Below are 72,089 nucleotides of genomic sequence, written 5' to 3'. Positions count from 1 at the left end.
TCCTATTTTATGCATTGACTATATTGGGTATAAATTGCACTTATATTGTTTATATGATGCACGAATGTGTATAATTGTATTGATTAAGTGAATGCAAGATAGAATATCTGTTTACGTGAAGTTAACTAAGATCTGTTAAGAAGATAAGTAAGATACATGGTGTAGTTTGGGGAAATAGTGTAGTTCTCTACCCTAGCAGCGCAAAATCATCTCAGCCCATAGTTAGGGTTGTGCGAAAGACGATTATGACAGATTGCAAAGGTATTGAAGGTTGGAACAAGTGTGCGACGTAACTTGTGTGAATGTAGGAACAGTTGGACTAAATCAACACCACAAACATCTCGACGGTGCAGAAACTTAGTTCCAGCATCCCCCCATACTGCTTTGGGTGAGACTTCAGTCCGCGCTCTACGGGCTGATGCCGAAAAGGCTAGTACTGTAGGGAGTTTTTTGGCTAAATAACTCTGAACCTGGGTCAGGCCCCCTCAAGACAACACCAAGGGTCGAGAGTGCTAATCAGAAAAAGAGTCTCATCCAGAAGCTACTCATCAACACCAACAGGAAGAGAAGCAGAGGGAAGAGAGCAAATCAACTCACCAAAGACGAGTGATTTTTTAGACTTGGTAGTAGTGAACACCAAATCAAATTCTTGGAGGATGAAAATCCACTTAGAATACTTGCCCCCCATCAACTAATGAATCAAGATGTAAGTCATGGGGTTTCACTCGAATATCACAGTTGTAGTGTGGAGGAGAATGTAATTCCAAAACCGTTGAACAGCCTGAACAGCAGCCAAAGCCAACTTCTTGACGTGAGTGTAACATGTCTTGGTATCGAGGAGATTCTGAATAAGGTTGTAAATAATGTGTTCATTACCTTCGTCATCATCCTATACTAGCATGATAGAGATGGTACTAGAGGCTACAACTAGATAAAGGAAGTAATCGCGATGATAGTTCGGAGGGTGCAGGAAAGGAGCATTAATGAGGACACCTTTTAAGTCATCGAATGAATTTTTGGCATCCTCATCGCAAATGAATGGCATTCCTTGTTTAAGAAACCAGGTGAACCTTGAAGCTAGCTCAGTATAGTTTGGTACAAAACGATGGAGGAAATTTTTTTTCCTTGCAGACTTTGCAGTTGATGCAACAAAGATGGAGGGGGTAAATTAACAATAACCTCGAATTTAAGAGGATCAAGCTGAACGCCTTCCTTTGAAACATTAAATTCAAGGAATTGTCTCGATTCGACGTAGAATACACACTTATGTAGATTCAACCGAATTTTGTAGTGTCTACAACAAAGGAAAATTTGCCGAAGATGATCAGGATGATCATGGTGCTTACGTGAATGAGCAGGAAGATCATCCAAATAAGGCTGAACAATGTTCGAAATATCATAAAAATGCATAAGATATTGCTCTTTGAAATGTAGCCCCAGCATTATTAAGGCAAAAATGGATTGTTTTATACATGAAGGTCCCCCATGGACAGATAAAGGATGTCATATATTGATCAGTTGGTGCAATGTTTATCTGGTTGTAACTAGAAAAATCGTCCATAAAGGAAAATATTTCATTCCTAGCACATTCATCAATGATATAGTTTATGAAAGGAGTGGGGTAATTATCTTTAGGACATGCACAATCGAGATCATGATAATCAATGCAAACGTGAATAGTTACTTGTTTCTTTGTCACCAGTACAATACTAGACACCCAATTTGTAAGAGGGATTGGATAAATAAATCTAGCTTTTAGAAGTTTTTCAACTTCACCCTTGATGGTGGCCTCTTTTCTAGGGTGCATTGGACGAAGCCATTGGCGAATGGGTTTCGCATGAGGGTAATTAAAAATTTCGTGCACAACTATACTTGGGTCAATGTTGGGCATTTCTGCATCTGACCACACAAAACCATCTAGGAATTCTTGAAACAGATGAGTATAAAGCTTGGTCTCATCAGGAGAACAAGTTACCATGATATGGACATTTTCAATGACACCAGGCTTGACAGAATTATCAATCAACATCATTTGGGTAATGTTACCAATGTTCCCTTCCGACCAAACTTCATGAGTCATGATCGATGTTTGAAGTGGTAGGGTCAAGAACTGAGAAGATAACTTCTCAAGACAAGTAGACATGACCACCAGGCTAGCAAAGAACGAGGAACGATGATGAGTGTCGTTCCAAGGTACTTCCTTGAGAGACATAACTTCCATGATACTCTCGTCAGAAAGAAAAGTCCCAGCTAAGGGATCAGGAGATTCTGAAGAACCAAGCCACGAGGATTGAGAATACGTATCGAGAGAGAACCTCGAAATAGAATGATCAGAGGATATCGAAGGCGAAGACAAAACAATCTCCACATAATTAATTTCAGTAGGGCTTGGCGGCATAACCTCACCCCATGTATCAACAAGATACGGTGAGGGAATGACCCAAGGATTAGACTTGACCGAGATCATGTTAACAGAGGCAACATGGGAAGGCAGGAGCAGAAAAATACCCATCAAGGTGGGATCTTTAAAACGTCTTGCCCCCACACTCTCATAAGGAGCACCAGTGTACTTGACATAAGGAACATTGCCATCTGAGGATGAAGAGACAAAGAAGAACAGTTGGTCGATTGTGACAATCTTCCCTTGATGGGGAAAATGAATCACATGAAAAAGGGACGACTTTATAGCATGCATGGCATGGGTCCAACTCCATCCGAGTAGAAGATTATAGTTTAGATTAGAGTCAAAAATCTCTACTTTGACATGAACAATCTTGCCCTCCAAAGTAATGGCAAGGTTAGGGAGAACACTGAATAGTCATGAATCGCGTTCGTCAAAAGCTTCCAAAGTATTAGGGGATTGGTTCAGAGTAGGAGAACCAATTGCCTTCCAACAAGCGACAGACATGATGCAGGTAGAGGCACCTTCATCAATGATGGTCCTATGAATGGTTTTCTCATTTATGATCACCTGAATGAGAAAGGAAATTTGATGAGGTAAACATGGAATGTGGTTTTCTAGATCAAAACAAATGAGATTAGAGTTATTTGGATCAATACATCCAATAGCCGACAATAATGCTTTCTGCTCAGACGAACAACTTTGAAGGACCTCAAGAGCAAACATAGCTGAAGGTGCATGGGCCAAATCCTCAACAATATTATAATGTTGGGCGGCACGGGTGTTCAAATTGTACGAGGACTTTCGCAACACACCTTGAGAAGGTAGTTGAATGGCAGAATCAGGATTAGGTCGCTCTATATGGAGAGGACCAAAACTCGACGGGATAGAAGAGGAAGGGGTACCTTCTTTCTCTTTCCCTACTATCAGGGTAGGTGTTTGATTATCTTTTGACTTGGTAGCCACATTGATAGGCGTATTCATCATGAACACTTGCGAACCTGACAAAGTGGATGACTGAGGCTGGTCTACCCTTTGGGTCTACTGGGATATAAAGGGATATTTCAAGACATCAGGGGTCCCTTTGAATAAACAACTAACTTCAAATCATCGAGGACAATCTTTAGTATAGTGATCCTCCTCACAGATGAGGCATGGATATGAAAGCTTCCATTGAGAAGCATCACCAGCAAACGACTTAGGAGGGCCCTGTTTCGGGGCATTGACTTTACCCTTGCCTTTTCCTTTCTTCTTACCTTTAGAGGATTTGTCCACTACGGTAGACTAGACAACGTGAACCTTTGATGTTTTAGTAGGACTAGGTGAAATACGAGAGGAATCACTAGAAGCAGTGTTTGAGATAGACTTTGTTGGCTTGTTGGGGCCTAACCCAGGTTCGGAGCTAATTAGCTAAACAAATCCCGGTACTACTGGCCCTTTTGGAAATACTCTGCAGAGCGCGGACTAAGGTCTCACCCAAAGTAGTATTGGAGGGTGCTAGAACCAGGTTTCTGCACCCTTGATATGTCTGAGAGGTTTGCCTGGTCCACTGTTTGTTCCTATGCGTAGGTGGCTTTGTGCATCTTTTGTTCCTTGCGGACCAATTCCCTGCCTTCCCATAGCCCTAACCAGGGGTTGTACTGTGCTCTGCGCTATTATCCGAGATCTTATTTATCTTCCAGTATTACTTAATCACATTCACCTACTTAAATGTCTTAAGTTATACTTAACAAGATACACATAGTTATAGAAAAATTTCTCTTTATTGATTCTTCCAACGGTTACAGACTCGACCCTCCCTACGCACTCAACTAAAGGGGTCCGCGCACACAGTTGTAGACTACTAGGCCTCTGTACACTCAGCTGGAGAGCCTTCTCCTACTCTATGACCCATAGACACCCTTTACACTTTGACTCAATCACTTAGACTTCTCATCCTTCTATTTCAATTGCAGAGCCTTCTCCTACTCTACGACCCACAGACACTCTTTACACTTCGAATCAATCACTTAGACTTCTCATCCTTATATTCTCTTCGTTCTTCATTTATAGTTATCTTTTACACTTAGAGCCTCGCTTTATTTATAAAATCCAACTGACATTACATTACAAAACTAGGGTGGACAACCCTATGAATCTATCATACTTTTGCGCCCCACGCCCACAATTCATGGAGCTTTTACGACAAGATTTGGTCAACACTTGGGCTTTAAGCCCAAAAACATGCATTGGGGGGATTCCATGCCCAATAGGCCCCCAAAAAAAACATCATGACTTGCCCTCAAGTCACTCTGGTGACGGGGAGATCTTTGCCCGGAGTCCCTCCAACTCTTCTTGGATTGCGGCAAGGTTAGTAGCACACTGAGCTGCTACATGCTGGATCTGCTACACATGTTGTTGTGAGAACTCTGTGTTAGGAGTGCTTCTCTGCATCAGTATGTGCATCCCCTCGTGTGATGGTGAAGACCTCATCGATCCAAGGCTAAACGAACACCTTTAGGACTGCTTCCTTGTGTCATGCCACATCCACTTGTTCTTTCAGTACTTTAGCCTGTTGCATCTGTGCGAGCCTCTAAGTGAGGACCACCATTTGTGCAGTTCCTCAGATGATTTCATACTACTGTTGGAGTTCTCATGCCTCTGTCTCTAAGCGCTAGATGTTGGGGTCCTTCTGCAGATTTGTGAGGACCTTAAGTGATTCTTCCAACATGCCGGTGCAGTCTTGCACTGCACTGCCAATTTCATCCAGTCTCGCTATGATAGTGCTAGCACACTATTCTCTAACTTCCAAAGGGGTGGATGACTATGCCTTTAACTGCATCTCAGCGATATAAAGGTTCAGCTCCAGCTGAACCTTTGTCATTACCTCCCACACCTAACACACCTTTGCTGCTAACCTATGGATGTGCACCTCTGCTGGTATGTCTACTGGGATGACTAGCTTCGGGACGCTTTGGCAAGCGTCATCTATTACCTATACCAGCTTTTGATTCTGCAACACCACTTCGTTGTGCTGCAATCTCAATTGTTCCATATTTATTTTCTGCTCACTGAGGACTTGTAGTGCGCTGCTCTCCCTAGCTCGCAGCTCTGCATTTATCCCATCCTGCAACACATATAAGGTCTCTCACGGGAGTGGAGCCATATTGATACCAAGACCCTTCAGCACGCTAACCCTAGGCTTATCGGCCTCATTTGTTGTCAATAGTGCCCCTTCCAGCAGCACTATGGTATTCGTCATATGCACGCGCAACATCTGGTCTGTCGTTGTTGTTCCAACTGTGAGGCTGGTCAAGAGGGTACCGGCCTGAGGAGGGCACACCTATAATTCTTGCAACTGCACTCTGAGTGCCCCCAACAAAATTTGGTTCTCCTGCATGAAATCTTGGAGAGCCTCAAAGGTCACATTGCTCACTGTCTTGCTGATGTCGTGCAGATCACCCTCGGTTAGGGTGATTAGGTCAATAGACAACTTCGATGCCTTGACCTTCTTACGTGACCCTTCCCACTCTGTTGGGTGCTGGCGCTTCAACTGCATTGATGCAGTTTGTGGGTCCATGCCTCCCTCTTCCATCTGTGCTTCCTCTGCTTCCTACCCCTGCGAAGGCATCGTTTGGCCCTTGCCTACCTTCACTGCTGCCTCCTGTGCTGCTGCTACTGTTGCGGCCTTTTCTTGCTTAGTTGGTTTCTATACAGCGTCCCGCACCACCCGTACTTCTATTGCCGCTATTGCCTCCCTTCTCTTTTCTGCCAACTATGCGATGCGCAGCTTAGCCTCTTCTTTCTTCCTATGTGCCACTGACTTCTCTATCTCCGCAATGTTTGGGGCATGCCACTCTGATAGCCATGTCTCTAGGACATTAAAGATGACATCATCTATGGCTACAAAGGGTAGCTTCCTCCATTTTTTTAGTCAGGTCCTTGCGCACTCTCATATAAATGTTATGCATGTCCGATTTGAATTCCGCAAAACTCTACAGACTGTCATAGGCAGTGGGTGACAGCCATGGCTTACGGTTGATCCCCATTCTAAGGTTCATCTCCATGAACACCCAAAATATTTTATTGTCGCAGACTCTGGTGGCATCCTTTGTGGCCCAGAGCGAAGAATACTTTGCGGCCTCCAATAAACCCTATTAATTATGGGGAATTGACTATCCTCCAGCAATTCCCTAGCCACAAGCACTATGGACAGCAGAAGCCATGCATAGTGGAACGTTTTGCCTTGCTCCTATGCTTCACGGAAATTCTCCAAGAATTCCCTACAGAGGAACATGGACCAGTTAAACTGTACCCCCTCCATGCACTGCTCAGCCAGTGCTACCATCGACACGGGTACTTCATCCGCGCGGCACTTGTGCATAACCTTTCCTGCCAGGATTTTGGTTGCATAAGTAATGATCTGTGCTTGATGCTAGAGATGGAATAGCCCCTCTTCTTCTTTTCTAGATTGTACTTTTTCTTCATGGCCTTTACAATGGCCAATTCATTGCTCTTCCCTCCCGATATGACTGCGGGGTCTTCCCCTCTGCATGGAAGTTGGGAAAAAAAGTGAATCAAGTTTGTCGTGATGGGGATGGGCTCCTCCAACCACAAACACCAATCATGCATCAGGAATAGCAGCTGCATGATGACACAAATGGTTATTGGTGCACGGTGGAAGTGCGACACCCAGAGCAGATTCAGTAGCCCAACCTTTTCAACTCCGTGTAACCACTTTCGTGCCGTGGTGTTCTGCTTGTGCTTCATGAGGTGCCTGATCTCAATGTGAGGGAACTTCTCATGGTCAGTGAGGTCCCAATCTTCGAATTTTAGGCTCAGCACCCATCCCAAGTGCGTGCCCTCAAACATAATGTTGTCTGGGAAGAGCGGGGTCTAGAGTGAGCTCTTGGTCTCGTCTAGGTCCTTGGGCACTTTAGCCTTTCCTTTTCATGAGGGAACATAGGCAGGAAACTTTGTCAGGGGGTGCGCAGGCTAAGTTTCCTCCTCCATGCCTTCATCCTCATCTTCGGCAATGATTAGGTCCTCCAGGTCTTCTTCTTCTTCATTGGTCTCTATGGTGATGGCTTTCCCTTGCTCCTCCATTGACATCTTGGTGTGCAGTGGGTTCCGTAGGGACACACATATGGGGATCATTTCTTGTTTGTCCTTCTTGGGTCTTGGCATGCACAGTGATTTTGGGATTTTTTCCATAATCTCAACACCTTCCAGAGAATCCCCCACAGTTAGGGCCTACGTGGCCTCTTCGGCGGTCATTTCGGTTATGTCCATAACGTCTGCAGTTGTTGCCATCATGTTTGTCTAGGAATCTAGCACTTTCGAACTCAGGGGCTCAATCGACGCTTGGTTCACAAAAATCAAGGCTCTACTCAATGGCTCAATTTGCAAATGACCAAGTGTTTTTTGTTGCTCAGCCCTTTGTGTTTTATAGCACTTTTTGAATTTGAATTCAACCATTCCCCCAAAATCTGGTTCATTAATGCTCCCTTGGCGGCAGATTTTTCCAAATATTGCCCATAAATCGTGTCTTAAATTCCTGCCGTGCGCTACATTTGGTCTCAAGTCAAGCATATCATCATGAAGAGTGGCTTCAAAGCTCACTTTCTAGTCAACCCACGTGGTAGCACTACCCCCCGTGCATGGTTGCAGACCTTGTGACTTTTTGTTTCTACGCGCAATTCTTGTAGAAATTTTGAATAATATGACACTTATTCAACAGAGATTATCCCGATTATACACTATTGCGGAAAACATGCATAATACATAACCTCCTCTACATTGATCATCAATTACAGAAGCAGAAAAAATAACATGCGCACATAGAAGCATCAATCACACATATCAACACAGTATTTTCCCGGGGAAAGCATCTCGCTAAAAACCCCAACTATCTGTATACTATATTGATTGAGAACATGTAACAAACATAGTACAATACTCCTCACAAGTACACAGTACTATCTCCACCTGTTACACACAATACAGCTTAGATCTGATCTCCAAATCTCCTCTGCTTCTTGCCTGCCTCCACTGCACAATACCTGCTGAGAATGAATGAGAATGGCTGATCCAAACTCCTATTTACCTTGTGAAAATCACCCACACTATAAATCACATGAGCAAAAGCTATATTTCACTTGGTATTGGCCCACACTACGCAGATATCATTGGCATAACTCAATCCCATGCATGTGCACAATCTCATGCACAACTGATAGCAATCTCAACCTCTAACACCTGTCTCCACTGAACTGTACATGCACTGAGTTAACTGATGTATTCTTCAGTTGCATTATGAGTTAATAATTAGTGAATTAATTAATAACTAATTCACACAACTCATCACTTAGTCTATTGGCCAGTTAGACTAAATACAACTAGTTCAACTAAGTCAAACTGAACACAACTCCATTAACTGCTCATCCAACTGCAAAGAACTCAACCACATGAGTTCTAACTGATGTCCTGCATGCAATAGCTCAACTGACTCATAAATTTTTTTTCTTTCCTGCTGACAGCTACATGTTCCACATCTGTAGCTCAAACTGAAGTGCTCCAAGAGGATAAGATAAAGTTTATAGTCTAAATATTATTATGAGACAATAATATTTGACTTTTCTATTTTTGACTAGCAGTCTAAAAATAGACTCTGATCACTCCTGCTGTGATCACTCCTGCTGTGATCACTCCTGCTGTAATCACTCCTGCTATGATCACTCCTGCTGTGATCAATCCTGCTGTGATCCAAAAATAAACTTTGTGCCATAATTTGCCTGCGGGCCCACTTAGTGAAGGCGAATCCTTTCCACTAAGCTCCATCATCTTGTTGCAATCTCAACAAGCATTTCTTGTTGCACACTTTTCAACACTCCCTCTCAACAAGAAAGGCGTCCTCTCAAACCCCATCCTATAACTCTGGAATGTTCTGCATGCAACACATCTGCCCGGTCCACTTTGCTCCAACAACACTTGGAACAAAAACACTCCCAACTGACCACTCTGTTGGGCTAGGAACATACTCTGATGCTAAAGATCTACCTGCTGCTGACAATTGCTCCCTCTCTGACATCTGCGCTATTGCAACATCTCCATGCATCTCGCACCATTGCACACCTCTCTGTGCCACCTAGCACTGTGAAAAACACTTGTGCCTCTGGCATTGCTGCAGCCTGCATGCTATGCATTGTCCTAGGATTCCTTGCACTGGCGCTCTCTCTTCTGCTCCATCCTCATCTGTCTCTACCCAATCAGTCAGTTCCTGCTACTCCACATCGGGGCTCCCATAGCAAGGTCTCATCCAAGAGGTTGGGTACCTCAAGGATCTTGCCCCTCCTCCTTGGGACGATCAATCCACATCACCCCACCTCCTACCTAGAGGTATGGCTACATGCGATCCCTCAGCCCACCTGGCTCAAAGTTTCCCCCTACTGGAGGTCTCTGCATGAGTAGATGTCTCTACTCGATCTCCTCTCAGCTTCTCTTGTTGTGGCTGCTCCACAACCACCTGAAGCTGCTGCACTAATCGTGGCTCCTCCACAATCGTTTGAGACTTCTTCTGGCTCTGCATGTTGAGAGGTAATATACACTCCCTCTCAAAAACCGAGTCTCCATCAGTTGCCTCACTGCTCAAGGCTTTGCATGCATGTACTTGCAACTGATAAAGGTTCCTGACTTGAACCCCTATCTTTTGGGTTTCTCTAGTTGTCTTGCTGCGCAGGAAAGCCTTTCCCTCACTGAAGACAACATCATATCCCTTGTCTTCTAACATCGCCACAGAGATAAGATTCTTCTTCAATCCTGGAACATGCATCACTTCCCTCAACCTGAAGTGTTTACTAGACTCCCTCTCAAAGGAAATGGTAACAATACCAATCGCACTGTATCTACCATCATCGCTCATCTCGATGTGCACTCCAAGATCTTTCTCATCCAGATCAAAAAAAAATCTCGATCTCCTGTCATGTGAGAAGATGCACCACTGTCCAAGAACCATACTGATCCCATCACACTTGATACTAAGCATGCGATCAGTGAAAAATCCAGCTCAAACAGCGAGGCTAAGGCCTCTCCCGCTGTAGATCCAACAGCTTTCTTATTTTTCTTCTTTTGCAGACAATCTATGGCATCTCCATTCTCAGCTTTGATGTTTCAGAGTTTATCCTTGAGTGCCATTCCACCAGCTCAAAACTCAACCGTTTCTGATCTAAAATTCGTGAGAACAAAGTATTTCTTGTAGAGAGATCGACTGTATGGGCATTCATCGGATATCTCACCTTCCAAAAGAAGGATAAATCCAGAGGCTACCTGGCCTGATTACAGACTCTGCCTAAAGAAATAAAATGTAAACACTTCCTGAATAATAGATCTGATGATCAATCCTCGCTTTGATATCATGTAGAACTTTTCCTACAAATCAACCAGCTCTGATACCATGTAGAAATTTTGAATAATTTGACACTTATTCAACAGAGATTATCCTGATTATACACTATTGCGGAAAAAATGCATAATACATAATCTCCTCTACGTTGATCATCAATTTACAGAAGCAGAAATAATAACATGCACACATAGAAGCACCAATCACACATATCAACACAGTATTTTCCCGGGGAAAGCATCTCGCTAAAAACCCCAACTATCTGTATATTATATTGATTAAGAACATGTAAAAAACATAGTACAATACTCCTCACAAGTACTCAGTACTATCTCCACCTGTTACACACAATACAGCTCAGATCTGATCTCCAAATCTCCTCCGCTGCTTGCCTGCCTCCACTGCACAATACCCGTTGAGAATGAATGAGAATGGCTGATCCAAACTCCTATTTACCTTGTGAAAATCACGCACACTATAAATCACATGAGCACAAGCTATATTTCACTTGGTATTGGCCCACACTACGCAGAGATCATTGGCATAACTCAATCCCATGCATGTGCACAATCTCATGCACAACTGATAGCAATCTAAACCTCTAACACCTGTCTCCACTGAACTGTACATGCACTGAGTTAACTGATGTATTCTTTAGTTGCATTATGAGTTAATAATTAGTGAATTAATTAATAACTAATTCGCACAACTCATCACGTAGTCTATTGGCCAGTTAGACTAAATACAACTAGTTCAACTAAGTCAAACTGAACACAACTCCATTAACTGCTCATCCAACTGCAAAGAACTCAACCACATGAGTTCTAACTAATGTCCTGCATGCAATAGCTCAACTGACTCATAAAAAAATGTATTTCCTTCTGACAGTTGCATGTGCCACATCTGTAGCTCAAATTGAAGTGCTCCAAGAGGATACGATAAAGTTTATAGTCTAAATATTATTACGAGACAATAATATTTGACTTTTCTATTTTTGACTAGCAGTCTAAAAATAGACTCTGATCACTCCTGCTATGATCACTCCTGCTGTGATCACTCCTGTTGTGATCACTCCTGCTGTGATCCAAAAATAAACTTTGTGCCATAATTTTCCTACGGGCCCACTTAGTGAAGGCGAATCCTTTCCACTAAGCTCCATCATCTTGTTGCACACTTTTCAACAGTTCCCGGGTAGAGTAGTTTATAGTCCCACGCTTCCTTTCAACTGCTTGGAGCACTAAGATTGTACTTCTCTCAGCTAGTCAGGTGACCGTGCCACCCGGGTATGGTTTCCTCTGGTCATCCATCATTGTCCCTAGGAAATACCCAACTTTTCCCGTTACTAGCGGCATCATGTACCTTATCATCTGCAATGCACCACCCTGGTTACTTTGCTTAGTAATTTGCAGTCCAAGCCATGGCATCAAACTGATCAATCTGTAGCAATAGTCCTCAAAGTTGTCAGTGTGATTATCCACACCCTGTCTTATCATACTGGTCTTTTTATCGAGGAAATTTTCCCTTATTTTGTCCCCCAGCTTCTTGACTTCCATGTCCACCAGAGCACTTTTCTTTCTTAATCGTACCCTTCCTTTTTTAAGTTCCTGGAGCCTATAGTTTCCCAGTTGGATTTCTTCTTCCAGGGTTCTGCAAACCTCCGTATCTGTCGATGCTAGTATGCACGGTCCAAAATTTCCCTGTATTATAGGATTTACAGTGGTTCCTTGATACTCAAGCCTTGGGGGTGCTTGCGGGGTCAGGTGCTTGCATGCGGTCTTATACACCCATAGAACTGCTGGTACGCACAAGTCCAAATCATTCTACTTCGTATTGTGGACCTTGTTCATCACTTCGCATACTTGGTTAAAGGCTTCCATGTGGATATCCTTTTGTGCACCTGGTCTTTCCATACTTCGTGGTCCCAACCGGAGTAGTCATTCACGCCATTGTCTTGCCCACACCTGCTTATCAATTGTGTCTCCTACCACGAGTACTGTGTGCATTCCGGCAAGTTTTGTACCATATGCTTGTATCCACCTGGAAAGGTGGGCGCGCGGGCCGTTTCGTCCGTCATAAATTTGAGGTTTCCCGAATCATTGGCGCATCATCCTTAGGCAGTCGCACCAGTATTCAAAACTCTTCTGGTGCATACCCCACCAACTTGCGGGCATAGTACGTAGTACCCATTTTAGAGCATCAAAACACTACTATTCCATTACTTCTCTTTCAAATTTGTTCAGGAATTCATCCACCTCGCTCAACCCGTCATATGTAGGCAGATCTCTTACCTTTGTTGCTATGTAGCACAGAAACCTTGTCATCATGTTACAGTTGAGTGTGGTTACCTCGTTTAATCGGTTCTGCCATCGCTCTATCTCCTTATCAAAATCTGATGTGCAGGAGCTTTCGTGCTCCAATGACATTCGACCATCCGCGGTTCGATTTACCCAATCTTGCTCCCACGCAGTTATCTTGTAGATGCAGTCTAAATCATCATCGTTGTCACAGTCACGCACGAGCTCTGTGTAGCGCAATCCTTCTATAGGGTCTAAAGGTACCACTACGCACAGAGACCTTTTCTCAAAAATCATCTTGCACTTCTTTAGATTTATCACTCCATTCATGTAAGTGGCCCAATCTATTCCCAATAGTGCGGGGTAGGGATTACTATCATCAACAATCTCTATCACTTCGAAATCCACTAGTGCACTTGCTCCTTTGATGTCTACTATGATTCCTTGCAATCTCCCCATAGGTAGGATCTTTTGGTGGTTCACCATTCGCAGTTGGATAGGAGACCATTGTAGCGCAGGCCTGCCCATGCACTCCCATGTCTCCTTTGGCAAGACTTTCACGTCTGATCCTAGATCTAGAATCACTTGGTCCATCTCATATTCCGTGATCTGCGCAGTCAATCTCATCTCCCTTCTTGTTCACGTCGTGTGCTTCCCGAGCTTCCTAGCTACGCGCGGTTCTCCTGGCGCGATCCCAATGCATCTATTTATGAGTTCTTGCAGCCCCTTTATAGCCTTGCTGTCATGCAGCAACTTCATGCATGTCCCCAAGAACGTAGTGAGCATCGATGGGTCTATTTCTAGCTCCAGCTTGTCCTTACTTCCTGAAGTGGAGGCATCAATGAAGCTCCTCTTAGCTTCAATGAAGGTCTCCTGAGCACGCTCCAAATCAAATTTTGGTTCCTTCGTTGGAGCCTTACGAACCCATGTACTTTCTTCAAGATGCTTGCCTTTGTCATCCCCTATCGTAATACCACTTCGAAGCACAATATTTACATTAGGGTCTTCCTCGCGGGACTCAGACCTCATCACGTGTATGTTCTGAGTTGGGGGAGGCTGGAGTACTCCTTTATCGTGCAACCTCGCTATCATTGTGGGATAGTCCTCGATCTCATGATCAAACTGTGTATAATATAAGCATGATGGTTGCGTTGGATTTGTACAATCGTGGGCATAATGTCCTGGCCCTTTGCAATTGTAACATATCAGCTGTTCGCGACCTCTTCCTAGTCCCATTCCACCTCAGCGTCATCCATGCCCCTGAAATCCAGTGCGCGCCATTCTTGCGTTTTGATCGAGGGGTCATGTTTAAGCCTAAACTCTATAGGTAGGAGTCTGATCCATCATCATCTCATAACTTCTACAAGTGTGCTCATCATGGCCTACTGATCTATAGAAATTACATAACAACTGTTGTGGATTCTGCATATACTTTTGTAATAGATAGTAGTTATCTGTAGCATCCTTTCCTCCTTTCTGACAAATCACACACCATAATGCAGGTGCCACGCTTGGTTCTACTTGTGCCTCTGGTCTCAATGGCATTGGTCCTCCCCTCACGAGTTAATTCGCAAACACTGGGCAATGGTCCTTGTCATGCCCCTGGCCCTTGCACTTTATGCACCATACCTCGTCGTGCACTTCTGGACGAGCCATCCTGTCTTGTTTCAAACTCTGCATCTCAAGGCACATGTTTTTCAACTGGGTGTGAATCTACTGGACTCCCAGGTTAGGATCTTGTATCGGAGTCTCTTGTAATCTCATTGTGACCTCCAAAGCATCAACCTGAGTGGTTATCCTTTGTTGCGATAGCGCGTTTTGTAGATGCGGTGTTAATGAGGCTATAAACCATTCGTGGTGTTTGTTAGAGAATTATATATTACAGAGCAATGGAACACATAAAATATTGCAAAAATATAAACACAGAAAATGCATAAACAAGAGAGACACAGATATATGTGGTTCACCCAGTTTGGGCTACGTCCACAGAGAAACAGCCAGTCTTTCTCTTTACATTATCCAACAAACTGAAGAGATACAACCTACAGTAGATCCACTGTAATTCCCTCTTCGCTCTCAATCTCCTCTCTCTTCCTCACTCAGAATACGATGTACATAGACACAATACAATTCCCTCATATATAGCGAGGGGTTGCCTTCTAGAGCAAAAAACCCTAAATTAAACATAACATCTACCGTCAGATCTCTGCCTAATGAACGGCCTAGATTGACTATGAAATTAAAACATTTTATAAGGTAATTTTACATCTATTCTTAGCTTCAGGGGTGCTGCCCCCGATCCCCCCACCAGGAGGGGCTCCCAAAGGTCACAGCCGCCCCCCCTGGACCCCCCATGCAGTGAATATTTTACGGGGCAGCAATGACGAACTGGGGTCCAATGCGGCGATACCTTTGAATAGAGAAGATAATCAAGCTCCACACCCAACAGTGTTGCCCATTTGTTAAGGTCATGTTCGCTTCGCGAATTGTGCACTTCAGTCTTTAATCCAAATCCCATGGGGTTTCGTCTGGTAGCATTGTGATTTCCTTGAATCCAATGATTGACTGTGCCTCCGATTTTGGCCTACTAAATTCCTTGTTTAGCGCAGCTTGGATATCTATTATCCCCACATTTGGATTGTCATTGGAATGCTTAATGTGCCAGGTCAGCGCGTGATCCTGCAGAATGTTGACCAACGTTGCCTTCTTTATATTGTTGTCTGTGACACCCTATGCTTCCCATACAACTTGTACCACGAACCAAAATTGGTCCAGATCTTCATTCCCTACTCCCTTGAACATTGGTAGCTTTATCGCACTAGCCATACAGCTTCGCGGTGGTGGCAGAGGTGGTATGGGCGAAGTCAGGGGTGAAGATGGTGAAGCTGGTGGTTGTGTGGGTGGGGGTGGTATGTGCAGAATTCTCTGCCTTATTAGATTGATCACACTTCTTGGTGAAACCTTCGTGAGCTCTTATTCACCTCCTCGCGGAGGTGAAATAAAGGGGCTAGTTTCTAGTTTTGTGCTACCTTCGTTTCTATAGATTCTCCCACTCCGCGTAGCCCCAAACATTAATTTATTCGCATAACCCACTTTTCACACATTAGCATTTTAATCGAAGTGCTCAAATATTTAATGTACTTACCTCACGGTCCCTTGAGGAAGCGTCGTTCTACCTCACTATAGCTGACTGAAGTATCTACCACGAATTCAGTGATGAATCCCCCTATGATTCAATCGAGTCAATGATCGACAGCACACGTGATCTTATCATCTGATGCTTCCAGTCTGTGCACCAATTCTGGAGTCCACACAATAGGCTTATCGAGTTTACACCTCCCTTGGATATCTGCTAGCTTCGAAATCCACTCATATAACTCAATAGGGAAGGATGCAAAGAAAATTTCATGGATCTCTGTATACAAGTAGCAATCTAACCACTCTTCCTTTGATAGTCGCGGATTCCTATTTTCATGCGCCGCAAACTTGTGAATATTTATGTCCAACCAATCTTCAATTCCTTTCTTTTTCAGATTCCAATGATATGACGTCATACATCTCTATGCAGATCCTGGTCCTAGCAATGGAACCATTTGTTGGCTTGTTGGGGCCTGACCCAGGTTCAGAGTTAATTAGCCAAACAAATCTTGGTGCTACTAGCCCTTTTGGCAATAGTTCACGAAGCGTGGACTGAGATCTCACCTGAAGTAGTATGGGAGGGTACTAGAACCAGGTTTCCACACCCTTGAGATGTCTGAGAGGTTCGACTAGTCCACTGTTTGTTCCTACATGCAGGTGGCTTCGTGCACCTTCTATTCCTCGCGGCCCGATTCCTTGCCTTCATGCATCCCAAACCAAGGGTTGTGCCATGCTCTACACTATTACCCAAGATCTTATTTACCTTCTAGTATTAACTAAGCACATTTTCCTACTTAAATGTCTTAAGTTATACTTAACAATATAAAACATTCATACAAGTTTGCGTAGTAAATACACAATATACTTGTAAATTATATGCAATCATGCATTAACCTAGAAAAATATACACAGAATTATAGAAAAACTTCTCTTTATTGATTCTTCCAATGGTTATAGACTTGACCCTCCCTGCGCACTCAGCTACAGGGGTCTGTGCACACAGTTCTGCGCACTTAGTGGTAAAGCCTTCTCCTACTCTACGACCCATAGACACCCATTATACTTTGACTCAATCACTTAGACTTCTCATCCTTCTATTCTCTTCATTCTTCGTTTCTAGTTATCTTTTACACTTAGAGCCTCGCTCTATTTATACAATCCCATGGTCCACATGTTGTTGGGAAAAGTATCCATTCAGAATGCCCCTATCCCACTCTAAGGTGTGATAGTGCCTTAGCAACAAACAAGGAAAACTACTTGAGTATTCTTCTTTATGAAATGTAAATGAAGAGGAAGGATGTAACTAACCTGTGTCTTTCGCTAGTTTGTTGATCCAATCGCTCCTCTCTTCAATATCTCCCAACTCCCTGCTCCCTTACCGGCCCAGCTTCATCGAATTCCTGCAAGATCACAGAAGAGAGAAACTACACGAAGATATAGATATACATTCATAAAAAGCTCAGGATCAGATTAAGCTAAACATGCCAATATAACAAAACATCACTGATATACAAGCATGCAGAAGAAACTCAAATAATTTTATTGATATGATAAGAAAGTCCAAGAGGAGATACAACCAAGTGAGTCCCGATCCAGCATCTACCTCCCAGCAAAGGAATCCCTTCCTCTCCTCCAACAAAGCATAAATCACCCAATGTACTAATATCAATCTCAAACCAACAGCAATTCTCTGCAAAGTACAAAATTCCAGCCCCCCTGGATCTCTGGGATGAGGGATCCATATATAGATGTAAGCAGAGAGGATGAGTCAGCTTATGTTTTGACTTGTGGCTTCTCTCTGTCAGTTCTTGCTTCCACTTGGAGACTGAGAGCCTCTTACTCATCACTTGGTCGAATTCAGTGAGGCAAGTGTCATTGGAGAAGATTCTGGAAGCTTCCATGGTCTTTCCACCTCGTCGAATGACTCTGCCACTTGTCATTTCCCACTCAACGCACCTGGGTAGTGCATTCAAGTGCGTTGCAACGCACCTAGCCAGTGTATTTGGGTGCTTTGCAACGTAGGCAGCTAGTGGAGCTTCTGAATTGATCCTGATTTGACTAGTTTTGAGTAGTTTTTGGTGGAGAACTTCTAGGAGAAGCTATCATTGGTTGACCTTGTTCCTTTAGGAGCTGTAACAACATCTTTAGGGACTTTGGATCCCTTAGATTATGGACATTTCATGCTTATAGCTGTAAGGCACAAAAATGTCTATAACAGTTGCCCCCTAAAGTATGAGGACGTTTATCGGGTGAAATGCTTTATTAGGAGGATCCGAAGTTCTTTCAATGCTGGGAGAAGACCTGTAATAAGATACAATACAATACATTATTTTTCATACTGTTTTCATGATCTAGCTGAGGCGGGCATTCCCATGCTCAGCTTTATAAATTCATTTTTATGTACATAGGACAGACAATCGTCTGATGGTAGACTGATGATTCTAATGAAATCATCATCCTTTTAGTAGGATGATTATCTGTTCTGCAGCGCTGTACATGTCAATGTATTTATTTTTCCTGAATATATATCACAGCCCGGATGGATGAAACTAGATCCGGGGTCTTCAATCTCGTCCGATCTCCACTCGAAGTACAAGTCGATCCATGTGAGAAATGTTTTGAAGTCGAACATGGAAAGACATCGCTTGATTACCAGTCAATGATGTGAACTGTTAACAAGCGCGAGAGGAATCACCGATAATGATAATGACCCTCAAGGTACTGCAGTACAATTCACGTGGTGTGAATAAAGGACTTGGCATCGAACACAACACAAAATCTTTCGGTCGAAGGTCATTGATGTATACCTGTCGCCGGAAGTGAGAAACTTTCCATTGAGGCATGCAAGCTTCAAAGTACTGAATGGGGTGTTCCTAGATCAACTTCTTGGATAATAAGATGATGTCGACAAGAAGCGATCCGTCAAAGGAGGGCCTTGATGTATCCCACATCAGTGACACAGAACGGAGCAAATGATTTTGATGGAGGTGAAAACAATCTGATGATATATGGTTCAGGGTGGCGGTCATGAAAGAATGAAGTATAATGTATGGCAGTGGATGGGACACGGTTGACTTCTCTGGATGACTTCTCTTGAACATGTCGGCGACACTTATGTGATGGATTGGTAGCATTTACCCCAAAGGTGGATGGTATGGTGAGACCATGGTGATGTGACCAGTGAATGAAACAACCCAACCCGACTCAGGCACGGAGTGGAAGTGTCATGTTCAAGAGCGACTTGCTACCAATAAAGGTTCTTTGAGTTTCTTCCCAATTTTTCCCCAGTCATTGCTGACCAGTACCTCTTTATTTTTGTCAAGCTTGAGGAGGATAACATATGCTTGTTCTATAATTTTCCCTTCGGGCAAACCCATCGCTATGTTTTAACGAGCCTAGCGATAGTGAAACTCGTCCTCGTCTAAAGACAAGTTTGTCGCTATTAATATTTTTAACGAGTCTAATGACAAAGATAACTCGGTCCTTTTCATTTTTAGAGAGTCTGAAAAGGTACGTAAAGTTAACTCCGGAGTTCCTTTTTCGTCATCTAATCCCTTAAGTCCGAAAAAGTATAAAACAATACAGAAGGGATGAATTTTTGATAGTTTTAACGAGCCGAACAAAACAAGCGCTCGATCTTTTTGTGCAGTAATCCCTCAGGTCCAAAAAGATTAAAATCTAGAGGAGGGATAGCACTTCCTGTCGCTTTAACGAGTTGGAAGGCCAAAACTCAGCAATCTTTTCATATTTTACGAATCAAATGAAAAGAGCTTAAAGAAGACTCGTCTTTTGAGGAACGAGTGATAAAATGGGTAGCAGTTGATTCCAGGTAAGGGTTGGAATTTTCCAAGCACGACAGTGTCACAAGGATGGCTATTGAAATCACTCTTCGCAGCTGTTCCTCAAAATGGGTAAACAATCAAATGGAGGTGAATGATCGGCCAATGGAAAAGTGGAGGTGATGGTGCAAACACGACCAAGGCTTTAATGGCTGATAATGTTACATTCACGGTGGTTATTTACTGGAGGATAGTTCATTTTTTAACGAGCTTAAACGCGGGTTGAAACACTTGCTCGATCTTATGTTTATTTTTTAACGAGCATGAACTATGTGCTAAAACTGCTCGATGCGGGTTTATTTTTTAACGAGCTTGAACCCTGCAGTAACACTGCTCGTGATAAGTTTGCATGCCCCCAGCATAATAACGCAAATCGAGGTGCATGCCCCCCAAGCTTCATTGCATTCAACTCGGTGGTTGGAATGAAGGTTTACCTTTGAGATTTGAAAAGGGGATTTGTTTCATTTTTTAATGAGGTTGACACAGTAAAAGAACTATCCTCATGACTCCTTGTTTCATTTTTTAACGAGGTTGACACGAGATAAGAACCGTCCTCGGAGCCCACTGTATTTACAGTATTTGATAGAAAATCGAAAACTGAAGGATGATAAAGGTCATCTTTAGTATCTTCTCCACAATCCGGGAGAAGGGAACGATGGTGGGAATCATTCCATGGCGCCCCGTCAATTACCATTGATTGAATGATTCCTCCGTTTGTAGAATGTACAAGTGACGAAGGATTTGAAGAGGTGCCATTTTCCTTAGACCTATCTATCCAAACACTCGATGAGTGTTGATTTTGGTTTGCCCCCCAGGCTAAGAAAATTGATTGCTACAATATTTCTATTAGGGCGATGATCCATGCTGACAAAATGTTTAGGAATCTTCTGAATCCATTAGATATAGAAGATTTCATATTGTAGGTTTCCACTGTGGCCACTTTCGCCAGATTACTTGGAGGCAGTAGGGAAAAAGTACCCATTAAGGCAGGGTATTTTAGGAGGCCTATTCCAATATTTTGAAGCGGATGATCGCTTCCATGGATCATTGGAATGCTTCCCGTAACTTGTGAACTGTTGGGGAGAAATGTTTGTTGGTCGATGATTGTAATTCTTCCTTGAAAGGGAAATGCAATCTTCCTGAAGTAGGTCGACACAACTGCGGCCATGGCATATATCCAGGGCCTTCCCAGTAGGATGTTGTAATCGAGGTTTCCGTCGATTACTTCAACATCAACTTCTACTGTTTTGCCCCCTAGTTCAACTTTCAAGTTACTTAAAATCCCGTATGGAGTGTATGATCGTCCATAAAATGCTTTTATCATTGTTGAAGATCGCGACAAGGGTGGTGAGCCTAAATTTTTCTAGCAACTCATCAACATAATACATGTGGATGCCCCCTCATCAATAATTGTTCGATGAACAGTTTTGTTGAGGGCTTTCACTCGAATAAGGAAAGCTAGTTGAGCTGGTAATTGAGGGTCATATCCTTTATGATCAAAGGCCACCAGATTGGAATCCATTGGGCCAATCCCACCTATTGCTGATAATAAAGCTTGCTTTTGGGAGGGGCAATTTTGCGGTACCTCAAGTGTCGACATAGCGGATGGCGATTGGGCCAAGTCCTCTACTATATTATATTCCTGTGCTACTTTTGCACTAGGATTAAATGTCGATTTGTGTACTACTCCCTTTGGCGACTTTATCATTGGTTCAGGAATGATGGGTGGCACAACTTCAGTCAAAGTTGTTGTCGAACTACCAGGTTGTTCATTAGCCTTGTTATTTGACAGCTGTGGATTCCCGTAATCTTTATTCCTTGTCAAAGAATCATTTTGCTGCTCTGAGATAGACAACATAAGAACTTGGGATCGAGAAGCATTTTGATTAGCAACCAGTTTGGTTCCCGGGTTTGGAAACAGATCAGTTAATACTGCTGAGGTTTTCGAACTCTTAAAGAGTTTCTTAACTTCAGCGTTATGTGGACAATCTCTCGTCCGATGATCCTCATCGCATATATGACACCCTGCAGGGGGTTTCCTTTTCCCAGAAGGGTTTGCAGAAGCTTTTTCAGGAGATGGCTCATCCTGCTTCTTTTTTCTCCCTTTCTTTTTCTTCTTGCCCCCTGGTTGCTTCAGTTTTTTGCCCTTGTCGATCGACATGGCATTTACTTCCGAGGCAAGAAGTTCCTCATTTGCATTTTGACTGGAAATCTTACGGGCCTTTTTAGATGTAGCCTTTGTTGATTTCGTGTCTGTTGCGCCAATCATGCCATCGCCAGCATGCGAGTCATTGTTTGATTTAGGAGGAGGAGGAATTGAGAATTCCGGTCTAGGGGCGTCAGGTATTTTGTCGTAGAGCATGCCGGACTGAGTATAGATCAAGTCCAGATATTGCACACGAGCGATGACTTGCTCTTCCGTTACGACTCCCCCCTTTGCCACATCTTCCGTGATGGAAGGTAATAATGACTTGATAAACCATTCAGCTAATAGCTGATTGGGAACGTACGTTTTTACCATCCTGCGACGACGTCGCCACTCATGTATATGATCAGATATGTGAGTGGCCGTTGTCTATTTGAAGTTGGTAAGGAGTTCTGTTCCCGTTTCATACCTTATTGGTAATTGAAAATGGGTTAAAAAGGTTGTGGCTAAGGTACTGAAGTTGTCGAACGAAGCTCTAGGCAATTCAATATACCATTTTTCCGCTGGACCCGTTAACGTCCTCTGGAAGAGGCGAAGCCTTATCGAATCATCATTGAGGGTGTTTGATGAACACCATAGATGAAATGTCATCACATGATTCGATGGATCTTCACCCGGATTTCCATTAAATTTAGGAATATTTAACGGAAGTTTATGCGGAATCGCTGGCCACCAAGGGGCATAAGCAATTGGATCATTCGTCAGCCGGTTTAGATCTGGTAATTCTAGAGTTGCTACAAAGGACAACTTTTGATTCAGGTTAGGCGAAGCATACCTAGGATAAGATGGAATCGCCTGAGCAATGGGTCTTTGCATACCAGCATAATGTATTTGATGTTGGCAACTTTGACAAGGTTGATGGGCATAACCACTATAATATGGTTGTTGATAACCGCTTTGGAAATGCAGTCGCCCATTACTTACAAAGACTTGTTGCTCAGGTCCTTGATATGATTGCTAGAATTGCGATTGTTGAGATTGAACCAGCCCTGGTTGTTGGACCATTTGCTGTTGTCCAATACCGGATGATTGACCAAGATGAGGAGTCATAGTACTTGTTTGAGCCTGAGTTGCTCCAGATAAGGAGTCACTAACCTGAGGTTGTGATTGAGTCGTCGAGACAAGAGGTTGTTGTATTGCAACCTGAGAAACTTGGGGTTGACATACAACAGGTAACGCTTGTACTTGTGATGCAGTCACCATAGCAGGTATAGTGGGAATATTCGACACAGGGTGGACTGGTTGCATTGAATATGCAACCCTTGGTTGCTGAGGCAGTATTGGTACCCAACCGCTGGATGTAATTCCAGTTTGACCTGAACTTTGTTGTAAACTCCCATATGGTTGTTCTCCGGGAGGGAACAATGAAAAGGTATACTGCCCTCCATATGGTGGAAATCCAGTATTTAAAGGGTATATTGGCCTTTGAAGACACATTGGATCGATTTGTTGAGTTTCAACATAAGAAATACCAGATGATAATCCAGATGAAGAAATAGGAACTAACCATGTCGTCGAAGCAGTCCCTGATGGGACTCCGACTTGTTGTTGATAACTTGCCGGGACAGATGGTATACCATTGAACATCATTGGAGTAGCAGTAGGAGGCTTTGCCACTGTTGCGTCAGATGACACATTCCTGGATGTCGACGGTTGTTCAGACATATCTAGTCTATCCAAAAGATTTTCTAGCGATTCTACAAGAACTTGTGAAGAACTTCGAAGTTCAACGAGGGAAAGGTGATGATTATTCCGTTTAAAATAAATTTTTAGATGCTTTGACACAACTTATTTTTTCAATTTTTAAGAGTCGAGAAAAAACAAAAGATGACTCTAGTCTCCTTTGATTTTTAATGAGCCTGAAATGACAAGTGCTCAGATGGACCTTTTCTGTTAAGGAGTCTGAAAAGGAACGAAAGGGACTGCTCTGGAGTTCTAGGTAGAGGGTGTGCCAAACCAATCGCAAAACTGCAGAATACTTTTTAGGGTACGAGCGGTCAATCTTCCCGAATGCTGTGTTTAGTGCATTGCGATCAGTAGGGCAGCCGACACGGCTTCCTATGGATAAAGGGTTTATGCCTATAGGGGTCTCCCAATATATACTCGATGGTACGTGGGAGCACAATCCGTACTGGCACTTATCGTCTCTCAGGAGGAATCACCCAACCATCAGTGAGGCCGACAGTCACCAGGTTTTACGACGCCGGAACACGTCTCTAGCCTAGACCTCTATGTTGTGTGTTAAGTTATAAAGCGTTGTTAAGTTCATTCAATTTATTTTAGGTTGATCTTTCTTAGAAGTTTGCCTTTTTGGATCACCACGAGATGTAGATACAATTCCTAAATGCAGTCTAAAGATGATAAGCAAGCTTTTATCTCTTTTCAACAATGAAAATCCTAGCTACAAGGGGAAAAGAAAGACACAAACTTTTCTCAAAGAGCAAAGAGAACACTGTAAATGCACTTTTCCTAAATCAAACCATACAAACTATCATTATGAAAATGCACACATGCATGTATTTGTTTTCACTTTCTTAATATTGATGCCTAAAAAGAAAGTTGTTGTACAAATTTGAATTCGATTTCAAGTGAAAACACAAACAAGTTTCTTTTTGAAATCAAAAAGACGATTACAACACTTTATGATTTTGAAGTAAACACTTGTTTCGACACTAGAAATTCACAAATTCAAACCAAAAGACAAAAGCAAAAGCGCAATCAACTGTCAACAGCAAACAAACTTACTCCTAAGATCAAAACGACACTTACGACAGGTCTAGATCTAAGGGCGACAGTATGACTAGTTTAATTTTGTAATGGGAAACTGCAAATGATGTAACAAATACACAAAAACAAATACAGTTTCTTTTATACAACTGAGGCGGAATTAAGGCAAAGAAAAGGGGTTTTCAGATAGGTACACACACTGATAACAGGCTGCAAAAAAGCAGAGATAAAACTGAACACAAGGATGCAAAGAACCACAGCTGCACAGGGCAAAGGCTGATCAGCGGACCTGTTGCACAGAGAAACTGAATTGCAGCGTAGGTAGCCCTCTCGGGACCTGAGTTGAAATGCAGAGTCCCTTCACAGAGCCTGCGCTGAAGTAGAAACGAGAATTGTCTCTGGGTTCTGGGTCACGGTTTGCAGTTTGATCTTAAGGTTTTTTGCCGGATAAAAGCTATCAATAAGGTACAATTAGGAGGATGATTTAAAGGAGGACTAAGAGCTATCACAAAGGGCAGTTAGAGCATTTGTGGATCAGCTGTTCAGATCATAAACAGGCCCAGTGAATGGACTAGAGTAGCAGATCTCTACTTTGCATTTGTAAATGGCAAATGTAGTTCGATTCGCCACTCCTAAGTTTATGAGAAGAACAACCATAGAAACACAAATAAACTAACTAGATACGATCCCCAGTGGAGTCACCAATTTGTTGTTGGGAAAAGTATCCATTCAGAATGCCCCTATCCCACTCTAAGGTGTGATAGTGCCTTAGCAACAAACAAGGAAAACTACTTGAGTATTCTTCTTTATGAAATGTAAATGAAGAGGAAGGATGTAACTAACCTGTGTCTTTCGCTAGTTTGTTGATCCAATCGCTCCTCTCTTCAATAGCTCCCAGCTCCCTGCTCCCTTACCGGCCTAGCTTCACCGAATTCCTGCAAGATCACAGAAGAGAGAAACTACACGAAGATATAGATATACATTCATAAAAAGCTCAGGATCAGATTAAGCTAAACATGCAAATATAACAAAACATCACTGATATACAAGCATGTAGAAGAAACTCAAATAATTTTATTGATATGATAAGAAAGTCCAAGAGGAGATACAACCAAGTGAGTCCCAATCCAGCATCTACCTCCCAGCAAAGGAATCCCTTCCTCTCCTCCAACAAAGCATAAATCACCCAATGTACTAATCTCAATCTCAAACCAACACCAATTCTCTACAAAGTACAAAATTCCAGCCCCCTGGATCTTTGGGATGAGGGATCCATATATAGATGTAAGCAAAGAGGATGAGTCAGCTTATGTTTTGACTTGTGGCTTCTCTCTATCAGTTCTTGCTTCCACTTGGAGACTGAGAGCCTCTTACTCATCACTTGGTCGAATTCAGTGAGGCAAGTGTCATTGGAGAAGATTCTGGAAGATTCCATGGTGTTTCCACCTCGTTGAATGACTCTGCCACTTGTCATTTCCTGCTCAACGCACCTGGGTAGTGCATTCAAGTGTGTTGCAACGCACCTATCCAGTGTATTTGGGTGCTTTGCAATGCAGGCAGCTAGTGGAGCTTCTGAATTGATCCTGATTTGACTAGTTTTGAGTAGTTTTTGGTGGAGAACTTCTGGGAGAAGCTGTCATTGGTTGACCTTTTTCCTTTAGGAGCTGTAACAACATCTTTAGGGACTTTGGATCCCTTGTATTATGGACATTTCATGCTTATAGCTATAAGGCACAAAAATGTCTATAACACCACAGACCATGGGTAGGTCTATCCAGCCAACATTACATCACAAAACTAGGGCAGACAACCCTGTGACTCTATCATACTTTCGTGCTCCGCGCCCACAATTCGCAAAGCTTTGAAAACAAGATTTGGTCAAAACTTGGGCTTTAAGCCCCAAAACATGCCCTGGGGGGACTCCATGCCCAACAAACTTTTGTTTGGAAGAATATTTTGCAGGGGTCTCAACATTGAACCAATTAATCCACCAATAGGAGGGGTAGGCAGAGACTTGAATGTCACCAGATTAGATGATGATATGGGTTCATTGGGTAACATATCATATAACATGCATGATTGTGAATAGATGAGGTCTAGATACTGGACACGTGCGATGGATTGTTCCTTAGTGACACATCTACCCATAGCAATGTCCTCAGCAATTTTGTTGACAAATGATTTGGTGAACCTTTTGGTCAACAATTGATCATCAATCTCAAACTTGATCAGGTGACGTCAACATCTCCATTCATGGATGTGATTGGAGATGTGGGTCACAATGTCTTGCTTGAGTGACATTAGCAGATGGGTGACAGTTTCATAGCAAATTTGCAACTAGAAATGTGTGAGAAAAGGCATAGTGAGAGTGTTAAAGTCATGATAGGTACTTCGAGGTAGTTCAATGTACCACTTGGCTGCAGCACCTGTAAGAGTTCGTTGGAACAGTCGGAGATGAATGGAATCATCAATGTAAGAATTCGAGGAGCACCATAGGTGATATGTCATCATGTGGGCTTGTGGATCCTCTTTCACTTTTCCTTCAAACTTTGGAAAATCGCTCGGGATCTTGGACGAAACTGGAGGCCAGTATGACGAATGAAGAATTGGATCATTTGTAAGTCTAGACACATCTAGCAATTCTAATGTGGCCAAGAATGGAAATTGGGTATTGAAAGGAATTTTTGGCCTATATGCATGCCCAGCTTGTTGAACCCATCCCTGCTGGTAAGGATTTTTTCCCCATAGTGGATGGTTTTGTCCATATGACATTTGATTTTTCCCCCACTGTAGGTTACCTTGCCCATAGGGAGGATTCTGACCTTGGTAGCCTTGAAACTATCCAACCATAGTCTGTTGATAAGAAACATACGGGTTAAAAGGATGTTGAGCCTGTTGACCTTGGACATATGGATTTTTCACCTGTTATCCCTGGGCATAAGGGTTTTAAACCTGTTGCGCCTTAAAAGAAGGGTATTGAGCCTGTTGCCCTTGGACATAAGCATTTTTCACTTGCTGCCTTTGGGCATAAGGATTTTGGACCTACTTCCCTTGGACATAAGGATTTTGAACGTGTTTCCCTTGGACATAAGGATTTTGGGCCTGCTAATGTAAGACTTGACCATGGCCTTTCCCTTGTAAAGGTTGACCCTATTGATATGAGTATAAGGGTTGTTGTTGCCCGGGTTGACCATGTTGTTGCAAGGTGTTACACAGTAATTTGTCACTGCCTTCCTGTCAGTCACCCTGCTGTGTCAATCACTAAGCTTCATGCCTTCTGAACTAGCCCTAAAACCCCCTTTTTTCAAGGTTCTATGTATCAGCGCGTCTGTTAGAAAAATACCCGCGATGACTGGCGCTCCATAGTGCATTCCGCGCGCTGCCAGCACGGAAGAACATCCCTTTCCCGCGCTGGCGAACATCGCACCTTTCCCGTGTGCTTCCGCGCTGACACGACTGTCCCAGTTATTGAGATGCGCCGACAGCGCGACAGTTTCCTCATTATCCGCGCTGATCCAGTTTGGGCGAATTCGTTCAAACAACCAGCCTTCCAGATAACTCCAGGCTTGGTTGTTAGCTTTGTGAATGTCGACTCCCTTCTATGGCATGTCTGTTCGACCCTTTGCAACCACTTCCCTTGAAGATAAGCTCATCCTTCCACCTTTTTAGGAGGCTCCTTCTCCTATATATACTTCCACCATTACCATGAGCAGCTAGTTTTTGGATAGTTAGACTTAGCTTGGAATAGCTTGGATTGTGCAGAGCTTGTAGTGCTCAGATTGCTGCTATAGGTGTGGTGTGCTAGGTGTGGAAGTGACTGATTGCTTAGGGAAGGTTGTTTTGTGTTATTTGTGTGAGAGAGAGAGTTGTTTGTCTTGGGAGAATCATCCTCAAAGGTGAATGCTTGAGATACATGCTGACTGGCCCCTCCTGAGAAGGTTACCGACGTCAGAACATTTGGTTGTACTCTTCTCTATTCTGATTAATAATAGATGACTGCTATTATTGTTCCATTCTCATTTGTCTATGCAATGGTTAAATGTGAATTACATCTTTTCTGACTGATGTATAGTTGCTTTTACTAGATTTTACGCTTGTGTTTGTTTCCGCTTCGTGTGTGCAGGTATCTATTCGCGGAGATCGCGGAGGATTGTGACCAGCCAAAGCGGAGGAGCGAAGGCAACATCTCTTCGTCAAACGACAGCGCAGGAATCCAAGTAGGTGCTCTTTACCTCTTGTTCAATTGTAACTAGGAACATGCGTAGCAGCATTGTGTGATTGTTGCTAGACCCTTGCTGGGCTAGTAGGGATCGCCTCTATCCGTAGAGGGGATTTACCTCTCCAACAATTTGGCGACTCCGCTGGGGAGCAGCCTTTTTGTCTCTTGAGTCCATCTTTGTGTTTGAATTTGATTGCTCTCTTTTTGAAATTGGGGATTAATTATCAGTCTTTTGCGTTTCCTGGGTTGATCTGGGAGATGCCCCTGTTTGATTGAAAGATTGGCTGTTTTGATTTGGGAGTTTTGATTTGCCTGTCACTATTTTTGAGCTCCATCGCGGATTTAATTTTTACAGTCGCGCTGACATCGCGCTCACCCTTTTTCAACATCATGTTCATCGCGTAAATACGCCTAACAGTCGCGACGATCCTGGAAAATTGGATCAACGCGGAAAAGACGTGTATAGTCGCGATGTCAGCGCCACTTGCTAGCTTTCTACCCGCGCTGACCTTGGGTTTCTAGCTTAATTCCGCGACGACTGTGTTTTTCTGAGATCAGCTCGGTTTTTTGGGCAAAAGTCGCGCTGACAGCTCGAGTGGTCTGTGTAAAACTTGCGCTGACATGGGTTTTTAGTGTAAAACTTGCGCTGACTCCTGAAAAGTTGTTTTTATAACTTTATCTCCTGAATTCATCAATCTTTCTTATCCCCTGTGGTTTCTTGTCCCTCATTAGCTTGTTTTGATTGCTTTTTGGTTAAGGGATGCTCTCTCTTTGATTTCATTCGAGTGACTCTTGTGTTTTTAGACCATGTGACCTAGCCCTTTAGAAGTTTCATCGAGAAACCGTTTGCTTGGGTTACTTGTCTATTCAACATTCATCCACAACCCTCTTATTGATTTGCTTGAGGCTTTTTCACTGCTTGTTGCTGGTTGATTTTTAGTGTCGATTATTGAACCACCTTTTTTATGTTGATTCGATTTCTTCACTACCAAGCATAGATTACGATTGTTTGGATCGATCAGTTCACATTCGCTTCCTCCTTGCTTGCAATCCTTGCTTGTCTTGCCGAGCTTAGATCACATAGCTCGTGCGGAACTTAGTTTTCCTTTTGATTTGGAAGCCTTCTTTGGATGTTTTGGGAACTTTGTGTGCTTTCATTAAGTGATTTGCTTGGTGTTCCGGTTCCTCCAAATTCATTTAGATGCTTTGTGCCATTGGAAGAAAATCAAACTAGTAGCTTTGCTTTAAAAATTGAAAAGGAAAAGAACATTTCATTGATTTACATCTTCAAAAAGAAAAAGTTTCCTTTCCTCGCTTTAGTTGCATTAAGTTGCTTGTTTGCTTGTACTTGTTTTGTTTGATTAAAAATTCCTTGCCCTCTCGTAGCTAGAATTCATCGAACAAAACGGAATTTTTTGGCATATAGATTGCATCTAGGTAATTGTGAGCGAACATACGATAGAGCTTGAAATCGAAACTTAATCTCAAGATCAACTGTAAAATGAACCAAATGAATCTAAAAACGCATTGGAACTAAACGCAAATATCTAGAGGTCTAGGTTAGAGACGTGTTCCGGCGTCTTTAAACATAGTCACGTTTGTTTCACATTAGGTTGGGTGATTCCTCCTTCTGTGACTCGATAGTGGTCTAACACGGACTGCGCTCCCACGTACCGTCGCGTATATAGGGAGACCCCACTAGGCTTTTATCCTTTATCCATAGGAAGCCGAGTCGGCCGCCCTACGATTCGCAATGCAGTGAACACAGCATTCACGAAGATTGACCACCCGTACCCTAAAAAGTATTCTGTGGTTTTGCGAAAAGTCTGGCACACCTTTTACCTAGATTCTCCAGAGCAGTCACTTTTGATCCTTTTCGGACTCCCTAAATGAAAAGGTGCCTGTGAGCGTCCTCTCACTTCGTGCTCATTAAACATTCGAAGGAGACTGGAGTCATCTTTTCGTCCTTTTCTCGACTCTTGAAACATGAAAAGGTCAAGTTTGGTTCCTGTGTCTTAAAATTTTATTCGGCCACGATAACATCACCTGATTAGATCTCGTGTGCGTTAGCTTGAGTAGGTTTCATTTTCGTTTGCTATGGCAACCTTTCCGGGATTCACTAACCCAGGTTCCCCCTCTGGTGGGAATCCAGGACAATTCCCTCCTCTCGGGAATGTCGGTGCTCCGTATATGGCAACATTATCCCTTCCAGGGTTAACTGTTGGGTTGCCTGTTTGGTTGTTTTCAACCTCTTTGGTCCCTACCGTATCGGCTGTTAGTCCATCAGTCCCTCCACCTGAACAACATCATGTTGATCCTAAGGTGGACCTCTCCCCTTCGACGCCTACTTCTACGTCCTCATCTTCTACTTCGCCTGGTGAAAGTCTCGATTCGAGTAGCCAGGTGGCTAAGAAGAAGAAGAAGAAGACCAAGAAGAAGAAGTCCCCTAAGGGAGAGGCTACAAACACAATTGTTCCCCCCTCGAGTACACCTGAAGTCGGTTCACCTTCTGCTCCTCCGCGGAAGGTTAAGTTTCCTTGTCGATTATGCAGGGAGGACCATCTGCTTCGTGATTGTCCTGGCATTCCCAGGGTATTAGAAGTTTGGTCTCGCGATCCGGCCCGCCCTTCATCGTCCACTTATGATCATGGCGATGCTACCTCATCAGTTGGGAATGGTAAGGAGAAAGGGAAGTTTCGAATCCCCTGTCGACTTTGTGAAGGCAAACATCCCCTTCACCTTTGTCCTCTCATGGATAAAGCCTCTGCTGTGTTGGAAAGTCTTGCTGCTCCTCCGAATCCATTTCCCGCTGGTTATCAACGTCTTTCCACAGCTGTAGATCGCGCCCCTGTTGACAAAGAGATCGCTTCAGATTCCCCTTTTTTCCAGGCCCCTCTTCCCGAACCTGGCTGTTCCCAGCCTGTTCCAGACCCGTCGTTGGTCGGGAAGGGTGTTGATTCGAGTTCACCTCCTCTCAAGCACTCTGTTTCGGAAGAGAAAAATTCTCATGTTCTTCTCGTCTCCTCAGATTCTCCTGAGCTTGATAAAGGTTCCCCTAAAACCTCTCCGGAGAATTCAGAGTCGGTTCTTTCCGAGCAGGGGGGCAACCATATGGTTCCCCCACCAAGTAGTTCGGTCATTTCCTTTGATTGGAGTCGTTTGACTACCCCTCCCCTTCCATCCCACGTGCCTTTCTGGGTCACCGCCTATGCTTGCAATAAGGCGCTGCCCGGCACTGTGTTAGACGAAGGAGCATCGGTTAGTCTCATGCCCGTTACTACTTGGCGAGCTTTGGGTTCCCCATCGCTTGTACCTGTCGCACCGCATCTCACCGCGTTTGATGGAGGAACGAGTCAGCCATTAGGGATCCTCCCGAAGTTTCCTATTACGTTGGGAGGCAAGACTGTCTATATAGACGTCTCGGTTACCCAAGGTTCTTTAGACTTCAGTCTACTCCTTGGTCGTGATTATGTGTATGCCATGGGAGCCCTTGTTTCTTCACTTTTCCGTGTGATCTGCTTTCCACACGACGGAAGAATCGTGACGTTCGATCAATTATCGTTCGTTCGTCCACAAGCCCCTCCGGCGCACTCATCCTTCCCTCCTGGCTTTCTTCCACAAGTTGCATCTGCCTCACCGCAAATCAACTACGTGGCCACCTACCCCGTGCCCGTACCCAGTGATGACACCATCGTGCATAGTGTCCTGGGGGCATTAGGTCTTGATTTCCAAGATGCCGGCCTTTCCTCCGGAGCCACTTTCTTGGGGGCCTCCACTTTCCGTTCATTATGATGAAGTCTGGATGGAGCACAGTTCCTTGTCTTGTGTCAAGCTCGCTCAAAAATGAAACAAGGCGTTCCGAGGATAGTTCCTGATCTTGTGTCAAGCTCGTTAAAAAACGAAACAAGGTGGTTGGAGCATAGTTCTTTTCCGGTGTCAAGCTCCTTAAAAAATGAAACTGGGTCTAGCCGAGGATAGTTTTGATCTTGTGGCGACCTCGTTAAAAAATGCAACAAGGGTTATGAGGATAGTTCTTTTACTGTGTCAACCTCATTTAAAAAAATGAAACAACTCCCTTTTCAGATCGAGTCTTTGATTAAGATCTCGTAACAACCCAAGTCGAGTCTTTCATCGATCTCGAAAGTGAACCTTCATTCCATCCACTTTGTCGAATGCAATGAAGCTTGGGGGGCATGTACCTCGATTTGCATTATTATGCTAGGGGCATGCGAACTTATAACAAGCATAGTTTTTCGTTTCAAGCTTGTGTAAACATGAAACCAAATCCAAGCAAAGTTCTCCACGGTTCAAGCTTGTGTAAAAATGAACCCATACCCGATTTACATCTTGTGATTGCCATTTTTATCCGCTGAATTCTGCTAGATGAGCCTTGGTTGTTTCATTCCATTGCTACCATCTCTTAGGCCGATCATATACTCTCACTTGGTTGTTTATCCCTTCCTGAGGAACCGCAGCGATGAGTGGTTTTGTTAGCCAGCCTCTTGACCATTACATGTTTTGAGCAGTTCCACCATTACCGGAACCAGTTGCTACCCTTTATACCACCCGTTCCTCTAGGACGAGTCGCCTTTAAGCTCTTTTCTGACTCGTAAAATATGAAAAGATTGCCGAGTATTTTTTCCTTTTTGACTCGTTAAAGAGAATAAAAATGGATGTCGTCTTTGAGCTCTTTTCCGACATGAAACAAGAAAAGATGGCCGAGCCCCCTCTCGACTCGTTAAAGAAATGAGAGGCGGTCGCCTTTAAAGCTCTTTTTTCGACCGTTTAAACTAAAAAGATTGCCAGGTGTTTGTCGTTTCGCACTCGTTATTGGCTCCAAAATGACGTACTTCTGACCGCTTTTTTACTTTTTCGGGTCGAAGTTACTATTTACGAAAAGTACTCCTCGATCGTAATGGTCGGGCGGTTCTTTCGAGCATTGTTTTATACTTTTTTGGGCTCGAGAGACACAACTGTACGAAAAAGGACCCCCCTGGAGTCTTCTTTTCTGCTGTCTTTTCAGGCTCTCTAAACAAGAAAAGACGCCGAGTTTTTCCTTTGTCAGGCTCGTTAAACACTTGATGACATCGGGTATTGTCGAGATGACACTCTTCAAGCATATGCTATCCCCGTCAAGCTTGTCATCCAAAAATAACCGGGGTACCTGCCAGAAATGGTGGGGAAAATGGAACTGTAATCGTAGTCGTGTCGGCAGTATGTCACTCTTGAACATGGCACTCTTTTGCTTCGTGTCTAGGTGGGACCATCTCGTCTTGTTTTTCACTGGCCTCCGTGGGTTTGGGTTATCCTATTCGACCTCTAATCTACCCATTGCCATCATCACTATACCCTTTGCTCATTTTATGTCAAATACTGCCAAACCCGCCATAGTGCCGCCGATATGTTCAAGAGAAGTTGACCTCTGCAATAATACAACCTCATCAGCTATCTCACACAAATCTTTTTTCCTCTGTCTCGCGTCGATGATGTGGGAATCATTATGGCCCACCTTCGATCAAGGTCACTTCCTGTCGACTTCGGCTCATTATCCGGGAAGGTGACTTAGAGACTCCCTTCGGGTGCCTTAGAGCCTGCATGCCCTAATGGCAGGTTCTTCGTGTTCGACGTGAGGTTTACATCATTGGCCTCCGATCGAATGATTCCGTGGGTGTTCGACACCAGCTCATTGATTCACATGCCGCGGATTGTACCTATAGTACCTTGAGGGCCATTGTCATTATTGGTGGTACCTCTCGCGTCTGTTAACAGTTTTCACCATTGACTGGTAATCAGACGATGTTCATGCATGTTCGACTTTGACTCATATATTCACATGTTTGAACTTGTACTTTGTTCGGATCGGGACGGAGCGCAAGACCCTGGATCCGTGTCTGTTGTGGGCCAGGTTGTGATTTTGTGGATGATCATTACATGACTCATTGATGGATGGTTGCGCCCATACCTGAGTCTTCATGGATGGCTGCGACCATACCTTATCATTATTATGGTCTTTTTAGCTGGGTGGCTGCGTCCATTCCACAGACCTTTTCGCATGTCTTTTGGATGGCTGCGCCCATGCCTAGACTGCATGTACTTGATTATCAGAGATGTTTCGGTCCTTCCTGGTGATGTTCCAGTTCGGCGTGTGTTGTAAAGCATTTCACCCCTCCCACTCTCTCGGTCTTCATGCTTTAGGGGGCATCTGTTACACAGTAATTTGTCACTGCCTTCCTGTCAGTCACCCTGCTGTGTCAATCACTAAGCTTCATGCCTTCTGAACTAGCCCTAAAACCCCCTTTTTTCAAGGTTCTATGTATCAGCGCGTCTGTTAGAAAAATACCCGCGATGACTGGTGCTCCATAGTGCATTCCACGCGCTGCCAGCGCGGAAGAACATCCCTTTCCCGCGCTGGCGAACATCGCACCTTTCCCGTGTGCTTCCGCGCTGACACGACTGTCCCAGTTATTGAGATGCGCCGACAGCGCGACAGTTTCCTCATTATCCGCGCTGATCCAGTTTGGGCGAATTCGTTCAAACAACCAGCCTTCCAGATAACTCCAGGCTTGGTTGTTAGCTTTGTGAATGTCGACTCCCTTCTATGGCATGTCTGTTCGACCCTTTGCAACCACTTCCCTTGAAGATAAGCTCATCCTTCCACCTTTTTAGGAGGCTCCTTCTCCTATATATACTTCCACCATTACCATGAGCAGCTAGTTTTTGGATAGTTAGACTTAGCTTGGAATAGCTTGGATTGTGCAGAGCTTGTAGTGCTCAGATTGCTGCTATAGGTGTGGTGTGCTAGGTGTGGAAGTGACTGATTGCTTAGGGAAGGTTGTTTTGTGTTATTTGTGTGTGAGAGAGAGTTGTTTGTCTTGGGAGAATCATCCTCAAAGGTGAATGCTTGAGATACATGCTGACTGGCCCCTCCTGAGAAGGTTACCGACGTCAGAACATTTGGTTGTACTCTTCTCTATTCTGATTAATAATAGATGATTGCTATTATTGTTCCATTCTCATTTGTCTATGCAATGGTTAAATGTGAATTACATCTTTTCTGACTGATGTATAGTTGCTTTTACTAGATTTTATGCTTGTGTTTGTTTCCCCTTCGTGTGTGCAGGTATCTATTCGCGGAGATCGCGGAGGATTGTGACCAGCCAAAGCGGAGGAGCGAAGGCAACATCTCTTCGTCAAATGACAGCGCAGGAATCCAAGTAGGTGCTCTTTACCTCTTGTTCAATTGTAACTAGGAACATGCGTAGCAGCATTGTGTGATTGTTGCTAGACCCTTGCTGGGCTAGTAGGGATCGCCTCTATCCGTAGAGGGGATTTACCTCTCCAACACAAGGGTTGACCTTGAGGCTGTAAAGGTTGTCCCTGTAGCTGCAAGGCTTGTTATGACTGTTGCAAGGGTTGCCCCTGCAATTGTCGCAGTTTTCCTTCTTGTTGCACTATCTACCCTTGCTACTACATGGATGGCCCTTGCTACTATGAAGGTTTCCCTTGTTGCTGCAAAAACTGTCCTTGTTGCCGCAAGGGTACTTGGACAGTTCTCGGAGTGACACCTTGAAAGTTCCTAAACTAGATGTGGCCATATCCACCAAGCGTGGCGGATGGGCCAGGCTTAACATAAGGTCCAGCTTGAGAGATGTAAGGCAAATTTACCATCGCTTGTGAACCATATGTAACATAAGGAGGTTGGTATTGAACCTGAGCCACATAGGGTTGTTGGTGCTAGACGTTACTTAACCCAAACAGCCTAACAGGGTTCGACTGTTGGTACTAGACATCTCTCGATCTAGCAGGACCAACAGGGTTTGGAATGGCACCAGAAGAGGGTTGGTTCATCCCAACCATGTGAGTATGTGAGCCACTCATATTGGTTGTTCTAGACATCATAGAAACATTTGGATTTTTCCCCTAGGCGGTGGCACAGCCTGTCCACTTACTGGAGGGGTCGAAGAACTGACAGACACATGACTCATAACTGTTAGTTGAATTGGATGGGTAACTTGGACCGAAGAAACAAGAGGATTCAGAATAGTGGATTGCACTAGAACTGAAGTAACTATAGAATTTATAATTGGCTAAGAGGTCTAGTTCTGAACGAATGGACTTGAGGTAGGCATAGTGCCCAACAACTAGATAGGGTTGTGATATAATGATGAGGCATTGGAGTACTTGAAACCAACTGAGCTAAAGACATGTAATCACACGGTAACTTAGGGTAAACACTGGTCGAAATGCTTCCCTTGTAAAGGATACCTTCATGAGGGAATGGATATCCTTGCTCATCAACAACGTGAGGAGTGTTGTTGGCTCGTAAGAGTTATCAGGGGGAAGACCCTAGGTTCAGGCACAGGAGGCCAACAATGATCCACTATAGTCTAGGATAGTGCTAACATTTTCACCTTACCCCAAAGGGCAAGGAGTCTTACCTGAGGCACGCCACGACCAAAAAGGGAGAAGGGTCCAACATGGAGTCGTGAAAGTCTTAACTGGGTTGCATTCAAACACATATATGGACACATTATATATAAAACATAGATAACAAAATACTCGTGATAACATAAGGGCTAACAATTACATGCAATTGATAAGACATTCAAAAATTTAAAGATTCATCATACACAAGGCCCAGATACATCATAAGCTGCAATTGATCTTAGCAGGTCTTTATATTAATCTTAACAATCAAACATTACAATATAACTTAGCTTTCGCCGCAAACAACTACATGAAATACTTGGCTCAGTTCCATAGATTCTGTTAACCTTCACAGACCATGTCTTCTAAGCTCCTGCAAGCTTCCCTCCATCTACCGCAATTGGGGATCCTTTTACCTTCTCTCACGGATCTGCTGCTCTTCTCTTCAACCTCGCCAAAATCTAACCCTCCTCCTTTCCTGGTCTTCTCCTTTTGTATCCTTCTCTATTACTTGGACTTCCAGTTCTTCCCCTAAACTGCTTCTACACCTTCCCTCCCCCTTGGCTGCCTTTGCCTTCCATTTCCACCTTGCCGCAACTCTTGCGCAACTGCTTGTTTCACCAACCAACCGTTGCTACCACCCATTTCCTTCTCGTCCCTTGGTCAGCCAAAATTGGTCAAAACCTTTTCAAAATTTAAATGAAGGCCCCAACAAGCCCAGACCACAATTCCTTGACTCTTCCTCAAGTCAAGTCATTTCATCCTCTGTCGGTCCTATTGATCCTGCAGATGATGGCCGCACTATTTTCTACACTTCTTCTACTGTCTGCTGTGCATGTGCTTCTTCTGCTTCGATCATTTCTTGCAGAGTGGCATCTATTTCTATTGCACCTTCTCACTCTTGAGGTTCCCCCATTCCAAACAAAGGCTCCAACTCTAAGACAAATGCCGTGGTCTACTTCGTGAACATTGTATAATTTTGAACGACAGTGTCCCACCATGCGAGAATTGCATAGAGAGCTTAAGTAAACACTTCGGTCGAGTGCGTCATCAGTTCACTTGGCCACTAGCTTTCTATGTCGCTCAATTGCTACCTGCTGGAGTCACACACCTCCTTCAGAAGTAACACCTGCATTCGTACTGGTGGTTGTAGATCCCTGATGATCTTTTTCATCCTCATGGACTCCTCCTCGATACTATCAACCTGAGCCTGAAGGGTGTCCACTTGATCATTGATCTGCTGCAGCTGGGTGGGGTCTATGTAGTATTTCATGCTAGAAAACAGAGTCTGTATTTTCTCTCTAAGGGGGTAGACCAAGTGGTTCTTCAGTGCCAGACTACCAGACCAGTCATTGACCTTGTTCATCAGGGCATATCCGTCAGTGAGGGCATCGGCCAAAGCTTGCTTATTTGCTTCCAGTTCCCTGACCTTTCCCTCGACCGTCCTTGCATAAATTGCCACTGGATCCGGTAATGTAGATCTCACCATCTCCAATTTCCTCTTCATCTCGGAATTGCTAGCTGACAAAAACGAGTATGTCGCCTAGATGTGGTCATAGCAATTGACCAGCGTGAAAGTAGCCATGTCTATTGGTACTTCAGTATCCACCTCGGTGATGGTCAAACATAGTGATCTGAACCGCTGTGTGACTTGGTCGACCTAGGCCTGCAATCCAGCGTTTGCTTGCCACAGGTGATCACGCTCTTCTGTCACTGCCTACAACTGATTCATTTGTTGTTCATGATCCTGGGCTAGGTCCTCATGGAGCCTTTCGGACCTATGTGCAGCCTGTTGAATAAATGAAAACAATTGGGTAGACGACTAGTGCTGGAGTATCTCAACCTACATTGTGCTAGGGTCTGGGAGCTACTGTTGTAGGGGTAGGCCACTAGCGATGGATTTGTTGGAATGGGAGGCAAACGAATGGGCTTGCTATGATGGTAGGGTGAACTGTGGAGTGGGTGGAATGATGTTTGGAATTGCGCGGACTGTGAGACTTATAGGGAAAGGTGGCAAGTATGGCTCAACCCTTTCCCCCTGCAGAGTAGAATCTAAGTTTTCCCCTTCTGTTGGGTCCAACCCAAGCATCAAGAATGTGGTGAGTTCTATAGGTTGCATCCCAGTAATAAGAGTGGTGCCCTCTATCCAGCCAACTGACTGAACTTCTGCTTCCGCAGTCGTCCCTCGCTAGCCAGGCCAGAGGGTCTCGAATAAAGTTGCAGAGGTTGAGGCAGTGTGCCGGGATGACTCCCACGATTGATGTAATGCAGTGGAGGTGGTGGTGGGGATCTATTCAATGATGGTGATTACGAGGATTGATTACTCAACCTCCACAGTAAGGTCGATGATCGTAGCTGGTAGAATAACTTCCAGTTTCTTAACAGTTGGGGTGCGAGTGACTTGCTTTTTCTTGGGCTTGGGGACCACGGGCTGGGAGGGGGATTGTGCTACTCCTATTGGGAGCTTCGTGGCGAGTGGCATAGTTATGATAGGAGTAAACATGGTGGAGCCATGGAATATGGCAGGTTAGTTTCTCTCACCTGACCCAAAGCGATCGATTGTTTGTCAAAGTTCAAACATCCTTTCCTCCATCTAGAGCACCATCGGCTCAATTTACTCCTCGGTTGGCCACTTCCTGCTGCTCTCTGCTCCATATTCCCCTTGCTCCTATAGAGTCAGCGCTCCAAAGAGGTACTTTTGGTTTCCTTTGGTTATCTCACAAGGCACTTCCAGCCATGATCCCACTTATCTATGTAGTGCTTCCTCAATTAGGACAAACCGCAACGGTCCCATCTTAAACATTTGAGGGTGGACGCACTTTGGTATCAAGTACATATGCATGTGGGAGGCACCAAACCAAAGGTCTTCTGAGAATTCATCTAACAGAGCCTTGGGTATCCTCTCTGTCGACCTTATGGTGGCCAACATCTTCTCGTACCAGTCCCTGAAGGCTATCTCGTTGATCTCTTTCGTGCTGGGGTCTCCTGATGCCTTCCATGGGTCATACCAGAGTGCAATTGGTTGGCCCTCGAGGATGGGTTCCGTTTGCCTCTCCTTCGGTGGCCTCCATTTCCATATCACTAGTGAAATCAATATATATCCCAATACAAACCTAGCACCCCTTCTGTACACATCCTCAAATGCTTCAAACAGCCCATTGAGAACATAGGCTGACCAGTTGAGCACCTCCCCTCAGCAGCAATGTTCCACAACTAAGATTGTGTCCAAGGTGCATTCATTCTTTGTGAAGTGCCACATCATTTTGCCTGCAATGAGGTAGCATGAAAATCTAATGTCATCCTTGTTAATATTGTATAGCTTCGCTCCTCTCCCACCCCACTCAGTCCCATATCTAGCATAAATGTTGTCTTCACTTTGCTTCTTGCCCCGCTTAGCTCCTTCCTGGAATACAGTGCTAATTGCATTTCCACCTTCGGCTAATCCTATGAGCTGACTGATATCTTCCATGTGGATAGGGTACTCCTTATCCATCCACAGTGATCCTCCATGCATCCTGGTCACTAACAGCTTGGTACACTGCATCGTGGAAAATTGAGTGCTGAACACAGGTAGGCTCCTCAAATGGAGTATTGTCGATCTCTGTAATCCCTTAAATTCTTCCCTAACCCTGGAGGAGTTAGTGTCATCCTCCTTCTAGAAATCCTCCATGTAAACTTCTCTTTTCATTGTCGAGAACTAGAAACAGTCTGTGGAGTCATTGTCTATCATATTTTCCTTGTCATACTTGCCATATAAATTATCGACCATTTCGATTTGTGCATCCAATGCGTCCTGTGGAACTGATACAAGTCCTTTGGCCATCTCCTTTCTCCTGTGATAAACTATCTACACTGGAGGCTTCCTGCTTCTCTATCTCTGCACCTATTCTTCAGAGTGAACTTGTAACTTTTCTGTTGTCTGCAATTGGAATTCTAGAAATTCCTTCATTATTCTGCGAATTAAGTAGCCGACCTTGACACGACGTTCCCTGACTGATGAGGCCTTAATAACTAATTACTCCATCAATTTTCCCATGCATTTTAGCTAGACCTTGCCACCGCCAGCTGACTTGGACATGACAGCCCTGACGTGGACTGGAAGGTACAGAGTGGGCTGCATGGCGTATTTATTTTGCTATGATGGGCTTATTTATTAACTAACTTTATGCTTAATGGGAAAATATATTACGGCTCCTACTCCGACAATTGCTTATTTAGTTACTTAATCAGGAAATGACTACTGGTACGACAGACAGGACAGGTATATGTGGTCATAAATGTTTGAAAATGTGCATGCCTATGCGTATTATACTAATTATGATTACATGTGTGCCCCTTGACTCTACTAACTAGGATTACATGTGTATCCACTAACACTACCCCCTGCTGACTCTGCTGACGGGGACTACATGTGTACCCATTGACGCTAATCCCCCCTGACCACAAATCAGTTGTGGTAAGCGAAGACTTTTCCGCAACCTTATTGATATCTACCACCCCCCCTTTTTTTTTACGAGTTGCGGAAGGGCTTCAAGCGTGCACCATTCACCCATCCATGTAGTAAGACTCCATCCAGTTACGTAAGTCTTACTGCACCCTAATCTCTTATTTCTGTTACTATGAATGGACCCTACCAGTGCATCTACAATTTCCCTAGGAACTTCTAGAACTTTTTGTTGTAAAGGAGCACTTTTTCCCTGACTTTAAATGACTTCCTCTTGATATGCCTATCGTGCCAATCTTTCTTCCTTCGCTGCTCCATTGATTGATGGAATTCTACTAAAAATTGGGTTTCGTCAAGTTCCATCAACTGGTTTAGTCTGTCTCGTAAGGCACTATTGTCTATCATTCCCGTTGCCTCTGAGATGAACATGCTATGTGTTATAGCACCATTTACCACCCTTGGTATTTGTGATGCTTGGTTTATGGCCTAGGGCAACCCCTCCTTCCAGACTTGGTTTGAATATATAAAAAACAATGTCTTATTCCCTGTACGCTACTTTTCCCTAATATAAAAGCGTGTACATGTGGGTCAATCAATGCCCAACCCACGTATATGTGTTAAAACACTTAAATAATTAAATTTCATTAATTATGAGTAGATTTCACGGGTTTTACCTATTGATTACCTCCTATTTCCTGTGGCCTAACTGTTTCCCAACTAAAAAACTAATTGGGAGAAGTATAAATAGACTTCTATAGGAAGGCCTAAAGGAGGAGAAGAGATAGAATTATTATACTAAGATTATCCTTGATCGAGTCTGATGAATCCCTGTGCCTCATGCACTTCACCAAGCTTCATGAAACCCTTGTTTTCTTGATTATAGATATTCTCCCTCTTGCTTGAGATATCGTGGCGTTGGTTATGGAAGAAGATTGTTGAAGGTTGGGATAGGATAAATCTGGAGGACAGTTCCACTGGAGCTGGAAGAAGAAGACTCAGGTGAATTATCTCCATGTTATTTATAGCTTACTGTAATAAAAGAAAATTGCTCTTGATATGCCTATCGTGCCAATCTTTCTTCCTTCACTGCTCCACTAATTGATGGAATTCTGCTAAAAATCGGGTTTCGTCAAGTTCCATCAACTAGTTTAGTCTGTCTCGTAAGGCACTGTTGTCTATCATTCCCGTTGCCTTTGAGATGAACATGTTATGTGTTATAGCACCATTTACCACCCTTGTTATTTTTGATGCTTGGTTTATGGCCTAGGGCAACCCCTCCTTCCAGACTTGGTCTAAATATATAAAAAAACAATGTTTTTTTCCCTGTACACTACTTTTCCCTAATATAAAAGCATGTACATGTGGGTCAGTCAATACCCAACCTACATATATGTGTTAAAACACTTAAATAATTAAATTTCCTTAATTATGGGCAGATTTCATAGGTTTTACCTATTTATTACCTCCTATTTCCTGTGGCCTAACTGTTTCCCAACTAAAAAACTAATTGGGAGAAGTATAAATATACTTCTATAGGAAGGCCTAAAGGAGGAGAAGAGATAGAATTAATATACTAAGATTATCCTTGACCGAGTCTAATGAATCCATGTGCCTCATGCACTTCACCAAGCTTTAGGAAACCCTTGTTTTCTTGATTATAGATATTCTCCCTCATACTTGAGATATCGTGGTTTTGGTTATGGAAGAAGATTGTTGAAGGTTGGGATAGGACGAATCTGGAGGATGGTTCTGCTTGGAGCCGGAAGAAGAAGACTCAGGTGAATTCTCTCCATGCTATTTATAGCTTACTGTAATAAAAGAAATTTTATCTTGTTTCCAAAATTAACTTTGTTAATGCATCAAATTATGTTGTAATTCATATATGAATGTTGTTTTGATGTATGATCAATCATTTTTTTATATGATATAAAGTCAAATTTCATGAATATTCTTTCCTTCTATACTGCTATGTATGTTCGAATTGAATGATTTTCAGGTTTGAAGAACATCAAGAGTTGTAGAGTGTCTGAACCCTGCGAGATCTACTCGAATGAAGGAAATCTGGGTACGGTCGCTCTTACGTAGTTTGATTATATAAGAATTTTGCCTGAGTTGTATGAGTGTTTCTTGTTGTAGTTTGCTTTTGCTCTATTGGGGTTCTAACCCAAAGCCCTAGGGTACTTATTCCCGAAATAGAATTGGCGACTCCACTGGGGATAGAAATCTTGTTATTCTTAGTTTGGGTTGTTCAGTGCCAGTCAGGGCTCAGTCTTTGGTTTGCTTGCTGTTACAGTATTATTTGTTCTAATAGAGTCTCAAACCTTAAGTCTGATTTTTTTTTATCTGGATTTTTTTTTATTTTTCTTGCAAAGATTTGTATACACCTTTTACTCTATTTATAGTAGTGTACACACACTTGTTTCTATGAAGTGAACCCACGTATACACGAGTTCCCTATATCAAAAGCGTGTGTACACGCCTCTGTGTTTGAACACAGTTGTGTATACCAATTTTTGCATTATTTTTTTAAATATCTCTACCTAGATAGATTTGTTGACTGGTCTTTTTAGTCTCTGTGTGGTCAATTTCTATCTGAAGAATTTAATTATTTTGCAAGCTTACTATTTCGAAGTCTCTTCCTCATTGAAAATATTTGGCCTAGGTTTTCTTTTTGAGTGAGTTTGTAATTGGTGTTTTGGCACACAAGACTTCGTTCAGAAGTTCTTGATTGTTCTGGTCCTCCAAAACAGGAGATTGTTTTCAGTTTCAGTGTCAAGCTTGGTTTTTGGATCTACTTGCTTTGCTTTCCTTCGTTTTGTGGCCTTATAGCTTTTCTTGCTTTTTGAAAGTCTTTTTGACTAATTTGAAAGTATTCCTTTCCTGGCTTCTTGGTTAGTTTGTCAAGCTCTTTGCTGCTATTTTAGTCGTTTAGTACAAGTTGAAGCCTTTTTGCTCAAGTTTTCGTTCATTTTCAAGTTTGTAACTTGCAAAGACCCCTTGTGCTCTCTTTTAGATCTTTGAGTTTTAGTAGCATTTTGGGTGATTTCAAAAAAAAAATGGTTGTTTCTTGAAAAATAAAATATCTCAAAAAAAATTGTTTTTGTTTTCGTTTGCCAAGTTTGATTTTGGTTTTTGAAAGTGAATTGCAATCTTTTACAATTTGTCCTCCTTGTTTGGAGAGAATTTTGTGTTCAAAATTTGTATCCTGTTCAATACTTAAGTTGGCTCATTGATAATTATAAACAATTGCTTTCGCTTTTTAGAGTGATTTAGGATCTTTCATCTCCATTATATCTTGCATTAGGGTAGTTTTCATTGTTAAAGCATTCATAGTCTTTTAGTTTTTGGGTGTGTGAAGTGTGTTTCAAGAAAAGAAAATAAAACTTATTTTGCTTTATAGAAGTTTCGTAGAACCCACGTAGAGATCCCCTTTCATCGAAGAAAAAATTATTGCATTCACGTAGTTAGTTTTTCATTGATTTCTTTTGCGTCATACAAACACCACTAGTTTCACTTCCATTTATACCCTTGACTTAAAGAACATCCATTAAAATCAAGCGCTTAATTAAAATAAACTAGAACTTTTTTATTGTCAGCAGAATACACCAACAAGTTTAGATTTATTAGGGCCTTAGATTAGGTGAGAGCAAAGTTAACTCTCCAAGGCCGCTCCAAATTGAAAAACATAGAAGTTTGATTAATGATCAAATTCCAATAGTGTTAGGGACATCGAGAACGCTCCATAACGGGCAGTAAAGCATGAGGGTGAGTGAAGATAATGATAAGAGATACCCCATCTTACTTGTTGGATCCTACCTCACAACTGTTATGCCCGGCTTCTGGTACGATTTGGTGACCATAGTTGTCTATCTTAGGGACCACACAGGTGGTTGTAGAGGGGAATCTCATGGCACTTGAGGTTGACGTTGTATCACTTTCAACAGTACTTCTTGAGGGCACCCTTGCAAATCTTGGGGGCTTGCACTGGCAAAGGCTGTTGTCTGGAGGTCAACATAACTACCTCTGATACCTTCACTAGTAGGCCTGGGGCGTAATTACCCCAGTCTATTTTCAGAATTCCCTTGTTATTAAATTTCTTGTATTTTGGCATCCGGTCCTAATCACCCAGAGTGAAAAATACTCGAGAGTTGTTTGATTGCTGATATCTTTAGGGACTTTTTAGTGAATGTTTTTTGCTCCTAGTCAGCCTAGCTCTATAATTTTTTGAGTCTTTAAGGAGATCTTTTAAATAATTCATAGTGGCTAACTGACCATCTTGATGGTCTAGGAGACTTCGTGGGCTATCACCTATGAGTCCTAAGCCTTGTCCTAGAAGGCATAGGAGTGATTCTACCAGTGGTTTTCAACCAATGGCAGAAAGCACATCGGAGATTGATCCTCCGCTTGAGGGCATTAGTTCACAAGATAGACCTGGCACTAGTAGAGAGTTAGACAGGAACACACTAGTTCTTTCTCGAGTACTCTTTCAGTTGGAAGATAATATTGAAGTTGAAGAACTTTCAGAGTCGGTTGTGGCTCTGAATTCTCCTCTTCCTCCTGATCATCTAGACGATCTATTGTACGTCAGAACTCTGACTCATAGGCCTTCGAGTCTAGGTATACATACATCTATTCCTTTAATGACCTCTGCTGGAAGCATGGCATCTATGACAAGTGTTGCGAGAATGTCGACTCCCATATCTATATAAAGGGGAGGAACTCTTTCCATCCCTTCGATTACTCCCAGCATGACTATATTTGGGTCTACTTCCATTCAGTCAATGAGTGGAAGTTCTCAGGCTACTACATCCAGTTTTGGATTTTTCCCTTATGGAATGTTGTCTCATGGGATTCCTCCAGTTCCTTTGAACATACCATCGACCGCCTCTACATCCATGATAAATGGATTAGCTTCTTTTCAAGGTTTCCCATTTGGAAGTGGTCATAAACCACATTCTAATCTGTCAGTAGGGTCAATGCCTCTTCCTTTTACAAGTCAAGGTAGTAACCCCTTCCAGAGTTAGACAAACCCTATGGTTAGTGGGATAGGAACTGGGAATCAATTTTTTGGCCAACAAGGGAATGTGTCGTATTCTTCAGTTAATTCATTTCAGAATTTTCCACCCTTTTCTAATGCATGGAATCCTTATCAGGGGCTGTTAGCTCCTTTCAATACTTCTACTGGTACCACTACTTCCCTTCCATATACAAGTTGAAATGAAGTTTTCTTATGGAGTCTCTTTACTGTCATCCTATATGCCCATAGAGTCACAGGTATTCTTTCATCCCAGTCATCCCTATTGGTAGATACAACTTTCATGAGTCCTTTCTCCAGTATCTTGTTAAATTCTTCTACCGCACCGTTGGCTTGTGGGTGGTATGGGTTGCTCTTGTTGTGTTGAACCATGAATGTCTTTAGTATAGACTCAATGGTCTCGTTTAGGAAATGCATGCCTTGGTCACTTGTGAGGCTCCTCGGGCATCCAAACCGTGAAATGATGTTCTCAAATATGAACCGTTTTTCTTGTTTCTGCTGTGCAGTCCTTTACGAGTGCTTCTTCTGCCCACCTTGTGAGGTATTTTGTTGCTGTTATGATGTACCTTGCTCGCGAATGCCTCGCCGGTGGAGAAATGGGTCTAATGAAGTCTATCGCCCATTTCTCAAAGATTTTCACACTGTGGACCAGGTGTAGAGGTAGCTCAGCATGTTGCAAAGGCTTCCCAACCCTTTGGTAGACATCACATGTCTTGGAAAATTCTTTAGAATCCTTATGGATAGTTGGCCACCATAGTCCTACATGGAGTATCGTTCTTGTGGTGGCCTTCCCTCCAACATGACCTCCTGCAACCCCTACATGGCACTCCCATAAGACATCATTCCTTTCATGTTGAAGGACACAACGCCTCAGTATTTGATCTAAGCCCATCTTGTCGAGATGTCCTATGATCAGCTGGTAATCTCCTGCCCTAACTACTAAGTGTCGTCTTTGTGCTGCTATGAATCCTGTTGGGTAGTGACCGGTTGTTAAGAACAATGTGATCTATTCCAGGTGGTTTGGGCTTGCCTCTATTCTAAATAAATTGGCATCAGGCAATCGATCATCCATTGCTCCTTCATTCTCCCTTGTTTCCAGCCATGACAAGTGGTCTGGTCCCACATTGAGCCTACCAAGCTTTACCACTACTTCAAACATAAATTCCTGGAACAGTAACGTCCATCAACATATTCTCCCTTCTAGTACTGGATTTTTTACTAAATATTTGAGCACACAATGGTCCGTGAAGAATTTGAATGGCGCGCCCAGTAAATAGTGTATGAACTTTTGGAGAGAGTAAACCATTGCGAGGGCTTCTCTTTCGATGGTTGTATAGCTTCTTTCCGCAGTAGATAACTTTCTGCTAGCATAGTACACTAGATGGTCCATGTTTTTCTCCCCTGGTTATGCTAAGACCGCTCCCAATGCTATTCCTAAAGCATCGATGTGCACATGGAACATTTTGTTCTAATCAAGATACACCAATATAGGGGTGCTTACTAGTCTTTTCTTTAAGTTATTCAGGGTTGTCTAACAATCCGCAGTCCAAATGAACACTTCTGTTTTCTTTAGTAATTTTTCCATTGGAGTTGTGATGGATACGTCATTCCCGATAAATCACCTATAGTACCGTGTATGCCCCAGAGTTGCTCTTAGTTGTTTTACGTTGTGCGATGGTTCCATGTGGCTAATTGCCACAACCTTTGCAAGCTCTACACATACTCCATCCTTGCAGATGATATGGCCTAGTAGATTTCCAAAGGGGACTGCGAAGATACATTTCTTTAGATTTAAAGAGATCTCCAATTGTCTGCACCTTTCAAACATTATTCTTAATAGGCTAGTGTGATTTTTCAATAAACTATATATCGTCTAGTCATACATGTAAACTTCTAGAAACTTTTGAATATAATCTCGGAATGCAGCTATGACGATCCTAGAGAGGACTGTTGGTGCATTATTTAGTCTGAATGGCATCACATTATATGCATATGACCCCCAATCCATAGTGAATGTTGTTTTCCTTTTATCTTCTTTAGCTTTTCTAACTTGGTGGTAGCCTAAAAACCCATCTGTGAATGAATATGCTTCATTCCCTGCAACATTGTCTAGGACCTCATCACTAAAGGGCGTAGGAAAAAGGTCATGCACGCATGCATTGTTCAGGCTTTTGTAGTCGACACATACTCTGATTTCGGTTGCATCATTCTTGTTCTGAATAACTATTGGGCTTATCCATTTAGCTTCATCCACTAGAAAAATGATTCATGCCTCCAACATTTTGTCAATTTCCTTCTTAACTTTCTCTTTCACCCTTTGGTTTAATCTCTATGGCCTATGTTTCACTGGTCGAGCATTCGATCTCAAGAAAATTTTCATTTCCCCAATGTTTCCTTTTATTCCCTTCAGTTCTGCCACTGAAGTTGGGAATAGGTCTTGATATTCATGCAGTAGGTCGAAAATCTCTTTGGTGGCTTGCTCATCATAGTAGTCTCCCACCGATGCTATCTTGGGCTTATCCTCTGACCCAACATTTTGCTTCCTCACCTTCATTGGTAGAAGGTGAGCACCTTCCATTATGGTGCTCTCCTGGATGTCCCTATCCCCTTCCGTTATGGAACTATGCCTCCAACCCGTCATCGTCATCTGGTCCTCCATATACCCTATCACACGCTGCATATCCTGGAGACTCTATTTCATACAAATACTGCAAAAAAATTTCATCGGCCCCTCCCTCAACCAACAGCTCTAGTGTGAATAGGACTCCCTTTTATTGCTTGGAGTGCCTCTATCATTTGTGCCTCGTCACTTCTAAATTAGAAGTTTCTAACAAACTGTACCTTCACAGTATCCCACTTTGCTGTCTGCCGACAGAGCTCCTCTTGGACATATCAAGGATGGGGGACAGTTCTGAGGTTATGTATAAATGCATGTACCCATCAGTCCTTCGGCATTCCTTTGATTTTCCAATTGATTATGCAATCCTTGATGTGCTCCTCTGGACTTGAATCCCCCCTGTATCTTTCCTTATCCTATGGCCAATCTTCATCCCGAGCAAATCTTTCCTTCTTGGCTTGTTTGATGCTCACCCAATCTCTCGGTGTATTGCAATGCATTCTCCACCATCTTTTAAGAGTTTCCATTAGGCCGATACTTAGAAAGGAGATCCTTTGATCCTCTGTCATTTCTCGGTCTACTATGTCTAAGAAGGTATCCACTGGTTCAAGGCCATGATACCTCAGGTAGTTATTTATCTCCATTTCTCCCCAGTTTACTTGGCTTATCACCATACACCATCTAGTGGTTAGTTCGTATCCCCCATGTTGCCATGAATCTGATGTAGCTTTTGAACCGGTTCCTGAGCTTTGGATACTTCGCCAACTCACTGATCCTCCGGTCGTGGGGTTGATCTAGTCCTCCCTCTTCCCTTCTGTGAGCGTGTATAGTTGGTCTAACCCTCCTGGCTCATCCATGTCATCTGTTGCTTCTGTGAACCTAGGTCCTTGGTAGGGGTCTAACGATTGGATCACCCTTAGCCTATCTGCTTCGAAAATCATCAGTTCCTTCTTTAATTCTATGGCCACATAATTCTCGTATGCCCAATCAATCCTGAGGAGTGCTGGGTATGGTTCCTTATCCCCCATGATGTCAATCACCTCGAATTCGGTGTGCATCTTCACCCCTATCACATCAACCTCTACATTCTCCAATCTCCTAATTGGTAGTATGCAATACTGATTTTCCAGTTTTAGTTGAATTGGAAAGTATTTTAGTTGAGGCTTCCCCATTTCCTCCCAAGTTTTCCTAGGTAGCATGTTTACATCCGACCCTAAGTCTAACATTGTGTCCCTTATCTAGAATCCTGCCACTTGCGCATTGATTTGGAACTCCTTGTTGCTTCTTCTCTTGTTTCATTTCACTCTTCTGGAAGCCTTCTTTGGCAACCTTGCACATGGTCGTTCCACTTCCTCTTCTTCCATGGATACCACAGCCTTTAGACTTTTTCTCAACTCCTTCAGCATGCCTTCATCCTCAACAACTTTCAAGAATAGTTTAAACCATTCTCCAATCACCTCGGTGTGATCAAGCATGTGATCTCGTAGTCTTTTATTATCTTTCTCCATGGTCATCCCTTTGAAAATCTTAGCTGCTTCCTGATAGTACTTATTTTGGCGTTCAAGTTGATACCCGTTCTATGGATACACCTCTTTAAGGATTAAGGGGGTTCTTATGTGTAGCTGTCCTCCCTTATCTTCTCCCCTCCCCTGGTGACTATATTAATATTGGTTGTAGGGAGGCCATCATCAGTCTGTGGTTCAGCATTCACCAAGTTGGCCCCTCTTTGTCTCATCCTTTCTTCCCACTTTGCAATGAGTTCCGGATAGTCCTCCTTTGCATGGGTATTAATTCTACATTGCAAGCACCAGGGTCTCCTCGGCAGCAGACATTCTCTGGAAACATGACCTTCCTGGTCACAGTTATAACACCTCATAGGCCCTCTTCCTCCTATTCTTCCTCCTCGCCCATTTCCTCATCGTCTCCCCCAGTTTGACTCGTTGATTCTAAATGTGGATCTGTCGAGCCTTTCTACTAAAGCGTCTAGTACTCGGCACTGATTGGTGTGATGTGTCATTGATGCGCAAAACTCACAGTAGGTGTTAGTGACGCATTAGAGTACTTTTGAAAAATAGGGCACATCTTTGGTAGGTGTCCATATGCCCTACAAACCTCACAAAAGTCTTGATTATTCCTCCCTAGGAAGGCCCCTTGCACTCCCACCGCCGCAACTCCTATGGTTGGTGGGGCTCCTGACGAGCCAGTAACCCCACCTGGATGATTAATCCCTCACAATCTCGGGCATTCCTTCGCAGCATTCCCCTCCACCATGCAGTGGTTGCACCAAATGTTGGGTCTGGCTAGACGCACTGGCTGAAGATCTTTCAGTTTCTCTGTCAAGGTCGTGATCTGGTTCTATAGGCCTAGAATCGATGGATCTTGCAGCTCTCCCCTCCCCTGTAATCATGTGGGTATCCCACCATAACTTCTATTTGTGATGCTTGTTCCAATGCATCCTGGAGGGTTCCTATTTTCTGTTGGGTTAGTGGCGTTCTAGTCAAAGGCAAAAGTGCCTTAATGAACCAGTTCCGCTGGTGGTTTGGGTCCAGAGTGTAACTCAACTTGGAAATGACATCATTAAACCTTTGCATAAGCTCCCAAGTCATCTCCCCTTCCCTCTACTTAATTTCCCATAGTCCCGATAACCCTTTCTAATTTGTCTACAGTACCTTGAATTCCTACACAAATCCTCTCTTAATATCATCTACTGTGGGGTTTTGATTCTTCTCCGCCCACTTTATAAACTAGCACAGGGCCCTTTCCCTCAGTGTGGCTTGGCATTCTACTGCCATGACATTATCTGGAGTTTGAATGGCCCTCCAAATAGCTTTGTAGAGATACCACTGCTTCTCTACATCCTTGTTCCCTCTTCCAGCAAATTCGAGATATCTGGTAAAAGATCCTGCCATACTGATCTTGGTAGGAGCTATCCGCATGAACCCTTTGCTCCCTGACTGTTGGGATCCCTATAGTCCTAAATTGCTAATACTACTAGTTCCTGTGTTTCTCTTGATGTTGAAATTGATTTAGTATTTCTCCCGCACACTATATACCCTCACTACCTTGGCTAAGCTAACAATAAATTCCTCTGGATTACGATAAAGTGCCAGGGGAAATGCTACCTATGTCTTGAGAATATTGTTGCTGACTCTTAATGGATGCTTCCTCTTCACTAAATAATCTCCTCATCACGTCACCCATATCATCTTTGCTTCCTTCTTCATGCCCATGTAGCCTCTTCTCTTGCAATCCATCTGTCGCAACATGTACTTGCGATACGGCTTCCATAACCTGCAGGGAAGGTCTGTCCTCATTTCCCTGACTCCTCCATTTTCCTTCACCACTCTTGCTTTTCCCAACACCTTCTTCTTCTTCCTCTTCGACTTAGGGTTTTCCCTTCACTGCTCCTACTTGGTGGCACCCCATCCTCTTCTTCCCCGGAGTCTAAATCACTCTTGCCTGCCACTTATCCACTAACAGTGCCCTTCTAAGGGCCTTGACATCTCTTGCTTTCTTTAGTTCTTCGACATCCATCCCTTCAAAAGCATCTCTATCCCTCAACTGGTAGCATTCCCCCTTCTACGTCTTCCCTCGGTACTTGGGATTTACACTGCCATCCCCATAGTGGGCGAACACAATAGTCCTTCTTCCACCGTAAACATCTTGATCCACATTGGGACTATCCTCATCAACTCACCTCTCAGTCCTGAGCTGAACACAACTTCTTCTTTTCAGAAAGACTGATAACTCTCTGCGGAAAAATCAACGACGTATCCCTCCACCATAGTCCTTACCCAAAAGTTGACTGCTCTATTCATATCATTATCCAACTGTTGCAACAGGGAAAAATCTGACGGAATCCAGGTTCGGCGAGTTGTCACCAATTCACCTAGCCGAGTCTATCCCTTCAGCCTTCTTAACCAATTGTACAGGTCCTCTAGGAACTTACACCAAAAAATTTCATACTGATCATTAGTGTCGTCAGCATATAAAATTTCCTTGCTTACCTTACTGATCGGTTGACTTCTACAGGTAGCTTGCTCCACTACAAACTAATCTACTCTATGGTTCCACCAATCCCTAATCTCTCTCTTAAATATCCTTAACACCATAGTCTAAACTAGTTCCCGTACCTTCAGGTCCCCAAAACAGAACCATTTTTTGGCTCATTAGAGTCATTAGGGGGAAGACCTTGGGTTCGAGCACAGGAGGCCAACAATGGTCTGATGTAGTTTAGGACAACATCGACATTTTCACCTTACCCCAAAGGGCAAGGAGTCTCACCTGAGGTGCGCCACAACCAAAAAGGGAGAAGGGTTTAGCATGGAGACACAAAAGTCTTAACCTAGTGGCATTCGATCACATATATGGACACATTACATATAACACAGAGATAATAGCATACTCATGATAACATAAGGGCTACCGATTACATGCAATTGATAAGACATTCAAAAATAGAAAGATTCATCATACACAGGGCCCAGATACATCATAAGCCGCAACCGACCTTAGCAGTTATTTATATTAATCTTAACAATCAAACATTACAATATAATTTAGATTCTACAGCAAACAACTACATGAAATACCCGGCTTAGTTCCATGGGTTTTGTTCAGCTTCACGGACCATGTCTTCCAGGCTCCTGCAACCTTCCCTCTGTCTACCGCAACTGGGGATCCTTTTACCTTCTCTCATGGCTCTGCTGCTCTTCTCCTCAACCTCACCAAATCTAACCCCACTCCTTTCCTAGTATTCTCCTTTATATCCTTATCTATTACTTAGACTACGAATTCTTCCCCTCGGCTACTTCTACACCTTCCCACCCCCTCGGCTGCCTTTGCCTTTCACTGCCACCTTGCCGCATCTCTTGCGTAACTGCTTGTTCCACCAACCAACCATTATTTCCACCCATTTCCTTCTTGTCCCTTGGTCAATCAGAATTGGTCAAAACCTTTTCAAAATTTAAATGAAGGCCCCAACAAGTGCGTGTAGCAGAAACCTCTGAGTGACTAGGAGAGGAGACTAGGATCTCGCCTTCTAATTCCATGGGTGGAAACAAACGATGACGGAAAACCAAAGATGTTTGAGGGGATAATTCCAAAGGAATACTCGATCGTACGGACTGTAAAGATGCTGCGGTGATATCAAAATGGGATCAAACAAAGGATTCAGAGGATAAACAACCAGTCCTAACTGAACTTAAGAAGTCGTCAGACTCTCGAGAGTCTGGATAGGATTATCCGAAGATTTTGGGCCAGATCCAGGAAGTGACCCAGTATCTTATGAAGGCAATGGATGAGATGACAAAGGTTGAATACTCAGAAAAATTCCAAGTTCAACACCTTGATCTTCGAGTGACTATGGGAGTTCGGGAAAAGGCTCCTCAGATGATCTTTCAAATGGAGGAGAGGAAGAGGAACTGGGTGAACCTAATGGTTTAGCCTCGATGACTTTGTCTCAATTAATAAGAAGAGAGGGATTAATTTCAAGGATTTTAAAGTTTATTTAAATGTATACTCACGATGTGGTCCAGAAAAGACTAACAAGGATGTTATGTTATCGTGGGCAACAATTTTTTAAGACACTGAAATAAACTAGTGCTTTTTCATGTTTCAAGAATCGATAAAAAAGAAAAGGTGACTCTATCGCTTTTGGTTTGAAACGAGTTCGAAGGGACAAGAGCTTGGTGATATTTTATATTTAGGGAGTCAAAAAGATCAAAATGACTACTCAAGATAATCTAGGTAAAAAGGATTATCAGGTAATCGTGAACTATAGAATACCTCCCGACAAACCGAGAAGTACAAGTAGGCAGTCTCCCATAATGATGTGTTTGATGTATCATGTTTACAAGGCGACAGACTCGGCTTCCAACAGATAAAATATTGCAACCTCATGGGGTCTCCCTTTATATACGCGAGGGTATGGGGAGCACAAGTTTGTATTAGTGTTGTCTAGTGCCGAAGCGAATGACAGCTGCTAGGTTTAAACACGTTGGAACACGTCTCTAGCCCAGACCTTCTAAATGTGATCGTTAGGTTTCAAATGCACCTTAGGTTAATTAGATACATTTTAAAGTTTATATTAAAATTATTTTTCAGTTTTTAGGCCTTATCGATGTGACTCAAAAAAACTTCTATATACAGCTAAATCAGACAAAACCCTTTCAATTTGATGAATGTTTACACTAATGAGAGTAGAGAACACAATCTATACAACAAACAAGCAATTGAAAGCAAGATGACCTTTTCACTACTTCTCTTTTCAAAAAAAATAATAATGAAAAAATCTTTCCAATTCCTATCTTTCCTATCAAATGCACTTCAAGTAGTCCTTTCAACAATAAATAGAATTCATTTCTTTTCGAATGAAAATGATGATGCAATTCTAGTCTTCAATGATGCTAGCTAATGTAACATATTGATTCAAAAAACTATAATTATGTATTTTTCAATGGAATGAAAAAACAAATGTTCAAATACTTCAATGAAATTTTTTCTCAAAACAATCAACCTCAATCAAATTCAAAGCACAAAAGAGAATTCCTTCCAAACTAATGATGCGTTTATTCAATCAAGAACAAGGCAAGCAATGTAATCTATGCTCGAAAAGAGACGCTTAATCAATAAACGAAACTTTTGAAACTTGTTAAATTGGAATCAAAGCAGTAAAAGGACTAAAAAATGAAATGCAAGGAGCAGCTAACCAACAACTTGACTTGCTGAGCACACAAATGCCTGAATGGATGATGACCTAGATGCCCTAAGGTCACAACTCATCCAAAGACTCAAAAAATCAAGCAAAGAGAAGGCAAAACCAGACAAGCACTCAAACCAAGCTAATGAAGCTTTCCAGTCAAGGAGAACACAAGTAAAACAAGCTAAGAGGCAGAAATTAGGAGGGCAAGACACACTGGTTATGATCCAGGGGAAAACATGATCTTCACCCATAGGAATCGGCACTACTGCCTAACTAAAAACAAGCACCACAAGGGGGTACGACACAACTATTTTAGAACAACTCACACTGATTGGTGCGACTGTCAGAAAATTAAATGCGCTGACTGAGGATTTCAAAAAAAAAAAAAATCAAAGGAAAAAACCATATCTGCCACTGTGAATTTCAGACTCAGAGCAATAAACTAGGCAAAGTAGAGAACACCAAAGGGAAAAAGTGATACTAGAAAAGTTCACACAAAACCATGGAATAAAAATCAATCAAACAGAAGGATTGGTTCCCCAGTGGAGTCACCAGTTTGTGGTGTAGGTAAATTCTTGATGCCGAAAAAGACAATTCCTCTAGCCCGAGAGAGCGGGTCTAACCACAAACAAACAATCTAGTGAAAACTTCCTTAGGCTAGAATTAAATAAGAGGGACTAACTCTTAGAATGCTATTCCGCTTGGTGGTGATCTTGCTTCCTTACTCTAGCTACCTTTCATTTCCTTCCTTCGAATACCTTAAACAAGCAAACAAACAAAAACAACAAACATGATAGAATACAAATTGTATTCAACCTACTTAAAAGATTAAGGAATCTTAAGCCATCAAATGTAAGATAACACTTCATGTAGGAAATCAATCAATAGTTGTATTCATATAAGTTCAGAAAGATATTACAACCAATGCCTTGACATTGCAGGTCTCCTTTGATGTATCTGAGTTCCCACATCTCTGCTAGCATCTCATGGATAGCCCCAACAATGGAAGTTTTAAGGCTCCTTCCTTCTACTCTCAAACCAAAGCAAACAAACTATTCTCCCTCCACAAACATAAACTAGAAGGCTACGAGCTATGATATCTTGCTGGTTATTCAATCTCCAAAATTACTAATACTAGCTTAGCTTGGAAAAGGAGGAGTTTATATAGCTTTGATGGAGGGGAGATGGTTCCTCTTATTATGGGGGAGACCTTATTTCTTGGGTTTGTTCCAACTCAATAGGGGAAAGGAGCCCAAACTTACTTCTTCGGTTCCGTCTAGCCCAACCATTTACCATACTTCCATTACAAAGCTTCTAGACCTGGAAGCTTCGACTCCATATTTAAAAAAAATTCCAAAAGAGGATCAGTGTGGCTGATAAAAGGCTCATTTGGGTCGTACAGTACTAGTACTAGTTTCAATCTCTGCAAATCAGCACGAGAAGGGAATGGGTCATTAGCGTCGGTCTTGTAAACTGGGGTAAAAGGAAGATTCTTGGGAAATGATGCAAAAAGGAATTGTTCTACTCATGAAGAGGGACATAATGGGAGTCCCTTCATGATGGGACAATATGTAGGGTTCACTGTAGAGGTCCGCTAGGATCATGGAACAGGGAGCGCTAGGACAGTGACAACATGTTGTGTAACAGGATGCTTATTATTTCAGTTTATGGATGTTCATGTTGTTATCACTCCTTCGGATCTCCAAAGCTGAGGAAGAGTCTAGCTGAGGTAACCACAGACCAACCTTTTGACTTGGTAGCTAGCCCTACCAAGCTGAAGAAGGCTCTCTCCAAAGAATCACAGCCAAGAGGGTTGGATAGATTAGGGTTTTAGGATAGATATAATAGCTCAGGTTTTGCTTGATTTGATTTGATTGGGGTAGTCACTGGATGAGTGAATTAGGTCAGAAAGTGAACTAGGTTAGGGCAAAAGAGAATCAGAATTACAGACATCTAATGGGGCAAGGTAGGCAAGTTACTTTAACACTTTTTAGTATAGTGATGAAATGGTTTATACTAGCGAGGTGCTAAAAAGAGCATGAAAACCATGAATTCTTTTTAAACTCAAGAAGAAACAATTTATGATGATTTTCCCAAAACAGAGCATAGAAGATGAATTCTTCTTATCAAACCTTGAAAATCAAACATATTTAAAGTGAAATGGATCATGAAAGGTACAAACAATATCAAAATAACATGCCACAGTAATCCCACCAAAATAGCTGCAACTCATCCAATATATTTCATGCCAAATTATGAAACAATAATACAAATCCAATAGAGTCCAACCTATAGAGTTCCTGAGAAATTACATGATATAGGCTTCAAACCAACTCATCCTAGCCTCACGGGTCGAATCCATGTGGGGGGAGTTATTACAACAAAAACTGAACTGATAGTTAGAGTGTAGGGTGGTCAAAGTGACTCATCCCTAACTTAAGAAAAATAATTCATTACAAGTCATGGAGGCAATTTACCTAATGTACTTACCCTAGGTAATAGTAAAAACATAATAATTACATCAACCACATCAATTACATCAGTAAAAAAATGATTTCCCACAGGTAAAAATCAATTTTGGAGAGAAACAATGAAAAATTGGGCCAACTGTCAAACGCGTAGTGCCAGTGTCAAATGCACAGGATAGCTCATTGGAAATCTTATCCTGTCTAGTTTCCAAAAATTCCCTTGGTTTTCAAAATGGGCTTGATTTGACGCTCCAAAACTTCATTCTCCCAAGACTACTCAAACGCGCAGCGCATGGTCCAGAAATGAGGCAGAAACATGACTTTTAGGTGGTTTTTTGCCTTTTTCACCTACCAATTTTGCTTTCCAGGGCTGGAAACATGGTTTTCCTAGATGTCTTGGTCCTTTTGAATCCACTTGTGGCTTCCATTCCTCCAAAATGTGCCTCAAAAAGTGTGCAGCACCTAGGGCATTGCACATTTCACCAAATAGTTGATATGAAATTGCCTAAAGAAAGACAGGAAAGAAAATTTTATAAAATGAGCCAAGAGTCTTCAAAATTGGCCAAGAAACTGATGTTTTATGTTTCTAGGCATGGAATAAATCCTCTGTAAGTAGATCAAGCTTCTTCTTCTCTCCTTGGTGAGTTAGGGCTTCAATTCTTGCCTTGACAACCTTGAGGTTTGCCCTTGCTATTTGGTTTCTTCGGCAATAATACTTTGTCATCTTTCTCTGAATATCAATGTCTCTTTTGGCCTTGTCTAGGAGCTTTTCAAGATGGTTGTTCACCCTCTCAAGCCAATGCTCCCAGTTCTCATTAATCATTTTGGAAAAAATTTCATTTAGGGTGAGCTCATTAGCTAGTTCAGCCTCTTTCTGTTTTTCTAGCTCCAATGGTCTTTTTAGGCCTCTGGTCCTTGGCCTTCTTCTTGTCACCTATTCCTCTAGCTGATCACTATATTCTCGATATGATTTATCAAGTAAAGCCTTATCCGTTTTAGTCTCCCTTTTTGCCTTGATGAGTTGGATCTCCATGAGCTCATGTTTGATCTCAAACTACTTTTTTTTCTACTCATAGTATGAGATGATGTATTTTTCGCTCTGTAAGTTGACCTGGAGCTCCCCTATGAGTGAATCCTTTTCTTTGATGAAAATTCTTGTGCTATCACTGTCATCATGCTCACTTAGGTCAACTAAGTCAAAATCATGTTCTGTCTCATGGAGGTCCTCCTCCTGCTACTGGATATTTGTCTCTGTCATCTTCTCCTTGCCCTTTTGTACCTACTTTGTTGATGAAGATGGCGAGGCCCCTCCCACAATCTGTGGGGAAAAAACTTGCCTATATCCTCTTTGATAATTATGTGTCAAAATTCCCAAATCAACCCCTTTAGGCTTGATGACCTCACCCTGTTCAATGTGCTCTTGCTATCAGAATTCATCTCTGTTAGGTGAATGAATATTCTCATGGAATGGTGATGATGGAGATGATGGTGAGGTTGATTCATCAGATGAGGATGAATGATCGATGGGCTGAGATGGAGGAATGGAGGTGGAAGGATGAGATGATGAAGGGATGCCTTGAACATTCTGAGTAGATGAATGAGTGAATATGGGATTAGCTATGAAGGTACTCCATGCAATGTTGAGTTCCTTGAGATGATAAAGGACTGTGATTTTAATGAGGGAATGATGAAAGAGACTCTTCATTTGATCTTTATACTCCCTCTTTTGGGAAATGTATGCCATCTTCTCAACACTCTAACAAAGATAGTAGGGTATATTGGGCATTTTTACCCTAGTGAAATGCATTAAATGTCGAATGTGATAAGAATAGATCCTAGAAGCTCTACCTTCACATGAAAAATATTTCATAATAATCTTCGTCACTGGAACATATCTGTCAAGGAGGTGTGAAAAAGGAAAATAACCCCTTCTTTCAATTCGGTACCTTAGTCTCATGTAAGGCTCATGATAATGCCTCTCCAAATCACCTTGTTTAAACCATTTCTCCCCAACATCTGGGATTCGGTGGCAGCTGATATAATGGAAATAGATAAAGTAAAAGTGATACCTGCTAGAGTGACTTGGTTGTCTTGGAGTTTAGCTATGAAGAATCTAGTCAACTCAGGCTAGTGTTGGACTGCCCGAACTTGCTCACAGAAATTATAACAGCCTAGCCATTTGAACGATGTCATAGTCATAGGGGATGCTAAGAGTTCCCTAAGATCTGTGGGCTCAAATCTGTGTATCTGGCCTCCTTTGTGAGCTTTCTTGACCTCTATTTCTTCTCTATCTGTTTCCTCTTCCTCATTGTGTGGTTTGTATTCCTCATCTGCCATGGTGTTTAATATCAAACCCTAGGGAGGTGTAAGGTAGTGGGAATGTAGTTTTTTGGAAATAGTAAATGGGGAAGGGTAAATATGAAGATGATGGGTGAAGGGATATATGTAATGGAGGGGGATACAGGGTCGTAGTATGATAGCTTGGGGATGGAAGAAATTGTTTGCAATATAGGGGTTTTGAGAGCCTAGGTAGTTGTATCACCTAGGACTTAGGGTTTTGGGACAAAGGGTTAGAGGGTATCTGGGATAAAAAGGTTTAGGGAAAGGGAAGGAAGGTGTAGGGGAGTGTATAAAAGGGATTGAGAGTGCAAGGTAGTTTTTGGGGGAGATCTAGGGTTTAGATATATAATTAAACCAAATCTTCAATTAAACCCTTAAAAAACTTTGGGAGTGACTTGAGGAGGAAGAAAAACAAATTCCTTAACTACCACTTACTTGTTTGGAGATTGAATGCACTTTGGAGGAGCTGAGGAGGTGACTGTGGCGTTCCTGGACAAACGCACAACGCCAATGCAGAGTGCACAACACCTCAAGCAAGCGCGTAGCGCCTTAAGGAAACGCACAATGCCAGGTAAACGCACAGTGCCAGAAGAGAACCCGCAGCGCCATAAGAGAACACACAGTGCCATAAGGGAATGCACAGTGCCTGCTCTGTTATGCTGATTTTTGCCCTGCACTATGAAAAGGGTCTTTTGGGGTTTGCTCGATCAGTGGTAAGAAGCAAATGAAGCTGAGTTTGAAGCCAAGAAGTCCTTTATAGCTTAGTGAATTTGATATTTTAAATTTAAAACCCACTTTCTAATGTTTCATTTCACCTTTTTGACCTCTTTGTTAATTTCCTTTCTGACTTTTTCCTTTGCAGGTGGACGATGATGAAGTTTTGGCAATCTTTACTTTTGACTTTTTCTTGGATGATATGGACAATAGAGTTTGAGTAAATAGCTAGGAATAATGACTTATTACATATGATAAACATAAAATTACATAAATAAAATTAAATTATTACATCTCTCTTTTGAAATAAAATTACAATATGAAACAAAACTTATACTTTTGGAATGAAAATTAGAGCTCTGGTAACCATAGTTACATGTTTGCAAATCCTTTTTGAATGAAAAGGGGATATTATTTCTTTCACTCTCATGCTTTTGCTGGCCTTATGCAATGAATGGTGTTTTTATTGGACCTTGGAGGAATGAAACCTGGTGAACTAATGGGACCTTGAATAACCAGACTTTCATGTAGGCTTGACTGACGTAAGACATGATGAAATGAGCTTTTAAAATGAATGTATGCTCAGTAAGACACAAGAAGGTGGGCCAAAAAATATTGATTTTTTCAAGGGAGAGTAGGATTTTCACTTGGGCTACCATCAGTGAGTAAATTTTTGCATGAGGACCTAGGTGGAATGACAAAAATTTCAACATGGGACACTAATATGATATAGAAGAGGAGTTTTGATCACTGATGGCAGTATGCAAATACTGACTCTAACACATGTGATATTTGTAATTTGTATATATTTGCATATGGATAGTTTATCAATACATTAATTATTTGAATTTATGGTTTTTTGTTAATCTTTTTTATGGATGTTCATTAATTTTTGAAGTTTATGGATCTATTAAAGTTATTTCACTAGCTTAATTTTTTTCTATATACTATAATATTTACTAAAAAATATAACAAATTTTATTTCTAGTTTCATATAATAAGAAAATATGTATGATCTTAAGTTATGATGCAAGTCACTTTGATACTTAAAATGAACTAAACTATATGATGGTCGAATTAAAAAACACAAATGAGATTGAAATAAGTTTTAAATTCAATTTTAAAAGATGTCTAGTAAACAACAAATAAAATTTATTCAAGTTTATTTATTTTGAGGCCATCCACAACAACTTAGTCATAACATGATATTTAAGTCATACGTGTTGGAATTTAATATGTACCAAAAAACAGTTAATGATAAATGTTTCTATAATTTTGCATATAATTAAATATGAAATTTTCTAAATTTACTTGGCTATCTCAAGGTTCAACTAAAAAACAAAAATGCAATTGAAATAAGTTTTATTCAATTTTAAAAGATGTCTTGTAAACAACAAATAAGTTCTATTCAATTTTTTATTTATTTTAAGGTCATTTCAATTTTATTTATTTTAAGGTCATCTACAAGAGCTTAGTCATAATATGATATAAGTACAATCTTACTATGATGAAAGTCACTTTGATACTTAAAATGAACTAAAATATATCATGTATCAATTTAATATTGAGCATGGAAAGAATTACAATCATGCTTCATATTGGCTTGTAGAAAGTGTCTTTTAGCGCAGTCAACATGTATATTATTACAATTCAATTTTAAAAATAAATTATTTGAATTCTAAAGTCATCCATATTATAATAAAAAATATATATATGAATTTTTTTTTTGACCCACCCATATACCATTGCATGGTCAACTTTTTTAAGTATTTCAATCAATTTATTATCTCAAGGTTCAATTAAAAAATACAAATAGGATTGAAATAAGTTTTATTCAATTTTAAAAGATGTCATGTAAACAACAAATAAGTTTTATTCAATAGTATTTCTTTTGAGATTATCTACAAGAGCTTAGCTATAACATAATATAAGTCAATCGTATTGGAATTTAATATACGTCAAAAAAGAATATATGATAACATTTCTATAATTTTATATAATGTTATTAACTTTCCTAAATTTTCTTAGCTATCCAAGTATTTCAATCAATTTCTTATGATTGAAATGAGTTTTATTCAATTTTAAAAGATGTGGAGATGTAAAATTTACGAATAAGTTTTATTCAATTTTATTTCATTTGAGGTTATCTACAAAATCTTAGTCATAATGTGATGTGTGTGTGTGTGTTGTAATTTTTACAATCCAATATGAAGCATGGAAAAGGAGAATAATAAGAATGTAGTTAATTACAAATAGTTTACAGTTTCAAGAAGCAAACATTTCAATTAAGTAAGCATTTTATTTGAGATGAAAATTCAGTATTTTTATTTATGGTTGAATTACTATTACATATAAATCAATGCATGTCGTCAATAATTTTTTTGTGCTTACATTGAAATCAATGCACAATGTTAATCTAATTACATTTAAATTAATGTACACCATATATCTAGTTACATCAAATCATAAATTATCATCTTCACTAAAATCAACACATCTAATGCAAGCAATCAAATAGGATGAGAAATCAACATCTACACTGAAATTAATGCATCTAATGAAAACAATCAAATAGGATTAGAAATAAACAACTACATTGAAATCAATGCATGCAATCAAATAGGATTAGAAATCAACATCTACACTAAAATAAATGCATCCAGTGCTAGCAATCAAATAGGATTAGGAATCAACATCTACACTGAAATCAATGCATCTAATGCAAGCAATCAAATAGGATTAGAAATTAACATCTTTAATGAAATAAATGCATCTAATGAAAACAGTCAAATATAATTAGAAATCAACATCTACACATAAATCAATGCATCTAGTGCAAGAAATCAAACAAGATTAGAAATCAGCATCTACACTGAAATCGATGCATCTAGTGCAAACAATTTTCTTTCCTTTATCTCTCCCCTCCATCTATATCTATAGCTCCCTCCATATATCCATATTTTCCTCTCTATCTCACCCCCTCAAATACTCTCTCTCTCTCTCTCTCTCTCTCTCTCTCTCTCTCTCTCTCTCTCACTTAATATCTATCTATCTCCCCCCCCTCACTCTCTCTTTCTCTGTCTTCTTTCCTCTCTCCCTCTTCCATCTATATCTCTATCTCCCTTTGCCTCTCCTTCTTTGTCTCTCTATATCACCCCGCAAGCATACACATTGTTTCTTCATCTCTCTCTCTCTCTCTCTCTCTCTCTCTCTCTCTCTCTCTCTATATATATATATATATATATATATATATATATATATATATATATATACTTCCTCTCCTTCTCTCTCTCCTCCTCTTCCCTCCCTCTCTCTCTCTCTCTATCTCTTCCCCTTCTCTCCCTCTATCTCCCCTTCTATCTCTTTTCCCTCCTACTATCCTCTCTCCCTCTCTCTCCATATCCCTTTCCACTCCCTCTCTCTCTCTCCACCTTTCTCTCTCTATGTCTTTCTTCTTACCTCCCTCTCTCTCCCCCTCCTACTACCCTCTCTCAACCTCCCTCTCTTCCTTCATCACTCTCTCTCTCTCTCTTTCTCTCCTACCTCCCTCTATCTCTCCCTATAATCACTCACTCTCTCTCTCTCTCTCTCTCTCTCTCTCTCTCTCTCTCTCTCCCTCTCTCTCTCCCTGCCACTCTCATTCTCTCTCCCCGTTCTCTCCATATCTCCTTATTTGTCTTTCTTCTTCACTCCCTATCTTTTCCTCCAACTCCATATCTCTCTCCCTCTCTTTCTCCTCCACTCTCTCCTCATCTCCCTTTCTCCATATTTGTGTCTCCCTCTTTGTTACCCTTCTCTCCCTCTCTCTTTCCTCTGCTTCTATCTTTCTTCACTCCTCCTCTTCTCTCTCCCTCACTTTATCTCCATCTCTCCCTTGTCACTCCCTCTATGTCTCCACCTCTATCACTCTAGGTCTTTGTTCTTCCCTCCCATATATATTTGGAGCTAATATACATCATAATATATTAATATATATTACAATATAACAAATTTTATATTATATTAGAGATAATATTATATTAATCCAATATTAATAATATTAATGTTAAAATATATTAATATTAAATTTTTAATATTACTATTAGATTTCATAATTTAATAATATTAATAATAATAATATTTTTTTTATCTTAATATTAGATTTAATAAGGTTTCTACATGACATGATAACAAAAAATATAATAGAAATTGGAATTTTAATGTGGTAAAAAAAAAAAAAAAAATTGGAAGTTTAATGTGGAAAAACCTTTTGTGGAAGGTAAATTTATGATCCATTCAAATTCAAGGTATATGATAAGGTATATTTTGAGCACATATAAACATTCTTACACAATTCCCCCATTCTGGGTTATAGAGTGTGTCTCTCAACACAATAACATAAAAAAAGTCTAATGTTGTTCATAACCTTGATCTCGTTGAATTTTCATTTTTAGTCAACTTGGTTAAATTATTAATGGATCAAATTTTATATATTATTGATTCTAAAATCTATATTATGGGATTATGGGATTCACATAAGGATTTGATTTTTTTTACAAAGGTTGAATCAAGTTTCATAGCTCAATCACGTCCCTGGTTAACCAAGGAAATGAATCGATCAAAGGGTTTAGGAAACTCTCAATCAATCTATTTGAATTCCAAATTTAAGTTCTCGATCAAACTTTTGAGGTCCTAAAAACGACATTTTTAGCGCCACTTCTACAAATTTTTCTGCAACACGATTTTGTACCCTAGTTGATTTAGGGAAAAATTTGTCCTGAGGTGGCAGAGCTGATCATGTTAGATTCATGAAGGAATCCTCTATCTAATGGCATATGAGTTTGAAATTTTGGAATTCATATGATATTTTTCCTCTAATTTCGTTTAAACATAATGATCGAAATATTTTTGAACACTTTTAAAGAGGTTGAATAAAAAATCAATAACATAAAATATACACAATGAAAAAAATTTCAGAAACTACCACTATCTTTGTTTGCGAGTCCTCTTCAAAATGGTACTGTTGATTTTTTCAATTTATTTAAATAGATGAAAAAAATATCATGGAAACCCATGTCTACAAAATGCAATTGAAATATTACTTCACCAACTTCAAAAACACACACACACACACACACACATATATATATAATTTTCCTTAAAAAACAAAGTTCTCTCTATGTAGATCATGCTCATCTATATATATATATATATATATATATATATATATATATATATATACACACACACACACATTTTAGACTAAGTTATGCTACGTGAACACATGCATACCTCTTAAGATCTGCGAAAATTTGCAAGGACAAACATTTCATTTAATGGAAAATTGACATATTATACGACAATAATTTTTTTTTCAAGAAATATCATTAAGACAACAACATAATTGTTACAATGATCCAAAAATACATAAACCTTAGTTTAATAGTTAGAATATAATATTTAATTATTTAGAACATTTATTAAATATTTAAGACCTTTTAGAAATAGTGAATTGTTGTAAAAGATATGGCATCTAGAAATGTGTCGTTTCTTAGGCTCCAAATTAGGAAAATAGTTATTAGATTTGTTAGGATGGAATTTAATGTAAATGGATACTTGTTAATTAAATAAGTGATCCATAACTAAAATATGTTAGGACATTTAGCTTATTTAAAGCACACTTTCCTGCTTGCAAGAGTGTTGAGTTTTCGTGTGTAAACTCTTGCAAATTTTCTATGTAATTTTTATTTTCCTAATTAATAAAATTTGTGTGTCTGAGGCCACTTCTGCTATTAATAATTCCCCACAAATTGTCTTTTTCGTCTTAATCAAAATTCATAATACTTATATGAATTTTGAGGGCTTCAATTTGATAAAAGAGTAGAATTTTGAAATTTTATCACCACATTTGGCCCAAAAGTGTAACCAATCTTCATGCATTCACCCCTATGAAATTTATTTCATTAGCAAAAATATGTCTAAGGTTGAATTAAACTACTCACTAACTGAAAAGGAATTTCTTTCCATTGTACATTGTTTAAACAAATTCAAACATTACATCATTGGTTATCAAGTCTTCATGCACACTGATCATGCAACATTCAAGTACTTAATGAATAAATTAGATGTGAATGCTTGCATAAGTATGTGGTTATTATTGTTACAACAATTTGACTTGACTATTTATAAACCTAGAAAGTGGAATGTTATTTTATATTTTCTATCAAGACTAACCTTGTCTACATATGAAGAAGTTATAAATTACTAGCTCCCTAACGAGTGTCTCTTTACCATATCACTCAGGTCTCCATGATTTGTTGACATTTACAATTTCCTATATATTGGCCAATTCTCTCCTCACCTATATCCAAAGGAGAAAACTAAGATTATTAGAAAGAGTTCGTGCTACACCTGGATTGGAGGAACCTCCTCAAGTTGGGGCTTGATCATATTGTGAGAAGATGTGTGAGGGAGGATTAAGTCTACGACATCCTCTCAGCTTGTCATGATGGACCCCGTGGGGGCCATTTTTCCACAAATAGGACAACTTACAAATTCCTAAAATCATGATACTTTTGGCCAACCCTTCACAAGGATTCCTAGAGATATCCTTCACAGTGTGATGAGTGCGAAAGGATAGGAAAACCTAAGTGGAAGGATGAGATTCCCCTCTAACCTCAAGTGTCATTCAAGCAATTTGAGAAGTGGGGCATGGAATTCATTAGTCCTATTAACTCCCCATCTAGGAAAAATAATTACATCATTGTATGCATTGACTAACTAATCAAGTGGGCATAAGTGAAGGTAGTGAAAGCAATAATAGAATAGAAAGTGGTAGGGTTTTTAAGGGAAAATATCTTGTACAAGTTCAATTTTCCAAAAGAATTGGTGACAAACCAAGGCTCCTAGTTTTCCTCCAATCTAATCGATGCCTAAATAAAGAAAAACCACATTCAACATGGGAAGTATACTCCATATTACCCCTAAGAAAATGGAAATTGGAGGTTACCAACAGATCATAGGAGAGCACTTTGACCAAAGTGATCAACCTCAACAAAAAATTAGGCAATTTTTTTTATTGAGGCCACTTGGGCCTAAAACACCACCTAGAATACCACCACTAGATTTACTACTTATGAGTTAGTTTATGGTAATAAGGCTTTTTTGTCAATTGAATTTGAGTAAAACACCTTGAGGATGGCATCCCAACTTGATATTGATTTAACTAAAGAACAGGTTGATAGGTTGCAACAATTGAATGCACTAGATGAATATAGAATGTGGGCCTTATTGCACGTCAAAGTAGTCCAACTACAGAGAAAACACTGACATGACAAGAACATTAAAACCATAGCCCTCAAAGAGGGTGATTGGGACTTCCTATATGATTTTGGGTAAGCTCGTGACCAAATGGTTGTGGCATTATCTAGATGAGAAGTGTTATGATAATGGCTCAATCAAAATCAATACTATAAATGAGGAACAAATTCCACTTTCAATAAATGGATACCAATTTAAATTCTAGAAGAAGCCCCACTTTAGGGTTGAGTTTACCAATTCAATAAGTAAGGAATTGAATCTAATTGAGAGCATCAAAGCTTCCAATCTATTCATTAGATGAAATAAAAACTGAAGAAAAAACCTCCTTTAAGGCACTCAAGGCAACCTCTAGTAGATGAAAACCTCTATGACTGCTATAGGAGACTACACATTTATGTGGCATCCTGTGTAAATCCTACAAGTTGAAGTTCCAGGGCAGCAAAAGAATTCCTAAATAAGACCATAACCTTTAGGAAAGGTTAGGAGAATCATCAACAATGTCACTCACTCCAAATTTGAAAAAGGGGCCTCAGAAACTACAAGAATTTTTCTAAGTTAGTATAGGATTGTCTACACATTAACAACATCTTGAAAAAATATGCAAATGCATAAATAGCATGCTCCAACACCATGAAAGGTAAGAATCAAATGAAAATATATGAGACTCACCCTAATAATTCATTTGAAGCATAAGTAAAACATTGTTTGTACAAATAGGGAATAGTTTAATAGTCATGAAAACTAGTATAAGCCTTTGACAGTTTGGCAGACAACTCCACTTTGTCTAAAAGTTATTCCCACATGTGGGAGGATGAATGAGATAAATTGGCTACCTTTTGAAAAGTTAGCCATTTTCAACTAATGATGATGGGATGAGGTGGGTGTACGGGTTGTACACAATTTGATAAGGGTAGGTGGACCAACTAGATACTGTGGTTGATCCTTCCTCATCCTCCACCCAAAATCATCTCCACCTAAGAAAGGAATTGACTCGATCTCACCACTTATTTCAATTTAATGTTATGCATCCAAGCAAGTGTTAATAATCCCATGATGAATTTTCCATCACTATAGGAGAAAGCTACAGGGCATTGAGCTCAGAATTGAAAAGATGCAAGAAACAAACTGTAGGAAGCTATAAGAGATATAGGGGTTGTTACAAGAGTATAGAGTACTAATGAAATTTCTCACAAAGACATTATAGCATGCTAAAGAGGTTGGTTTTCTTAAGAAATTTTAATTTGAAATTATTTCCATCATATTGTTCATATTTGGCACCATTCATATTACTTAATTATTGGAAATTATCATATTTTTTGTGTCAATTTTGTGAATTAGGGGAAGGGGAATAGTCAACTAGTTTTTTAGTTTCCATTCATAATGGCATGATTGTGGAGAGATAATTTTTTTTTGCAATTATATTTATAGACTGCATTTTTTTACAAATTGCATAAAACAAAGTCCCCTAGTTCCACAAAAAACTTTGTATCTTGTAGCAACACATGAACAATATATTTTCCTTGCCCAAAAACTTGTCTAAATTTGTGAAATTGTACTCCAATCCTCTACAAACATTTTCGTACGATGTGAGGGGTAGATTTAACAAGAGACATCCAATTTATACAACTAGAATTCATTAAAATCCTAAAGTTATGGTCATCCTAGAAAACTGTCAATGGCTAGGATTCTTTGAAAATCTCAAAGGGTTTAATGATGAATTTTCTTTTGAATTTGCAATAAACTTGAAAAAACCTGAAGGCCAAGAATTAATAATTGCAGTCAAAGGAATGGTGATATATGCTTTTTTCCTAACAAATCCCTTCTGTGGACAAACATAATTTCCCTAGGTTTAGCGGTTTAACCTAGAAACCACCAAACAAAATACACTATGTTTCCCAAGAGATATTTTAAATAGAATACAAATACCTACCTAGTGTTCAATGTAAGTTTCCTTCTTCTCTTCACCTTCTCACTCCAGGTCCAACTTTAACTCCTGAAAGTAAAACCTGTAAAATAGCCAAGACAAGCAAATAGATCGAGATATACAACATGATATATTCAAATAACTCTAAATAAGAGATCAAGGAACCTTATTCTACACATGTATAATCAAAGACATGATGTATGGGAAAAGCAATGCACTTTGTATTAATGATAACAAAGAAATATTGCAACTGTTGTTGAGTCCTTGATGTTGCAAATCTCTCTCAACCTTATCATCCTTTCTTTGCCACAATAATGTCTTAAATCTCACCATTGCATAAGGATGGATTATGGACCTCCAAAAATCAAAACGACAACATCAGGGCAAGATAAGAGTCTCCAAAATCCAACCTAAACTCTATAGCATGTACTGGTTTTATAGGGAAAATGAGTAAGTTTTAGATCGACCATACTAGGACTAGATCCACTTTGAAAGGAGGTAAGTTCCGTGAAATAAATGATAAAGCCTAATTAGTAGGAATGAGATCATATTCAATAGAAAATGGATGAATCAACTCCCAAAGCTTCTAGCGAATGAAGTGTCGAAATTCTATTTTATTTTTCCTCATTTCCAAGTGTCATTGCACTTTTAGTAAAGGCAACCTGCACTGACTAGCGCATGTTGCATGTGGGAAACATGCTCCATCATAGGTTGAAATGAAGCTAAGTGCGATGGAGTCTTAAATTAGTATTTTGAGCCAATGTAATCTAGGATTCTTATAACTTTTGGGAATAGTTTTTCCCTTCACCCTTGCAGGGGATTGATGTAAATTGTAACTGATGACAAGAGATCTAGGTATGGGGCATTTTGACTAAGTGCAAAAAAATTGCCTATTACATATGCTAATGAAGATT

Source organism: Pinus tabuliformis, chromosome 7 (genome assembly GCF_031772625.1).
Source record: "Pinus tabuliformis cultivar Carrire ecotype Pingquan chromosome 7, CPIR1, whole genome shotgun sequence".
Classification (NCBI taxonomy): Eukaryota; Viridiplantae; Streptophyta; class Pinopsida; order Pinales; family Pinaceae; genus Pinus; species Pinus tabuliformis.
This window is presented reverse-complemented; position numbering follows the sequence as displayed.